Source organism: Tachysurus fulvidraco, chromosome 13 (assembly GCF_022655615.1).
Source record: "Tachysurus fulvidraco isolate hzauxx_2018 chromosome 13, HZAU_PFXX_2.0, whole genome shotgun sequence".
Classification (NCBI taxonomy): Eukaryota; Metazoa; Chordata; class Actinopteri; order Siluriformes; family Bagridae; genus Tachysurus; species Tachysurus fulvidraco.
In genome coordinates this window covers 22,458,188-22,530,276 of record NC_062530.1, presented here as the reverse complement: position 1 = coordinate 22,530,276, position 72,089 = coordinate 22,458,188, and the positions used below count along the sequence as shown (strand labels likewise).

The 72,089-nt window shown below is 37.1% G+C and overlaps 6 protein-coding genes across 9 annotated transcripts in view; 4 read left to right on the top strand and 2 right to left on the bottom strand.

Annotated features, from left to right (window-relative positions):
• Window positions 1-14,763: 14,763 nt before the first annotated feature.
• On the top strand, window positions 14,764-44,067 carry fli1 (Fli-1 proto-oncogene, ETS transcription factor). Of its 4 annotated transcripts, XM_027161594.2 has the most exons (10): window positions 14,764-14,916; window positions 16,999-17,085; window positions 25,917-26,128; window positions 26,444-26,595; window positions 27,375-27,578; window positions 34,092-34,160; window positions 40,310-40,369; window positions 41,069-41,131; window positions 41,253-41,300; window positions 41,413-44,067. In XM_027161594.2, the coding sequence occupies exons 2-10, from the start codon at window positions 17,041-17,043 to the stop codon at window positions 41,940-41,942; spliced, it is 1,383 nt and encodes a 460-aa protein (XP_027017395.1). In that variant the 5' UTR covers window positions 14,764-14,916; window positions 16,999-17,040; the 3' UTR covers window positions 41,943-44,067. The 4 variants fall into 4 exon arrangements, with proteins under 4 accessions (XP_027017395.1, XP_027017397.1, XP_027017398.1 ...); XM_027161596.2 differs by lacking the exon at window positions 34,092-34,160; XM_027161597.2 differs by lacking the exons at window positions 14,764-14,916; window positions 16,999-17,085 and adding an exon at window positions 21,891-22,036.
• A 1,892-nt stretch (window positions 44,068-45,959) lies between these two features.
• Window positions 45,960-48,480, bottom strand: LOC113652677 (ATP-sensitive inward rectifier potassium channel 1-like). The gene is made up of 2 exons (XM_027161896.2): window positions 48,331-48,480; window positions 45,960-47,885 (listed from the first exon to the last, which is right to left on the bottom strand). Exon 2 carries the CDS (start codon window positions 47,858-47,860, stop codon window positions 46,745-46,747), a length of 1,116 nt encoding a protein of 371 aa, XP_027017697.2. The 5' UTR covers window positions 47,861-47,885; window positions 48,331-48,480; the 3' UTR covers window positions 45,960-46,744.
• A 1,170-nt stretch (window positions 48,481-49,650) lies between these two features.
• On the top strand, window positions 49,651-51,318 carry LOC113652713 (ATP-sensitive inward rectifier potassium channel 1-like). The gene is made up of 2 exons (XM_027161956.2): window positions 49,651-49,784; window positions 50,145-51,318. Exon 2 carries the CDS (start codon window positions 50,158-50,160, stop codon window positions 51,244-51,246), a length of 1,089 nt encoding a protein of 362 aa, XP_027017757.2. The 5' UTR covers window positions 49,651-49,784; window positions 50,145-50,157; the 3' UTR covers window positions 51,247-51,318.
• A 4,213-nt stretch (window positions 51,319-55,531) lies between these two features.
• On the top strand, window positions 55,532-56,617 carry LOC113652510 (ATP-sensitive inward rectifier potassium channel 1-like). Its single transcript, XM_027161623.2, has one exon. It carries the CDS (start codon window positions 55,532-55,534, stop codon window positions 56,615-56,617), a length of 1,086 nt encoding a protein of 361 aa, XP_027017424.1.
• A 5,081-nt stretch (window positions 56,618-61,698) lies between these two features.
• Window positions 61,699-62,943, bottom strand: LOC113652719 (ATP-sensitive inward rectifier potassium channel 1-like). Its single transcript, XM_027161965.2, has one exon. The coding sequence runs from the start codon at window positions 62,923-62,925 to the stop codon at window positions 61,834-61,836; it is 1,092 nt and encodes a 363-aa protein (XP_027017766.1). The 5' UTR covers window positions 62,926-62,943; the 3' UTR covers window positions 61,699-61,833.
• A 7,463-nt stretch (window positions 62,944-70,406) lies between these two features.
• Window positions 70,407-72,089, top strand: part of LOC113652650 (ATP-sensitive inward rectifier potassium channel 1-like) — a 2,800-nt gene continuing 1,117 nt past the window's right edge. Inside the window, exons 1-3 of the mRNA XM_027161862.2 lie at window positions 70,407-70,612; window positions 70,717-70,756; window positions 71,314-72,089. The exon at window positions 71,314-72,089 is cut by the window's right edge and continues 1,117 nt beyond it. Coding sequence (XP_027017663.1) covers window positions 71,340-72,089 — 750 coding nt within the window. The 5' untranslated portion in view covers window positions 70,407-70,612; window positions 70,717-70,756; window positions 71,314-71,339. The remainder of the gene's footprint in view (window positions 70,613-70,716; window positions 70,757-71,313) is intronic.

Sequence of the window (72,089 nt, the reverse complement as noted above, 5' to 3'; positions counted from 1 at the left end):
AGATTTTATTGGGCTGGACCTAAAGAAACGGGCCCTCAGTCTAAGCGTGACATGAAGCCTGGACCTATGTGCAGGAACTCACTCTGAGGACTATTGTCTTTCTACACTGACCTGGGGTTTGGGAGCAGGGAGTGGTGTAGTATAACTGAGGTCTATCCCTGAGATCTTCTGACCGCCACCGGATGTTGGATTGATCCACTGAGGTACAAACACTGACCAACAGTAAAAGAAGGATACAAGGATCAGGCCCTTATGGAGTGTTACAAAACGTGGAGAGGACACGTGTAAAGTGTTGCAGCTTTCAGGGACGATATAGCCTGTGTTTCATTGCCTGCAGAACTAGCACATGTTTCTGGGTTTTAACGTCACTCCAGACAGGTGTTTATGCTCAGACGACATCTTTACAGCGAAGTGTCACAGTTAAGGTCTGCATTTGGTCTGAAAGGAAGAGTGATGAGAGAAAAACAAAGGAGAATGAGAAAGGGAAGAGGTATTAAGTCATTCGGTGTAATGTGGCCTTGATAGGATGTTGGGATGAGTCCAGTGCAAAATATATAACCAAGCACTAAGCACCTGGTGGTACTCTTCATTAGTGGTTGATGATAGAGCACACATGCTCTAGCCGAGCTAAAAACCTTACACTCTTTCAGTTAGGCAAGGAGCTAAAAGATGAAGGAAATCCTTGCATTAGGCAAATCCTCTCTCCTCGAAGCTCTAAGACGTTGCACTGGAACACACTGTAGATGCTATTGATGATTGCCATCATGCTTGAATATTCAGAGGAACTTTTACTACCAAGAGATTGCAATATTTGGAAGATATAGGCTTCTGGTAGCCTAGTGGTTATAGTGTTGGGCTACCAATTGCATGGTTGCAAGTTTAAATCCCAAGTTTACCATTCTGCCACTGCTGGGCCTCTGAGCAAGGCTTCTCACCTCAGGATCCAGGATCTTGTGATCCACCACAACATGGACAAAAATAAAGATAAATAACATTCCTGTAATAAATAATTTATTGCAGTATTATTTTGTCTATTTGATACAGTATTATGCAGTTTGACATAAAGCATAATGAACTAGCTGAGCAATAATTTAAAGGGCAATTGTGGATTAATTTGTTTTAACTGCCTGCTCAGTGACTTAAAAATACAGTTAACTCTATACATAAGCTGAGTTGGTGAAAAAAAAACATAATCAGTGCTGGAAAGGGGATGAATGTGATCCAACCTCAAAATCTATAAGAAAACATTGGCCTCGGGAGCCCTGAAGATCAGGATCCTTATATGGTTTGTGGTATATTTTATAGAATAGAATAGAATAGAATAGAATACAGGTAATGGGGACATTTGTTGGTCCACATAAGACCGTATTATATATTTGTTTCATTTAACCATGTACCGAGATACATGGTTTATTGGGGGAAAACCCATTGTAACAACTCTGCGTGCATGCTTGTGTGTGTGTGTGTGTGTGTGTGTGTGTGTGTGTGTGTGTGTGTGTGTGTGTGTGTGTGTGTGTGTGTGTGTGTGTGTGTGAGAGAGAGAGAGATAGAGAGAGATAGAGAGAGAGAGCAAGTAAGCGAGGAAGGAAGAAAGAAAGACAATGAATTACGATGAATATTTAAATGACTAATTCCAGCTGCTGATTCCAGAGGAACTCTCGCTGTCCTCTACTGAGAAACGCAGAACGCAATATGACTCGCAATATGTCACTTGAAGACTTCCAAGTGGCCGCTATCATTTAGATTAGTTACACCGTCTGCAGTAACGTCAGTATTAAGGAAGTATGTGAGTATGTGTACAAACACACAATTTACCTCCATGACTAACATTGTAAATATCACTTTCAGTTCATTTTATATGAAAACCCAATAATGAAGCTGACTGATAATTAGAGATCAGAGATCAGATCGACGCACTGCTGATGATTTTCAAACCTAACCACTTCCACTTGTTCTTACTTTTTTACAATTCTATGAAATCTAAACAAAAGGGGTTTCCCTAGGAAGCGAATAAAGAACCCCAAAATCATTCTTCTAGGGTTTTCTTTTTCTTGTGGTGGAGTTTTTTTTTTTGTTTTTGTTTTTTTGGTGAAACTGAGCAGAACCAGACAGGACAGACTAGAACTAGAAACAAGCTACCGATAAATACGATGGAAAACACCTTGATCGCTGAAACTCCTTTTAACCTTCGACTCGTAGCTCATTAGTTGGTTAAGTATTTAAAATCATACTATTTACTATAGTATCTCATTTTAAGCTTTTCCTAACAGTGATACTGATAGAAAAAGGTAAGGAGTTATAAGCATTATATGAGATGAGAGGATTTATTTTACGGTTCAGATTGTTACAGGTTAAAGGAGAACAAGCACGTCAAATGTTTTAGTAAGGGTTTCAACAATGACGAGCCTCAATTCTATGAGTCTCTGGTATGGCGTTCTTCCTACAGTTGATTTTGAGGATAGTGTAAAGAGAGGTGTATAATGAAATCCCTAGGTTGGACAAAGCAAGAGCGTATTCACTGAGACCTCATGTCCTGTCAATGGGGGTGGAGTCATCTGTAAATTAACCATTCATAGCTGGATAGACATTTTTATATAACACTATAACACTGATCAAGCAGATGAAGAACACTTCTTTCTAAAGGGACAAGTCGAGCAACGATATGCACGTATATTTCCCCTACGGCATAACGTAGCCTCCGACTTTTCCTTTGTCACTTTTTTATATCAGTCAGATATCAGATCTAACTTCCATTGTCCAAAAAATCGGATCTACATTTTATTTGACATTTGTTTACATTTGGTTTATTTTTCGAGGTACATTTAACGCAGATATATCCTCTGAAAGCAGGGGTGCACATATTTATTTATTTTGTTACAGAGGTTTAAATAACCATTTATTGATATCAAAATTATTATATTACTTTACATACAGCCTTATTTGGCAGGTTACCATACTTAAATGGGTTTATTCCTTTAATAATTAAATAACTCCAGAATCATTAGACATTTACAGAAGGTCAATTTGAATTTGAAGAACATTGTGGTCTGTGCAAGAAGGATTTAGGAATAAATATATATTAATATTACTGATATTTGAATAGTCACATGTTTACAATATGCCGGAAATAAATCTGGGTGGAATTTTACTCATTTGTTTTACTCATTCAATTGTTTATTTATTAAACTGGTAAATATCTGTGAGTTTACAATGAACAAAAATACTAGCACTATGCATTCATAACATGTAAATCTTTTGTAAATATGCTGCTGCGTGGTGAATTATTCGTCTGGGAATGAGTTCGATTCCCATGTTAGAATTCCACTCAGGACCTGATCCAAGTGTTTCAGCTAGCATTAATGTGTTAGCGTTAGCATTACCCAGTGCCAGATGTGTATTAAGCACAAGCTTCATTTATAACAGATCAGAGGAGGCTAATCTGAGTGCCAGGTCTGGAGCCTTGTTTACGGAGCGGAGCTGTAATTAACATCGGGGCGGCTGGTTCTTGGGAGAAGGAGACGGGAGTTGGGCGCAGGGGCCCAGATTACAACCACATAAATAATCAGCCTCAATTCTCACTGCTGCTATCACTGCTACAGTCTGGAGCTGTGGAACTCCCACATCCTCTCTACAGAACAGCTCTCTCTCTCACACACACACACACACACACACACACACACACACACACACACACACACACACACACACACACACACACACACACACACACACACACACACTAACTGACCTGCTCCTACCCCACTGAGACAGAGGTATTTTTATTCTCAGAGCTGATGTTTTAAGGATATACAGTCCATCCTGTGCTGTGATATTCAATAAGGAAAAGAGCTCCCTTCCTTCTCTCTCTCTCTCTCTCTCTCTCTCTCTCTCTCTCTCTCTCTCTCTCTCTCTCTCCCTCTCTCTCTCTCACATGATTAGGCAAAGTTTCCATTACTCTTATCATTCGCCATCACAGCACAGTTTGTTTCTCTTCATTTCATTTTAGCTTTCATCAATCTACTCTCTTCCGAGCCAAGACATTACACAGCTGCTTTTTTTTCCAGTTTCTCTCATTTTTTTTCATGAACAGAATCTTACACTAGCTTCAGTTAAACGTAACTCTCTGTCATGGTTGTTAGATCAGCTACTGTAAACCAAGTTGCCAAAAGCCTGTCTATGAGATTTAGGCTACAGATAAACAAGGCACAAAAATATACAGGTGTGTGTGTGTTTGTGTGTGTGTGTGTGTGTGTGTGTGTGTGTGTGTGTGTGTGTGTGTGTGTGTGTGTGTGTGTGTATGCATCTGTGCATGTATGCATGGGTGTGTGTGTGTGTGTGCGTGTGTGTGTGTGTGTGTGTGTGTGTGTGTGTGTGTGTGTGTGTGTGTGTGTGTGTGTGTGTGTGTGTGTGTGATTTTGTGCAGGACTTTTGTGCCTGGGTCTCACATTTACTTTTTTTGTAAATACATCTGCATACATACATCAGCTGATTTGTTAATAAATAAATAAACAAATAAATAAATAAATAACCATGGCTAATGTAAAGACTTAACTTTTACAAAAACATTCAGTAAACTGTCTGAACTATAGTTTCCTGTTATTTATGCCACATAATTTTACGCAATATTAGTTTTGCACAATACTGCAAAATCTCTCTCTCTCTCTCTCTCTTTCTCTCTCTCTCTCTCTCTCTCTCTCTCTCTCTCTCTCTCTCTCTCTCTCTCTCTCTCTAATACTACCCAGAGACTGATATTATATTATATATATTTATCTGGGTAGTATTTTGTAGAACATGTCTTTCTTTCTTTCTTTGATATTTAATTTCATTTATTATTATTCTTATTATTCTTATTATTATTCTTATTCTTCTTCTTCTTATTATTATTATTATTATTATTATTATTATTATTGTTGTTGTTGTTGTTGTTGTTTATTGTTTATATTATAATTTTTAATTATATTTAATACTTTGTAATTTATTTAGTAAGCTGTCTAAAATACCATAAACTACCATTCAAATGAAAGGAATTCATATAAACCTCCACAGAAGAGCTTTTTCCATCACAGGGATTGTGACATTAGCTCTGTATAAACGGGTTTGAAATGGGAATCATATCTCCTTTATCTGTGTTTATAGCGTAATTCAATGTAACAAAATATATATATATATATATATATATATATATATATATATATATATATATATATATATATATATATATATATATATATAAGTGTTGGCTGACATGAACATGAGTGAATTTTGCTTAGAGAGCAGCTTCAGGTTGAAAATGCTTTCTGAAGCTCAACTGCGCCCTCTATCAGTAACACGGAACAACTACACAAGTCCATGACACTAAAATAATCCCACAGGTTTATAAAATACACAGAAATAAATAAGTACACATGTAGACTATAGATTCATGAAGCTCGTCGGTCACTCAATAGTGAGAATCATGTCATTTACACTTGGGCCTAATTTATTTAAGCCCACATAAATATTTGTACCTCATCAACAATGATAGAAAAGTTACACATGAAATACATTAAAAAAAAAAAAAAAAAAAAAGCTTACTTGTTCTTTTCACAATGCTGTTGGAAGCAATCAAACAATCAAAGAGCAACTTTGCTCAATTTTGCTCAATAGAGACATGATCCGTGTCCAAATATCTCTACTGTCCTACGTTGCAGCAGGCCAAAATCCATACCAATGTTAAAGGAGTCGTGTCTCTGAATCCTCGACAGGACGACAGGACCGTTGTGGAAGATGTGGCAAAAGCAAAAGCCTAGAAGCATCGTATCAGCTCTTGTGTGTGTGAGTGCTGAAGGGACTAAAGGTTGTTCATCGTGTTTAAAGAGTACATGTTGAGTAAATTGTTAACCTTTTTCAACAACAGATTTATTTTGTCACATGTACATGACAGTGAAATATCACATATTCTTTCTTTACATATCCCAACTTTGTAGGTTGGGCTCAGCGAGTAGAATCAACCATGATACAGCATCTCTGGAGATGTGAGAGCTAAGGGCCTTGCTCAAGGGCCCAACAAGTACACATGATAATGCCAACATGATGGATCTATGTAATACTACACTACAGTACACACATATAGTGAATCAGATGAAGTAGGTATTAATATTATCAGAGTACATTATTTCAGACACACATTTATTATTGATCACTGGCTGGAAGCATGAATGGCAAATCTTCTGTTTTTTAAGTGTTAATATGCACCAAGATCAATACCCACATAAACATATCATAATAGATATATAATATTATCTCCATGCTACTGGTTTTTAGGCTTCTTATTTTTCAGCCTTGTGTCTTCATAATTAAAACGAAATCCCAAAATAACCAGGAAGCCGCTATGAAAAAGTAAATACGGATGTAATTATCTTAATGGCGCAAAACAAAGAGCAGAACATTTGGATTAACATTGGGCATTAATCTCACTAGCATGTGCGTCCCAGGCAGCTACGCAAAGAAATCCCTCTGCAAACTTTATTATTATGTTTTTTGTGTTTGTTATAGAACACTGGCTGTGGTTCTGATGCTTTACAGCATGGAAAAGAATGTTGTTAGGTTTTTGACTCACACACACACACACACACACACACACACACACATATATATATATATACACACCCTTCTTTGAAGTTCTATAACATTGCAAAACTTTTAAAAAGGTCTTCTCTTATTGTATCTTGACTTCCTTTTTTTCTTTTGTTCAGTGTAGGTTTTGGGGAAAAATAAAGAAGACAATAGCTCCGGCATCTGATGAACTGTATGTTTGTTCGAGCATGGCCATGTCTGTTTCCGGTTTCACACATTTGTTTGTGCCCTGGGGAGAAGGGGCCAAAGAGGTTAAAGAAAGAATTTACCCTGAATGTCTCGCATGTTAATATTAAGAATTAACATGTGGTCCTCAGTGGCATCACAGATTTATTCTGTAGTGAAACTTGAGTAGTGTTTTAGGTCTATTTTCTCTCATCCTTCCTTCGTTATCCCTAATGCTGCTCGACTACCTGCTGATAGTGCCAGTGGATTTAGGGATTTAACCCTTGTTTCATCTCTACATAATGCGGCAGAGCTTTAGTCCTTTAGCTCTCTCACCTCCTCAAACAGATCAGCTCCCAAACCTGTATTTTATTGCTAACACCACCGACACCACATGACTGCAATGCTACAAAAACCACGTTAGACTACACCAAATGCTTTGTTAATATGACACTAAACAATAACGTTGCTGGAAAATTGTCATAATCTGTTATCCCTGACAGTTATTCCTTATTTCTGGCTATGCTAAAAAGTTTATTTCTCAAATTAGCCCGATTACAATGGCATTGTGTCGGAAATCCACGTCTTTCAGGGAGGCAATTTCCTTTAACCTGGTTCAATACAGATATTTCTAGATTCACATAGCCCATATAAGAGCATATTTATCAGCAATGTCAACAAATATAACTAGTAGATGGCCTCTTAAAACTGCTCTTAAATAGTAACAGCCCCTTGATCCACTCTGCACTCACACAAACCTTTTGGTCAAAGAAGTTTCACACATCAAGAGTTTGATATAGAAGCAGATATAGAAGCTAAATCTGTACCACAGTGCCCTCTGGTGGTGAAGAACAGTCATGATAGCCGTCCCAGACAAGGGATCAATAGTGCTGCTTTTATTAGATCCAGATTTGACCGTCGGAGGCCACAGATGAATGAGTTTTGTAGTCTGGTGAGCGGCCGGCGTTGAGTTCAGACTGTCAGACATGTCTGGTGGGGGTTTGAAGAGAGAAAGAAAGTAAAGGAGGGGTAGGCCTCAAGGCAAATGGCAGAAAAAAGAGTGTGGTACGATAAAACCCAAGAGTCCCTGAGCCGCTTTTACAGAAACAACACTCTCTCTCACGGAGTGGGCGGCAAGTGAAATGAAAGGTGACAGAGTATTCATTTCAGATGCTTTTTTTTCTTTCTTCCAGCTCTCAGTAAAAGTCTGGTGAATGATGAGCGCTTACCAGATTTACTGAAGGGAGGTAATATTCAATTTTCTCCATGCACAGGTCAGAATTTTTCTGCTGAGGGATCATTTTTCCTTCCTTCTGATGCTAATAGACTGAAAGAAAGATGGTTCTGTGTTTCATTACGAGCTTGTGTGAGCAGATGAGAGATTTCCTAATAAAGGGACTGGAGGTGATACAGTACATGATTAGCCTCTATTCTGTTCTTTGTTTTGTTTTGTTTTAATATTTATTGTAAAAGTGAGAGATTTTTTATACCTTAACATTGTCTCTGAATTTAGTTAATGGCCTAAGTGGTCCTTTTTTACCATAGGGATTAAAAGGGTATGAGGTCAAATCCCACTGTTGTGACCTAAGATGTAAGTGTTTTCTCTTCTTGTTTCCAGACTGACCAGTGGGAGCTGCTGGGTGTGCTCTGTCATTCTAAGCTAAAGGGTGGTCCATAGGCCACTGCACACCTCGGCATCAGAGATGTAATATAAATCTAACATCATATTAAGTCATCTAGAGCCTGCAGCTGTAATGAGCATCTCATCAGGTGGTTGTAAAGCTGTCGGTTAATTTATACGGATGCTGAGCTTGTAAAATGGCCACAGGGAATTCATTTTAATAGTTATTCATGCAGATTTTTAAGACACACACAAGGAGACTGGATCTGTTTTTTCCAGCTTCAACAGAAGATACTCATGAACCAAAATACTTCAACAAAAGTTTTCTAAGCTTTGAAGAAAGAGAAAAATAATTCTGCTAGTTTTGCATTTCGGTGGTCAACGTTCTAAATGAATGCACTGGTCTCATTTAAGTGACATGATTGCTGGGCCTGAACTTGACCATTTTGGATTTTTACGCTGTTGCATGTGGGCCTTGACAGGGCTAGCGTGAAAAAGCGATCCCGCCCTGCCTTCCCTGGTGCCGCCGTCTCATTTCCTCATCCCCCCCTGGAGAGATGAGAATGATCTAGAGAGCAAGCTATCTCCATCTCCTCTTCATCTCTCCTGCTGTCTCGCTGTTCCAGTTAAATAAATAAGACATTAAATTGGATGATCTGTGCCTTCATTACCACAGAGGATCGATGTAATCAGAGATGTCTGTACGTTACAGCACATTCCTAAATAGCCAGATTTTAGGGGCATGTCCCTTGAGGTGCTAATGGGACTTTGAAACTGGCTATAATGTTAATGCCAGTGTACTTGTATATGTTCTGAAGAAAGACGAGTGCTAGTAAGTGCTAGTAATATGCTGTTTCTCCTGAATTATTAGAAGTGGGGTTTTGCCATTAAAAGTTCTTTATATTTCAAAGGTGTATAAAACCACTGTTTTACAAAGCTTTATCCCAATTCTCAAATCTTATTGGTCAGAACATATTATAACACCAGCTCTGATAATAACTGTTCTGTACTCACTTTAACACTACAGTATATAACTAAATCCTCAGAGCTTGTAGTCTTCAAGTCAAGTCAAAAAGCTTTTATTGTCATTTCAACCATACTTTATATAGCTGACACTGAACATAGTGAAATGAGACAACATTTCTCCAGGATCATGGTGCTACATAGAACAACACAGAGCTAACCACTTATAGTACAGTAATTGTCCTAGTCACGTAAAGGGCAAACTCATGAAAACAGTGCGAGACAAAAGACAGTGTAAAAACAATAAAAAATACTACAGGACAGATGGCCAGTGTGTATCCTGTATATTATACAGTACAAAAGTAGTAAACATATATACACTTATGTAATAGCAGCAGCTGGGTGAGGTATTGAAATGTGGTGTGCAAAACAGCAATTGAGTGAATGTAAAAAACAGCATGTGTAAAGACGGTGTGCTAAAACATGTAAACAGTTTAATATGGTGGTGCTGTAGACATGGATGTATACTGAATGAGTGTTCGAGTGTGTTTTTTTTTTATTCACTGCAGATTATGACAAGAAAATTATATGGTACGGTATCATATGTATGGCAAAAGTGCCAAGTGTATGGCAGTAAATTCCCATTAGAAAAGAAAGAAAGAACGAAAGAACGAAAGAAAGAAAGAAAGAAAGAAAAGAAAAAGTGATAAGCTAAAGCTTTCTGTAAGAATTTCTTCATCGGTGTGCTTTGTAGCATTCGGTACTGTACGTTTTCTGTCTTCAGAACAGACCTCTTTGGTTTTTTATTATAATAGGTGTTTTTTTTTTTTTGTCTTATTAACTTGTTACGACAGGACAATCATTTATAGCCGATGTAACTTAAGTGATACGAAGAATTAACTCGCTTCACAGACATTTCACTTCAAAAGTTGCATTCTATTAATAAAACAGTAGCAAACTATTATTATCTCATATCAAGTGATATTAGTGATATAAAGTGAACTATTATTTAGGAGAAATTGTGAAAACAATGTGAACTTTTTTTAGTATCGCAGTGCGATACTAAAAAAATTTCACATTGTTCTCTTGTTTTCTCTTCTTGGAAACAAGAAGAGAAAACACTTACATCTTAAGACACAACAGTGGGATTTGACCTCATACCCTTTTAATCACATCACATCACATCAAATACATCACTTCACAAAACAAGATTTTTTTCCTTATTTAACAGAAAGCACACATATGTAGTCCCAGCTCGAGACAGCTTTGACACTAATAAGGTGTTTGACCTGAACGTGAATATTTTAGCCTTGTTATTAAGCCTGCAAATAATCCTTCAAATTCTGTTTGTTTTTCCATTTTCCTCTTGAGGCATTCTACCTTGAAATGTGTGATCAAAGTTTTCATGTGAAACCGGTGATTAAATTAGCTTCTGAACCCGGGACAGAGTAAGAGAGAAAACTCTGAGACTCAGAAGAACATGCATCCTCTTTTAGGTGATATGGAAAAAAAAGAGTGAGTAAACAAATTCATGTATTTATGTACAGTTTGTCCCAGAGGAGAGATTCAGTAACCTACCTAGAGTTCGTTATCAGATTTGTTTCCGGTCACACTAAGATGGCAATTTCCTGCTATTGTTTAAAAGAATTTACTTAATCTTGGTGGGAAATGCAGGTCCAAACTATTCAACAGAGTATAAAAATGCTGACATGTAGCACTAGTATGTTTTGTAATGCATAATTCTGGAGTTTTTCAAGGTCTTCACTGATTTTCATTGCACTATTAGATGCTTCTGTGTCACAGACTCCATCGTCAGGACTGTAGCAACCTCATTAAAGCAATCATACTGAATCCAATGCAAAAACAAGCAAACAATCAAACAAACAAACAAACATCGTTTCTGGCTAATTATTGAAAAGATAAAGTTATGCCTCCGTGGAACGTCCTGATCTTCAACAATACACTCCATTACACTGTAAGAAAGGTACTGATTGTTCCGTTCAAGTTAATTAGAGTCTTATTTAAAGATTACATCATTAACTTGAGCATTTGGAAAAAGGTTAAGCACTATACATTACAGAATTAAACACAACTGCTGCATTTCTTTTTACCTTCAAATTTTAACAAAAAAATATAACAGACAAAAATATAAATAAAAGTATATTAAAACATTTTAGTCACAATATGTCATTTAAACAAGCAGCATTTCTGAAGTTGTTTAGATAGATAGATAGATAGATAGATAGATAGATAGATAGATAGATAGATAGATAGATAGATAGATAGATAGATAGATAGATAGATAGATAGATAGATCAGTTTGATTCCATTTTAATTGAATTGATTTCCTAACTTTAACCTGTTTAAAAGGGCTGTGTTTGTAAATACAATATCACAATTTCAGTGAAAATACATAAAAAGAAATGTGGAAATGAAAAATATTTAAAATAATTCATAGGGGTAAATGTGTGCTGAGGTAACAGGGCTGAGTGAATGTTGGGGAATTTGTCAGAATCTTTTATCTTTTTTATGTCTATAAAATATGTTATGTCTATAAGGTGTTATGTCTATAAAATATGTTATGTCTATAAGGTGTTATGTCTATAAAATATGTTATGTCTATAAGGTGTTATGTCTATAAAATATGTTATGTCTATAAGGTGTTATGTCTATAAAATATGTTATGTCTATAAAATATGTTATGTCTATAAGGTGTTATGTCTATAAAATATGTTATGTCTATAAGGTGTTATGTCTATAAAATATGTTATGTCTATAAGGTGTTATGTCTATAAAATATGTTATGTCTATAAAATATGTTATGTCTATAAGGTAGATTTATACATTAATGCAAATGTAAGGTGCTTAAATAAGGTGCAGTTATAGTGACCCGGACCTCATTAGAGCTGTTTTCTAAATGAAATAAAGGGTTGATTGATGGTTGGAAAAAAAAACAGGTTTTAATCTAAAGCATCTTAAATCTTTCTGTTTTGGGAACTGACTAAATAAATATACACTCTACATACATACGGTGCCACAGCAGGACATAAATGATATCCCAAATTTTCTGTATTTATTTTCTGCCTTAAAATTGAGCACAAGTACTTCTTCTGTGATCGGAGACATCTTCGAAGCTAGAACATCTGGAGTAAGGAGCAAAGGCAGAACATAAAGTTTCGAAGAATTCTGGCTGTGAGCTCTTTAAGAAGCATAGAGCAACTGATCAGCCTTTCAGAATGGTAATGGACAATCTATATATTTTATGTGTTTATACTTTAACACAATGTGATTTCACCCAATTGTTCTCTTTTCTCATATTATCTTATCTAGATTGTTCTGCATTTTTCCCACAAGGACCTGGATAAAAATCAGCTTTTAAAGTAATATTAAACTTTGTATGCCATGAACTAATATCAGTGACCATCTCCGATCTGAATATATCCCAGCAGTGTTCAGCCAACCTTATCTTACACAGCTCTGTTCTCTTTTTCCCCTGTTCTGATTAAAGTTTCCTGCTATTCCCTTGAGGCCTTCTGTTCCTCCGTGCTACTTTTTCTTCTATCCTGACTTCTCATATTTATCCCAGTCTAATATTTTTGTTGGCTTTGTTAGCTGTTGCTGCCATGCTCCATTCAAAGACTTGATTTTGGAGATAAATAATGTTGTTTGACCTCAGTCCAAATCCATTATTTATTCTTTCGAATGCCTTTATTTGTATTTATTTTTATTATTTATTTAAGTGGAGTTGAGCAACAGGAGAGAAAGACTTTTCTTTAACTATATAAGACTCCTGTTTTGCTATAATATGAATGGTGGGAAATGGGTTTTAATTTATTTGGGGCTTTGTGGTATATGCTTTGTGTTTAAAGATTTATTGAGTTATGGTTATTTCAGAGACTCTGGTGCAGTGTTCAAATAATGCTATCCTTCAGGATTTCAACACTTATTGCAGCATTGGGAATTTTGTGGTTTATGATTCCTTCTTTTTGTTAATGTAACTTAAAAAATGAAAAGCCACAAGCTAAATATAAAGGTTCTCCATCACTACAGTTAAGTAATAGTAATGTAGATACATGTAGTATAAATATTATTATTATTATTATTATTATTATTATTATTATTATTATTATTATTATTATTATTAGTATTAGTATTATTATTAGTATTGTTGTTGTTGTTGTTGTTGTTATAACTATTATTGTATGAGGTATTTATAGTTTTTCAATTCTATATATTGCAGTGTATTGTCTGATATTTATTCAATCAGCTATTTACTCTTCTTCCGAACAAAACATCTAAATTCATGCACTTTCAATGCACTGATGTATAATAGACATGGTGTTGTTTTTATTATTATTATTTTATTATATTTATTACATTATTATTGTTTGTTTGTTTTATGTAATATATACTCTAATTGTTATAGGTTATATTCTCTCTCTCTCTCTCTCTCTCTCTCTCTCTCTCTCTCTCTCTCTCTCTCTCTCTCTCTCTCTCTCTCTCTCTCTCTCTCTGTGTGTGTGTGTGTGTGTGTGTGTCTCTTTCTCAATAATTTAAATGTGATTTTAATGTTTAAAGAAAAACACACCAGGTAGGTATCATAAAACTCAGCTCTGCGTAAAGGGTCCAGTGTAGTTTGGGGTTTTAGGGTTTAAGTTGGAGGGTATATGGCCCTGAGTAGGAAATGGAGTCAGTGAAGTGCACAGAGCCCCAATCCACACAGGAAAGAGACTGGTTGTAGCTGAAAGTACCCAAAGGACAGGAAAGGACACAATACAATACAGTTCATTAAACACTTTAGGCAGGTAAAAGGGCATTTAAACACACAAGACATCTAAACTGAGACATATAGACATTTGGTTATATGTAAAGAGATAAACAAATATACAGTATAACAATGCAGAATGCATTTATTTATTTGTTTGTTTGTTTGTTTGTTTGTTTGTTTGTTCATTAAATCTGAGCAAAATTCATATTTGTGCTTGCCAAGGTAAGAAATTAGAAGGTACCAAACTACTTTGCCTGAACATCTGGGTGTCTTATAATGTACATTATGCATAATTCTTTGACCAGGAAATGTGCATGTGGTGTTTTAGAGTTAACACTTTAAATATCACTTTAACACTTTTAATATAATTAGGCCTAAATATTAATTAATTCATTAATTTATTTATTTATCTAGGGTCAAATATGCATTCAGACGGTACAAAAGTTGTGCGATTTATGCAATGTGAGAGACAGTATAAGGCCTCAGCTCTGAGGAGATAAACACCGAGGCGTTATGTTTTTATGGTACTGTACCAATTGCACTTTGAGTTCCCTTTTTTCACGGTTCAGCGGTCTATAGAAGCTCAAGGGAAGCGCGCGTCCCCCCCCTCCTCGGCCCTGATTGGTCAGTAGCGCGCAGGAGCCTCTCCGTTCATACGCGCTCTTCTGCTCACGCGCCTCCTCACATGTAACTACTGTCATCAATGGCAAAAGCGCTCGCGCAGAAGGGACTAATTATTTTCCATTTGGAGGATAATTAAAGCGAGTGATTAGAGTAACGACGGGTGAGTAGAAAAAAAATCTAAACAAATATTGCGATACTAAATGCGTCATGTTATTCGTGCAGGTCTGGTGCGCACTGATGATTTGTTCAGAGACTTATTTAGAGAATCGTTTACTGATGAACTAAATGTCATTTATATGATGCAATGCGTTCAGCGTGTCCGGTGGTGCTGAGCACGCGCACGTGCTGACAGAGAATTCCGCAGGTCGGGTACGTGATGAATAACACGAGGGACACCGAGTGTGGAACGTTAGAGGCTCCCGGGCTCGTGCACAGTGCGTGTGCAAGGAAAAAGCCGGTGGAGTCGTTTAACAGTCGTGCCGAGCTTCGGGTCGCGTAATTGGCTGCAGATGCGGAATTCACTGCTCGTTTAGGAATGAGAGAAACGCAGTTGGGAGAGTTTATGAGGCGAGTCTGAGGTCCTCTGCAGGAATAAACAGGGCGCTTTATACCACGTTCAGTCGTGTATTACGCGCTCAGCTTCAGGCGCGCGCTTAGCTATCAGAATCCGTTTATTACGTGCAGTGAAATCGGATGGACTTTTACACATTAACATATTCCTGTGTCAGCTAAACTGTCTGTAGTACATATAATGAGGCATCCTAGTGATGTTAGTGTATAGGATTTAGAGTTTGGCATTACAGAGCCAGGTATGCCCAAATATTTGTTAGTTTGTTTGTTTGCTTGATTTCTGTTTTGGGAAATAAATAAATAAATAAATAAATAAATAAATAAATAAATAAATAAATAAATAAATAAATAAATAAATAAGCAAGCCAGTGTTTGTTTGCTTGTTAGTTTGCTTTCTGTTTTGGGAACTGACTAAACAAACAAACAAACAAACAAATAAATAGATAGATAGTTCAGCTTTTGTTTGTTTGTTTCTTGTTTGTTTAATCCACTTCCACATTGATTGATGTTTTTTTATTTCTTTGTGTGTGTGTGTGTGTGTGTGTGTGTGTGTGTGTGTGTGTGTGTGTGTGTGTGTGTGTGTGTGTGTGTGTGTTCTATTCGACTTCTTTAAACCGACGTCCTATTTATTTACTTTCATTGAAACTTCTCTTTTCTTTGGGGCTATATTTAGATTTGTTTGCATATGCCTAAAATTTGTCTGGGTTATTTCCGCATGCACGGTCATCATTCCAGTCATCATTTCCATTAGAAAGTGTCTCCTCACTAAACTTTGCTCCCCATCACATCTAACCCGTTCTGCCTGTAACGTCTGCCAGCTGTTTGTGTTGCTGATGTATAGGCTTCCCTTTAAAAGGAAATTTAGACGGTGTTATTGTGCGGAGAGTTTCCTGTTGTTTGCTTTGTGTCCCTGTACTGATGTACTGGGTTTAATAGTAATTGCGCGCTGAAGGCAACGCAGAAGCCACCGGCCCCGAGCTGCCCTTTCACCCGGGACTTTATAAGCTGCACTTATTAGTGCAAAAAGTGTTTCAACATGTGCAGGAGGAAGGCCAAGGGAGGAAGGGCCTCTCTGTTTTACATCTGACTTATTTACTGAAATTATAAAATAGTTTTAATGACTAGTCCTAGCTATTGCTAAGAAATGTTACTATAATAATAATAATAATAATAATAATAATAATAATAATAATAATAATAATAATAATAATAAAAGTTTATTATTTACCCACTTAGTAAATAAGCCTGTGGTTTCCGTTTTATTAGTATACTCCTTCAAATCGGTTTTGAACAGAAAAGAGCACACGGTAGTTGCTGGGCGTTTTATATCCCGTTGTTACCCACAAAGCTGATAATATTTAAATGATGTCCATCATGACTACAGGAAAAGCCATCCCAAAGCTCTCCTTAAGGAGCAACCCAGCAGGATATCAGAGGAGAGAAATAAATTCATGCTTAATAAAGTCTAGAAATATTCAGCAGTTTTCTAACAGATTCTTTCCAACATATGGCAAAGGGGAAATTATTATTTTATTTTTATTTTTATTATTGCCTACTGTTATTAGACTATGCAAATACAATTTAATAAACATTATTATTATTATTATTATTATTATTATTATTATTATTATTATTATTATTATTATTATTATTATTATTATTATCTCCTCAGGGGCTGTGAAGGGAAAGTCACCCATTTTTGGCTCTTTGTCCAATGACAATGTTTCAGACTGTCCCTGACACTTCATCATATGTCAAGGTAAGACATTATGGCACTTGTAAAAAGTACATATACCGATTTGATGTATATTGTAAGCAGTGTGTTTTATGGGAGTTATGTATTGAATGCAGCTTTATTGAATGATGTGCTTTGGACTCTGTCCAACAAATCATCAGCTCCACCTGCACACCAATGTTAGAGTGCAGGGCTTTTGTTCATGTTGACACTGAAGGATGTTTTGTTATTCCACTGACTGAAAAGGAGAGGGTCTGACCTATTCTTAGGTCATTTATTGTAATGTTATTCTATTTGACACAATGTGGGTTTTCACCCCCTGGTCCTCTGAAGATGCAAACACTGCCAATGGAACACATCTGGCTGTCACACTGCAAAAGCCACAAACGCTGATGAAATGAAGGCCTTGTTTGTAGAAATAGTGTTTAGAGATAAAAACCTGTCTGAGAATTCTCCTGGAAGTGCTGCTGTTTATGTATCATGCACTCCTGCAGACCTTTATATTATTTATTTATTTATTTATTGTTTTAAACCAAAGCCATTATTTAATCCATAGCCTATATCTTAAAAACATGGGTATTTGGTAAACGCATTCCTAAAAGATTACCGTGCTGTTGTTTATTCCCCGAGGTACAGCAAGGCACACTGCCATTTCCAAAGTTGTATTTATGACAAAAGTAGCACTATAGCACGCAATAAGCCTCATATATCAAAAAGCCTCTGGGCGCTCACGTGCACCATGAAAATGAAATATCGGGCCTGGCAAAGTCATTCATTATATCTTTACAATCAGCATACTTTCCAGGTCCCACTTGTTATGGTACGAAGACTTATTGCCCCCTTTGCATAAGGGACCTTTTCATGCAGACGCCACGTTTGTGTTGCTCCTTTTCACAGTGCGTGGAAGGCCAGAGTGCCACGAACAGTCCGCCATTTGTTTGAGAAATTGAAATGTTGGAGGAAAATTTCTACTTTCTTAATCCAGCTTTCCCCCTTTCAGACTTAATAACAAATAGCACTGAAAGAAGGGCCTGTATAAACACTGGCTAATAGGATGCTTTAAAGCAGAACTGAGCTATGAGTAAAGATGCATAGAGACAATTAAAGCACTTGAAAGCAGTTGATTGAAATTAAATATGCTAATCACGTTTAATCCTTGTGACATTCTTGATCATGTAGGCTATGATTATTAGCCTAAGTGAAATTTTTTTTTTTTGGCACCTCAGTAGTGGAGTCTAACACGTGAACCGCTCAATTTCCTCTCAACATTTAATAAAAAATAGTTAAAGACTGGACTGGATTACTTGACAGACGCTATTTTACTATTTTATGAATTATTTAAATGCAGACGTTTGAATCATACTGTACAGAAAAAAAAACTCAGATGAGAGCAAAAGAGAACGATTGCAGCTTTTGTCAAAGTTTGAATATGACCCTGTAAACTGTTGTATTTTGTAAACACAGAGAGCTTTGCTGACACATTACGTAGCATTAAGTTTAAGTCTAGGCTGTACAGGTCTGCACCAATGCGAATGTGGCCCAGGCGCGGTTGAAGACCGGTGTTAAAGAAATATTCGTCTCCACTCGAGCGAAGCCACTGCGTAGCTGCGGTTTTGTTTGGTTAAGGCCAGGCGAGACTTGAGCTTTCCAATAAAAATAAATCTCAAATTAATTATAGCCCCAAGCAAGGGGGCCAGACAGTTTGCGCTTATGTGCAGCAGTCTGAACTCTCTCTCTCTCTCTCTCTCTCTCTCTCTCTCTCTCTCTCTCTCTCTCTCCAGTATCTCTCTCCCCCCCCCCCTTTCTCTCTTTCTCTCTCGTTTTCACTCTTTCTCTCTGTCTTTGCATGAGACTAGAAGTTTGAAGCCTAATGAACAATCTGAGAAACTCGATCCTCAGGGGTAGCATCACGGTTAAGATAATATAGCTGAAACCTTTGTCACAAAAAACTTAATTCAGAGCCTCTCTCTGTCTCCCGCTCTCTCTCTCTCTGTCTCCTGCTCTCTCTCTCTCTCTCTCTCTCTCTCTCTCTCTCTCTCTCTCTCTCTCTCTCTCTCTCTCTCTCTCTCTCTCTCTCTCTTTCTGCCTGCAGAGAGAATATTATAATAAAAATGCATTTTGTAATCACCCTAAATAAATAGGTAAAGAATTAAACCCCAGGATTGAGTTGTGGGATGCAGGCAGTAATATTTCATTCCTCTTATTCCACGGTGAATTGGGACCATTTACCATTTTTCTTTATTAATAAACAATATGGCTTATGTTTTATCCATCTATAGTCAGGTTTTAATGCTTCGGAATGCTTGTAAGACAAGTTCATTTCTGTAATCGCTTGTAGTATAGCAGCTGTAAACTGTCTCTTCCTCAACACTTTGTCATGTAACTGAGAAGACATACTGTAAGGTCCTCTGACATTCACATTGGAAAACTTACAGAACTGTTACAAAGCACTGACACTGCTGACTCCTTCCATAAATGTTGAACAAACATCGCCATACACACAAATCTCACTTATACACACAACTGTGTGTTCTTAATTTTTAAATACCATGTTTTTTAATTCATTTTTTTTAGATTCATTATCAGCCTTATGTTGAGACGAGGGTCTGATATTTAGTTGAGTGCCGTAATATATAGATAGATAGATACAACTTTATTGTCATTGCATTGTACAAGTACTATACACAGCAACAAAATGCAGTTTGGCATCTACCAGAAGTGCAAAATGTAGCAGTCCTGCAAAAGTGCAGATAAATATCTAGCATATATAAACCTATGAATTGAGTTACACCTGGATCTATTGTCAGAGCTGCTTTTAGAAGAAATTAATCAATACTTGTAATATTATAAATAACTTGTAAATAATTATTATTCGGAATCAAGAAATTCCGTATATTTAATTTGTGCTATAGCGTGCTTAGTTGAATAAATAAAACATGGCAAAGAAGAAAAAGAAAATGATAAAGGAAAGGGCATTATATTATTAGATAGTTATAGGCTATAAAGAAAAGCAATTAGTTTCTCATACAGAGATTCCTGCATGCTTATAGTCTCGAGGCCATGTTCTTAGTGTTTGTGGGTGTCTAGAGTAACCAGTTCCAAACTGCAAACCTGATCGACAGATCCCTCCCAATTCAGTGCCTTTCCAATGGCACGGAGCAGCACTTCTTCCCCCAGTTTGTGGTTGGAGGGAATGGCTGGCTGTCAGGCTGTGGTGCTGCTCCAGATGTTTTGCTCCATTCTATGTAAACGAACGTGCATCTGTTTACTGGGCCACAAAGCATGTTTGTTACTGCTGAGCAAGTGGCATGCTGGGAGAAATGCCCAACAAATTTAAAGCTGGACTACATAATGTGATTACGCTTGTTTATAGATCAAAATCCAAATTTGTTTTATACTTTAAAATTATTAAGTATTTTTCACAAGGGTGAAATAATCCGACATGCATTTTTTTAAGCTTAGTGCATGATTATTAATTTTATATTACCTCCAATATAAAAATACAAAAAAATTGCTGGTCATATAGTGTTATTTATATTTCAATTGGCATGTTTCATTTTAAAAAAATAAATTGGATGTATAGTTTATTAGTTCTGTAACCAGTTGAGTGAGTGATTAGTCTATCTGTGTTTTAATAATCTACTTCTATACTAATTACGGTACATTTATGTGCTTTGAATCTTTTTAAAGGTGCATTATCTTCATATGGGTATGCTGCTTAATGGTACAAAAGATAAGAATATCACCCCAGAGTCTAGGAAAGGTAGTTTCTTTTTTTACTGCAACTGTAGAGAGGGACCGTTCCTGCTTTAGTTCTTTTTTATTAAAGACAGTCTGGCAGAACATTTCTTATTGGTTTTAATTAAAAGATTGCTGAACACTGCACAGAGGCATGTTTCATCCATCTGATACTTACAATAGTGACAGTTTCCATCCTGGCTACAAAAATCTGTCACAATTACGTGCTATCTGTCAGTCTAGGACTTATGGTTTATAGAAAAAACTCTATCTGGGCAAAATACTATAGGTCTTTCTGGCTTTACCCCAAAGGAAACAGATGTTTGCCAAAAAAAGAAATGGGTTTGGATAAAAAGGTGGTTTATCAGAATAAAAGTAGAAACAGTGCTGTTTTGTTCGCTGAAAGTTGTAGGCGCCTCGACTCTAAATGGTTAAACAAGGTGTCTCCCTTAATTAGGGCGAGCTGCGCAGGCCCCCGGGGCAGAGGAAAGCCTTGACCCCTAGCAGGATCCAGATGTGCTTGTCTCGAGGGGAGCTCTCCCCTTCCCCCAAGACCCCCAAGTCGCGAGCAGACAGGCCGTTTGACTCAGACTCGGGCTTGCTCCCTCGGGCATGCTGTTTGGTTGGGGATGGGGGGGTGAAGGGGTCTGGAGGTCCGGGGTCTGGTCACGAACTGCGCATACTCAGTGTGTTAAATCCGATCGGCATTAAATTGGTGTAATTGACAAAATGCAAATAATATTAATAATAATAATAATAAAAAAAAATAATAATAATAAAAATAAAAAAAATAAATTAACAATATAGCCTACACGTTGCACTGTTCGTGTTCTTTTTTCTACTTTATTTAATATAATTTAGCTGGTATATTAACATACCATAGTAATATAAAGACTTTCAGAATAACACCGCATACCACACAGCCATTTAGTCATATGGCACCGTTTAACCGATCTACCGGAGACACAATAATAAAGTTAGAAATGAAAAGAACTGATCCAAGTCTGCTATCATTCATCCTGCGTGCGTGTGCAGTTCGTGTAGAAATACGCAGAGCAGTTGGATTTGCAGTCGCCTCCGCGCGCGCGCACGTGCAGTGCAGACCGCGGCAGTGACGGGTTCGAGCGGCGCGCCGCCTCCTAGGGTTTGTGGGATTTCTCTAAATCTCTGGACATCTCGGGGACACACTGCACAGCTCTGAGAACTGGGGGGAAGAAAGCACTGTACGCGAGCGCAGGTAGTCACTTTTTCTGTTGATATGTGCGGAAAGTGAAAAGATAGGTGTTCAACTAACTGCATGCAATGTGGATTAGTGCTACATTAAGGTCTGTGCATCAGAGTGACTGGATCTCGAAGAACCTTTTGAGTGGCAATTATTTAAAAAATATATTTTTTTAAAGTTCTCCATGCAATCTATATATAAAATCCAGTTTTGGGATTATTACAATAACAAGTTTTTCCCACTGAGACTGATGTGTTGCTTAAAAATGTGTCACACATATAAAGAGCTGGCGTCCATCCCGTAAATATTTCCCAGCCAAAAACATTTAGCAGAGGAAACAAACTCTATTGTCTTCGCGTCTTATCTCCTCGGGACAAGTATCCTGCTTTTCGGGGGCCGCGATGAAGGCAGGGCTAGCAGTGACACGCGCGCACACACACACACACACACACACACACACACACACACACACACACACACACACACACACACACACACACACACACACACACACAGACGGCTTCCCTTCTCGAGCGCAGTGACTTCATTTCCCAAATGTAGAGGGGGAAAAAAGCAAAACCCCATCGGGTTAAAGTGTCTCCGTGTCTCCGCCGCGTACCGGGGTTTGGAAGTCGTTCAGGCGCGTGTCATGTATGGAATGTTGTCGGGTTCGACTGGACCTTACACAAAATGGACGGAACTATTAAGGTAAGGCCGGTGGATGGCGGGGTTTGTGCGCGGGTTGCTCCGGGGTGCGTACTCTCCTTTCATTCCGAGAGCTCGCAAAACTTCTGCGTAACGTCCCCGAAAGCAGGCAGCCAGATTTCCTACGGCTTTCCTCAGTCAAGTTTCCTTTTCCTTTTCTCCAAAATCTTGTTGGAGAGAAGAAAAAAACGCACATGGGTTAGGAGGTGGACACATTCGGCGACATTCAGATGGAATCCATACACGCACACGCAAAAAAAAAAAAAAAGTGTATAGACGCACATCTGGGACGTAATAAAACCGGGACCTTTTTTGTTTAAATAAATTTATATATTCCAATGCTAATAGAGCATGGATTGGCAGATAATTCGCGATGCTTTGGTGTTTAATTGCCTGATGAGCTTGTGTGGAAGTTGTGTGGTATTGCGTCGTTAGTGTTTTGTATAAATCATAAAGCGGAGGTTCCATATGTGGCGCAGAGCCCGGGCTCCAACAGCGAGCCCACCCACTACAGCCAGCGCGCACAGATGTTTTTAATTAATATATTATTAATTAGAGAAACTAAAGACTTCTTCCTTGTGTTTTTGGTTTGACCTGAACAGAAGTAAAATATTCCGATTTACATATTACCCCCTCTTAATAGGTGGCAGTAATGGACAAAGAAATGAATAAATTAAACTGTTTTTTTTTGTTTTGTTTTAATTTACTGCTTTCTATAATTTCTATAATTTAATTTAAATGCACTTTCAGATATTCTAATAAAAGATTGATTATAATGCCGATACCAGGTTTCGTTTTTAATACACGTATTCAGTATAAATCATTTAAAGTAAATGATGTAAGTTGCTTTTTATTTTATTATTATTATTATTTTAAAGAGTTAAAAAAAATGTCTACAGAAAGCACCGCTGGGTAAAATGACGCTAAGGGTAAATAAGCTGCGTTACTTTTAGGTGCTTTAACTGTATTCAGGTTTGCAATTAAGAGGAGAGAAGAATCAGGAAAGTGTATCTGCGTGTGCTGTCTGATTTCCCCTCTTTGTGGTCATATTAGTGGTTTTGGGTGTGGAAAATGTGTGTGAACTGTGAAAATCTAGAGAAAATCTAATGCTTTTATATTTTGTCTTTTTAAGCTTAGTTTTTTTATGAAGCATGGAGAAAAGTTTCTGGTCATTTTTTGCATGCAAATGAAATGTCTAAACTGTACAGTGTTCTGTACAAAGATGACAATATTTATGTTAATTGTAAGTATTATTATTATTATTATTATTATTATTATTATTATTATTATTATTATTAAGAGCATTTGAGTAATTCATCTGAAGTAAAATATATTTTCCGCCTTTGCTGCACCATGTTTGATTGAGTATTAACTGTAGGCATATACACCATGACCCATCATAAGGAAGGCGTCTCTGCCAATGGGGGTTTCCTGTTCTACACAATCTGGTTTCCTGTCAGGTTTCCTTTCCCTTCTTAAACAAAGGACTGGAACGCACACTGTATCACCACCTTGCCTAGCACAGAATGGGAACAAGCCCATCCCAGTCTAATGTCATGATGCATCTGGCTTCAGAGTCCAGAGGTATCCCACACTTAAGCTCTTCTCAGACACAAGAATTACCCAGACTGTCAGTCTTGGGTGAAAATACAAACCTGTTTTTTCTTCCTGTCTGAGCCTCCAGTTGTGAAAAGAAATGCTGTGGGTGCTCCTTGCAGTCAATTTCTAAAGAGCAGGCCTGTGGTTCTGCGTGGATGAAGTGAGCTATGTAGGCATAGCTAATTTATGGTCTGAAGAAAACACCACTTTTGTGAGCATTTTAACCCTGTTGTAATGAAAACCTTGGTTCAATGCCCCAGCCTTGCTGAGATCACCCGTCTGTATAAATGTAGGAATGCTGCATTTTGCCATTGGTATGTATGTGTGTGTGTGTGTATATGTATGTGTGTAGAATTAGATTTTCCTATTTTTAAAACCCCTCTGTAATCTTGGGAAAGCCTGACTGCCAATCATGAATTATATGGTGCAGTCTGATATGTCTCAGCATAAGTAGTGCACAGCAGTCAGAATGGTCCTTATCTGGCACCATCATAGCATTCTTTCTCTGTGTCATACTTATCCTTCACCAGCTCCACTGCTGTTGGTCTCTCTGATAGTGTCCACAGATGCTGCATCGGCTTTGCCAGTCAAAATTATGGCGCCTGACAAGAAGCTGAAAAAGCCAACGAGAAAAAGAGGACTTCTCGATAGAGGCAGGCTGATTATGTGAGACGACTTCTCTGGAGTAATCGCAGCAAACTGTTCTGATCTGGGCTTTGGGTTGGTTACATTGAGCTTAGCCCACTCAGTGTGATAACAAAGATATCACTCACAGATGTAAAATATTAGTGGGATTCGTTAATTTATTTTTTTCTAATTATTTTTATTTATAATATACAATATCTACAGTGCCAAGGCTCAACATTAACAGGTGCAGGTCTTGGCAAGTGTTTGAATGGAGCTGAAGGAAATGTGTTCTATTGTGTTGGCTCACCCGGTGAACAAAGTTTAGAAAAAAGGAAAATAGAAAAAAGGAGAGGAAATGGAGGGGGAGCCACTAAAAGATGTGAATGAAACATGAACGTTTCTGTATGATCAAATCAAGAGTGTTATTTACAATAATGTTGATGGGCAGAATGAAAGCACTATGAGCACCCACTCATGTAGACGCCATAAGTCTCTGGAGAGGCCTGTCTACTCCGTTTGTTTTCTTTAATAAAGCTACATCACCCCAGCTGAGCTCCTGCAATGAGGTTAAATGTAGAAGCGACCTCCGACTAGTTACTGTGGATCTGTTTTGACTTTCCAACCCGCTTGTGTTTCAGTCATGAATGGGACAAAGAGGCAAGATTACATTCTGTAATTGATTTTTTTTTTCTTTTCAGTTTGAAATTGACATTCTCCCAAATCTGTTTCTGAGCACTTTCAAAATGATGCTTTAGAAAACCGTCTGAACATTCTGAAAAAAATTATTCACCTTTTTTTTGTTTAAGTTGTCCTTTCAGTAATACATTGGCTTTGTGACGATTGAAACATATTGAAATGATTCATTTTTCTAGTCCTACGCTGTGTGTCTGAACATAATCCACTCCTATTCATAAAGCCACTGAATGTAATTTATGATCTAAAGTTTTTATGTTGCTTCCTCCAGGAGGCGCTATCAGTGGTGAGTGAAGACCAGTCTCTGTTTGAGCCTCCCTACGCATCTGCTGCCCCTCTACCCAAAACAGACATGACAGCATCTAGCACACAGGATTACGGACAGCAGCACAAGATTAATCCCATCCAGCCTCAACAGGAGTGGATCAATCAGCCGGCCCGCATTAACGTAAAACGCGAATACGACCACCTCAACGGAACCAGGTGTGGATTTGAATCAGAAAAAAAATGGTTCATCAATTCATTCATACAATGTAGTTTTTAGTAAGCGCCATTTCCGGCATTAATAAGGAAGTCAGGGACATGTATTTCTTTCTCAAACACAACTCCCATTTAAACTTTTTAAATGAAAAGTGACGACTTATTGGTACTGGGACCGTAACTCACAATCACTAGTCTAGTATAATTAGTGTAAAAGTTTCAATTTAAAGACACATAAAGTCAAAGCTTGAGTAACTTCATATGACGTTATTATGATGAGGTATTTTCCTATGAAGCATGCCACACTCATATTTTCAGAGAATCCCCTGTGGACTGCAGCGTGGGGAAATGCAATAAGCTGGTGAGCAGCTCAGACACTTCTCAGATGGGTTACGGAGGCTACATGGATGAGAAGAGTGCCCCGCCCCCTAACATGACCACCAACGAGAGGAGAGTCATAGTTCCAGCAGGTACATTAACGTCACAGAACGCATGCCTGGATTTCACTGACTTTTTTTTTTTAATAAGCCTGCATGAAATGTACAGGGTCTATATGTTGTTCCTTGGATGATGAAGATCTGATTCTGAGGTTAGAGCATGAATCGGCACTTCATGGTGCTATGTGATAAAGCCTCGAGTACGTGCACACGAGCATGCGGCTATGGCTGAAAGGCACGACCGCAGAACTGGCAGACATAAAAACATGACTCTGGCAATGATATACAGTACATTCATCCATTTTCTGGAGCTGCGCTACATTTATGCAACCAATTGCATATAAGGTTGATATATCTAGTACAATGTCTAGCTTAATTTGTTATAGAAGGATTTTGACTTTCTTTCTAAGAGCTAAAACACACACACACACACACACACACACACACACACACACACACACACACACACACACACACACACAAAAAAAAAAAAAACTATGTCAGACCACTTAGTGTATAAATCACCTAAAAATCTGTAATATGTAATGGCTTTAAGGTGGTGCAGCAGAATGAATGGATGCTACAACCATCCATGAGTGGTGTGACCTCAAGTATGCACAGTTAGTACTGTACCTTAAGCATGTTCAGCTGTATCGTAACCTAACATCAGCAGCAGCTTGAAAAGATTCATCTCATGGAGGAATCATGTGCACCCTTCCTGGCTGGGATATTTGGAGAAAATAGAGGAAAAAAGCATGTAATTATACATAGTCAGTATCATTGACTCACAAGCTGATGACACTCTTTTCCAGATCCTTCTCTGTGGTCCCCGGATCATGTACGGCAGTGGCTAGACTGGGCTGTAAAAGAGTACGGCCTCCTAGAAATGGACACAGCTATGTTCCAGAACACGGATGGCAAGGAACTGTGTAAGATGAGCAAAGAGGATTTCCTGAGACTCACCACTGTGTATAATGCTGAAGTCCTGCTCTCACATCTTAATTACCTCAGGGAAAGTAAGTGGGCTTCTCTGCTTCTCTACTTCTTCTGATTAATAACGTCTACCTGTAGAGACTCGCAGCGTGTTCTCTTTTTTTTCCCATTTAAATTAGATTTAGAATGCGATTTTGCCACAAAGAGGCTTTAGAGAAATCTGGATGTAGATTTAATGAGCAAACCAGAGGTGATGATGTCAAGGACAAGCTCCTTGAGATAACATGAGGAAAAGGAAGAAACCTTAGGACTCAAAAGGGAACACATAAATCATTACAGTATACAGTACAGGTGCAGAAATGTAAAGTGAAAGGTAACAAGTGTGTGGAAAGGACATTTTGTATAAGCAGAGTTTGAACCCTTGGTTGGGTCTTTGAATATAACAGCACCAAATCCAAAGAAATGTGTGAACTGTATTATTCTTATTCATGTTGAATAATATTTATTGCGATCCCTTTTAGACACAAAGGAGGTTTTTACACCTGGTCACTTCATGCGTTTTCTGTGATCCGATAGCTATCCGACCATAAAAAGACCAGGTGTAAATGCCCTCCGGAACGGTTTCAAGACGGATATAAATCCGATCGTTCAAACCCCTTCAGGAGGTGGTCTGGGACGCATTTCAGATGAAACTGGTCAGGTGTAAATGCATGTGGTTGTTCGAGCCACATACGTCAGCGCTAAACTACTCCCAAGCGGAAGTACGTCACTTGCAGGTGACTCGCGAGTCATGCATCGTGCAAGAAACAAATACGTTTTCCCACCAGTGCTGGCTCCGATCTTTCACCCAGGTGTCTCGTTGGGTCTTAAAATGCACTGCTGCTGCCAGCGAAAATGCAGCAAACAGTAAATACTGTTTTTTGTAGCAACCGCATACACCAAAGCATGTCCCATTTCAATTACCCCGGAAATGAGGTGAAATATATTTGCATTTTGGGCGGGAGTAAAAAGATCGGATCGATATCCGATTCACCGAGACCCAGTTATGTGGCCTAATGTAAATGGAACAGTTTTTACAAATCAGATAGCTATCGGATCAGAGAAAACACATGAAGTGACCAGGTGTAAAAAGGCCCAAAGTAATACAGTTTAGGTTATCCGGTTCAGCATATTGGGCATTAGCTGATATGTTGTCATTTCCGAGCGAGTATGACAGGGCTTGTGGTCAGATATAATGCCTGCCATCTGAAATCGCTAACCACTTGAAATACAATAGAGGCCTGAACATTAAAGTGCTGCTTTGAACTCAGGAGCACATTACTGGTAGAAAACAGCGCTGATAGAAAAGCTAAGTAAATCATATGGTAATATCAAATGTCCTGATTCAGTGGAGCTCATATTTCTGCCAGAATAGAGGCTAAACACAATGTTTGACTTGTGGCCAGGGCATAGACACTGATGTCAATTTACAACACTGTCACCTGCTAAATCGTTTTCTCATAGACAAATTATTGAAAATAGTCCCAAGACACATTTAAGGCAAAGCAAGTAAGAATTAATGGGGTGTTGAGAAACCAAACTAAAAAAAAAAGTAATAGAGTCATAATTGTACAGCATTTGGCAGTGGTTTGAGTTGTTGGACGACAAAATAGCAATACACAAAATTTAGCCAGAATAATGACGTTATTCAATATGGTCTATTAATGGCAATCTGAAAAGAATTTGCTATCCCTTCTTAAGGCTTAATAAATTTCTTTTCTACATGATGAGCTACTGCAATTTGAATGGGGGGGCCGATGGTTTTGCCACAACAAGGCAGCTTTCTCTGACTTTCTTTTAACTTCTATCTAGTGAAGTAATACATAAAAGATTGATTTAACACGTTCAACCATGCAGTCAGAGCTCTGTTCTTCCATTTAATAGTTTTCAACTCAGAGAGTGTCCATTCCTGGCATCCTCCATAACTCCTCAGGACAGCCACGTTTTGCTTGGCAGGACTGCCACGACCATGAAGAATTTTGATAACTATCCCAACCAAATTTACTCCCCTTCTGTGTGCCCTCAGCCATGGGCAGGCCTAGACGAGACCCAGGTGCATGGCCTCCGGTGCCTGCCAGGCGAGGCAAGGCTCTGCACTGCACGGGAAAGTTTATCCCTAATTTACAATGGAGGCAGTCTGCATCATTCGTCTTCCAAGGGCTTTCTTACATTATAGCTCTCCATGTTTTGGCAGAGTTCCTTTTGTGGCTTTTACCCCCAACCCCAATTGGTCGATGTAATCTATAAGCAGCACGTTGCAGGGGTGGTGCATCTGTGTGTGGGATGTCATCTGGACCACGTTGACAAACTCGCTTGAGGTCCAAACGTTCAATCTGATCGCTCCAAGTTCAGATAAAAGCACAGGGCATAGATTGGTTTAAAAAAAAAAAAAAGGCAGCACTTACTGAGGGTTAGCTGAGCATCCTTCAAAAGGTCAGGCCCCAGTGGTGTTGGCCCAAAATGGGATGAGAGAAACAGCTGGCCCATCCCAACATTATGACAGCAGCTCAGCTCCAAGGCGGGTGGAGTCCTGGTGCTTAAAAGCAGCCATTCTAAAAAAAAAAAAAAGAAATAAAAAAATAAAAATAAAACGGGCCAATAGACTGAGCAGTGTGAGGTAATGGGAACTTAATTTCGTGGGTGTCAACAGTTTGTGTGGCTAGCCGAGCCAAGGGCCTGCGTACGGATCGAGCATAACGGAGGCATTGTGAGCTGCAGGGCAGAGCATTCTCAGGATGCTTTTTTCCCTTCTCAGGAGATCCTGCCGTTTGGAGTTTTCATTAAGGACGGTTGCTGCAGGACTGATCCTTAGCTTAAGCGTGGGCCATTGTGGATCGGCCTGAAACTGCTTTTGATTTTGCCTTGTGTACTTTGGAAGGTGAAGAAATGGTTGCGAATCCTCCGCTCGGCAATTTGAATTGCCTTGGCTGCAGTCCTGAGCAAAAAAACCGACATGAATAAGAGCGATTACCCTGTGCCAAAGCTCTCTTTTGCCTTAATTTACTTCCTGGAGACACAGAGAAGATAGTAACATTGTCTGTTCAAGTGTGTGTACACTGTTACATTGTGTTGCTTGTACTGTAGGTATGTTCTATTGTGATTCAAGATCGCTATTGATAGTGTATACATGGCTGTGAGTGTGTGTGTGTGTGTGTGTGCATTTGCCAGGGTGTGTCTGACTCCAAGACCCTTGAGATATGGAACATAAGCTAATCGTTTTTCCGCTCGAAACACAAACAAACACAGTCACACAGACAAATAAGGAATCTGTCCAGAACTTTCTGGTTCCCTTGGTACAGTATATGCACAGACACCATTAAGTGCTTAAGCTACTACAGTCTGTAAGGTGTCTCCTGGAGCTGAGAGCACACTGTATAGTTATCCTTAACCCATATGTGTATGTGTTCAGTTATGTTTATTGAGAGTTTGATTAACATTCCAACGTGCCATTAGGTTTAAACACAACAGAGCTGAGTAGGGTCACCACTCCTCCAGCCTCAGGCCACACTGCTAGAACAGCTTTGCCTCTGCTGACTCATACACACAGGCGCATACACAAACATCTTTATACTTAGCAGACACGCACATGAATTCAAATACTGAGACACAAGAGAGTGCACATGCATGCATACATTCACATAAACAGATGCAGTCCAGGAAATCTAAACACAGACTCCATCACCAGGTCTTGACTCAAATCTGGATCTCATGGAAAGCAGATTGAATCTATGGCTGCATGCACTGACGCTGGAGGCTGCTAGTGCATATTGGAGTAAAGTAGTGCGGCATGTTGCTGCATTATTTTGGTTTTGCCGTTGGTCACTTATCCAGATTTTTGTATGCGATTGCCGCCCACTCACCAATGTGCTTTCAATTTGGCCACAATTTGAGAATTTGTTTAAATTACAGCCAAGAGTGGAGCGGAGGTGAACCGCTAGTATTGTCTCAGCTTCCTCAGAACAATCAGCAGACACAACGGTGTATGTTAGAACACCAGAGATAGAGTGTGTGAATGTGTGTGTGTTTGTGTGTGTGTGTGATTACATATATTACACCCACAGTGAAGGTAGTAACAGGAAGGATACACTGCTGAGACAAACCCAGTCTCCAGCATTCTAAGGCCTTGATAGTTTACACAAGCCATAAACATGTGTGCAGCTTTCTGCTCTCTCGTTTTTTTTTTCTCGTTCTTTTTTATTTCTTTCTCTTGTCGAATTTTATTGAACTGCCTACTTACATTAACCAGCTGTCGCTAAATTGTGAAAACTGTTCTTTTATCTAAGCATTAGTGCAAATGAATAACAACAGAACGCTGCGCCTAAATCGATCTGAATCTAGTCATGGTGCCAAAAGAGAGAACTGACTCCCGGCAATAAGGAAAAAGAGAGAAAAGAAAATAATTAAGGCATTATGATGAGTTACTACTGAGACTGATTTCCAGAGACAGTATCCAGAAACAGTCCGTACGCATAGACTCACAGCAAACAATTCTAGAATTCAAAAAGGTCTAGAAAATTCTATAGCAGTCTATATACAGATGAACCCGAGTAAAAGTCTATTCTTTGCACACATATTGTATTGAATCCGTATTTTTATACTCACCGCAATTGGTGTGTCAGCAGGAAAAAATAAATCCAACACAAATCAGTAGGTCTGAGCTTTTGTATGTTGTTCTCTACTGGAACAGTTGTATATATACAGTATATAGTAAAATATCATGTTTCTGATAAAACATTGTCGCTGTCTGGGATTTGACCGCAAAAAGACAGAGGAGCTGTCAAAGTTTTGAAAGAAATAAAGAAGAACCCACTAGCTAATTTGTTTAGAAAAGTATATGACATATTCAATTCAATTCAATTCAATTTACTTGTATAGCACATTTAACAATTTACATTGTCTCAAAGAAGCTTTACATAAGTACAGAAACAGAACAAAATGTTAACGTTATCTCTAACTCTAACACATATAGATAGATAGATAGATAGATAGATAGATAGATAGATAGATAGATAGATAGATAGATAGATAGATAGATAGATAGATAGATAGAATGGATCAAAAGCAGTTCTGCTGCTACGGCTGCTGCTGGTGCTGCTGCTGGTGCTGCTGCTGCTGCTGCTGATGATGATGATGATGATGATGATGACGATGATGTATTTCTGTAGTAGAATTGATACCGGACTCAACAACGTGCATAGTGTAAATGTTCACACTGCTTGCGACGCTGCTCATGACGATTTCCATACAGGCATTAAAAAAAACAGACAACTTGACTTTTTTATAGGAATGCCCATGTGAAAATGCTGGAAAATTGGTTGTTTTGCCAACTGTAATTACAGAACCCTTCACTTAAAAATGCAACATGGTACAGCATCACACTGAACAGACACCATCATATTATTTCTGTTTATTGTACCTCTCCTTGTTTGTGTAATCATTTACAGTCTAAAAGCTTTGCTCTGCAGATGTACATTGCATCCAATCTTAATGTCGTAGATTGTTTATTCACTGAGTTACCGCTTTATCCTGGTCGGCTTCACGGTGGATTCTGAGCCGTGCTGAGGAAGACTGGCGTAAGGCGGGAATAAACCCAGTACAGATGCCCTCACGGATAACACTGTAGATTATCATTTTAATTACATTTCAGAATGGATGGAATGGTAAATTTTGTCATTTGGAAGGATCATAGAAAAGCAGGATTAAGCATCATTTTGCTAGACTTGAGTAACACAGTCCATAGTGGTGGGATTTGAGAATGGACATGTGTGAAAAGACAGAATGCTAAAAACAGAAATGTTTTCAGTGTGAATTAGCCTTTAGGTCTTACAGCAGTCTGTGTTACACTTTATCTATTTTTCACTCTATGCCTGTTTCTCTCTCTCTCTCTCTCTCTCTCTCTCTCTCTCTCTCTCTCTCTCTCTCTCTCTCTCTCTCTCTCTCTCTCTCTCTCTCTCTCTCCCTCTCTCTCTCTCCCTGTGTCTTGCCCACGGCCATGTGGGGGTTTATTTTTCTTTTGGGGCAGCAGTGTTTGATTGCTGCATGGGGATCGCACCCTACACAATGGCTGCCCTGTTCTGGGGTCCACAGTGCTGGGGTGAGGGGCCTGAAGGTTAAAATATGTGTGTGAAGTCTCCTCATCTTCCCCCCATAAGACACACACGTTCTCAGAATCTTCATCTGCTTGAATACCTGAATTTATCCCCAATATCTTCAAATATAATCTTATTGCTATTTATGTCATTTCTGCTATTCAAAAAAACCGGTGCTCAAATACCACATCCAAAACCGCTGATCGATAAGAGTACATTTTTTAAATCCTTGGATTTGGATTGATATAGTACTTGTGAGGAATTGACTGAAATGCAATTTAGAAATGTGACAAATCTTTTTGTTTTATTGAGAAAACAAGCCGAAAGCAACACCCACTTAGTAGTAATTACACAGTACTTACCCTGTTATTACACGTTAATAAACTCACCAGCCCCCTCCACAGTTTGGCTTTAAAGTCATGCATTTGGTCCATGTCTTTTAATAGTTTATTCTATTATATCTTGCAGGTAGCTCATCACTATCATACACCACACCATCTCACACTGACCAGTCTCCACGTTTGGCTGCCAAAGAAGGTAGGATCATTCGTCACTCTTTACTGCTTTGCTTCTTTGCCCAGCAGCTTATATTCAAAAGACAAACATAACATTTGGCTCTATTTAACAATTTCTTTTCTTAATGCTGCGTGTGCATTTTTTCATAGGCCAAACTGAATCATTAACATGTAGCGACAACTATAAAACACCATAAAAGGCAAAGCTCACAGAGTTGAAAATGATGACTAAATGGCAAACAGTAGTGGGGGTGGGGTTCAGAGATGTGTGTGTGTGTGTGTGTGTGTGTGTGTGTGTGTGTGTGTGTGTGTGTGTGTGTGTGTGTGTGTGCTTGAGTGTATATATGTGTATACAGATTTTAAAAATGATCTAAGTTCACATTGGCCTTATAAATCTCAGGAGATTTTATAGGATCCGAATGAACTGAATATCACCTCTCCTGTGTTAAGGTTATTAATAAATTTGTATTCAGTTTTATATACGAAGCTGAATAATAGATTAATGTCTCATAGTAACAGTTACAGGTGAATGTAATGCATGAACTATAAACACAAAGACAATCATTTCCGTAGCAATACCTGCAGATGTTAAAGGACTAGAGGGTGATATAACCGATCAGTGAGCTCTCGGTCTCTCTTTCTGTCTGATTGTGTGTACAATGGCTGAGGCCCGGACGCTCAGCAGGTGCTGTTTTTGTTCTTTGTAAATAAAGAAGCGTGGCAGTCGAGTCTGCCATTCAGCCTCCACCTGAATGTGAAGTACAGGCCGAGGACCTTTTACAGAGAGGAGAATTAGCAAGACAAAAGGCACGTGCCTCGGTTCCCAAAGCCAACGGTAAGAGAGAGGGATGGAGAGAGACTGAATGAGAGGAACAGATATGGATTTGAGAGACAGGTGTCATAGGCCCCAATAGAAAAGGATAGAATATGATGTGAGTGAATGGTTTGCATTTGTGTGATTTTGAATGCTGAAAAGTCTTTACCACAATAACAACACAGAACCACTTAGATGAAATGGGCTGTTGTGTTCCCTCGAGTGTCTTTAGTAGTTTTAGTACAATATTAGTTTTAGATTGTGATGGTTTGATGAAGAGCGATGGATCGGTTTAGTCTGTATGCATCATGCTTTTTGTGGTTATTAGTGTCTTCAAGGCAGCTGTGGGAGCTAGTTTGCTCTTATTATTATAGTTTTTTCATTGCTCTTTAAGAAAATAAGAGGCTGTAATCAACATTTGTGGCTTTATATATTTTCCTAGAACACTATTATTATTGTAAATGCAGGTCTAAATGAATCAAAGTGATCTAGCAAACATACACATATATACTGTTGTGTCAGTAGTTAATTATTGTACCATTAATCAGCTTGTTGTGCATCATGACCTCATTGTCAAGGTCTCTGTGAATAGTTAACTTAATGAATTCTACTTAGAAATGTTACGTTACAGGGTTTTATAGAGGACAAGCAGAAGAATCGTTAACGGTTCCGCATTTAATATTTGTGCTGTATGTAGTTTGGAGCTTGTTGATTTACATTGTGTCACTCAGTATAAAATGATCTCTTGCTGGAAATGTTATATGATGCACAAAGTAAATGTTTGAGAGGTTGTAAATATTTAAGGTTAGGGTGAGGGCCAGACTTAAGATTTGGAGCTTTGTTTAAAGCTGGAAATAAAATGCAGTAATCTTGCTTGTTTATATTCCAGCGTAAAGATATAACATATCTGAACTGGATATTTTGAGAGTGTGTTCTGATTTGATATTTGATTCAAAGTACATTTTGGCAAAAAAATATCTAATGAGTGAGTTTTTTTCACAGCAATTTGCCATTTTATAGTTCTATTTAATGTTGGTTCTAGAGCGAAAAAAAAGTTGCTTACTACATACACGCAACCTGCGTATGTGAAGCGTCTACTATAAAAAGATCGGTGAAACTTGTGAACTGTTTGTAAAGTAATGGCTTTAGAGAACATCTTTTGACCAATAAGTCAGGAGTTCATGAGTGCATTATTGTACAATGCCTTATTGTAAATACTTTTGAGTGCCTCACGTCAGGGACAAACAAAACCCAATGACAGAAGACAGTAGATCTGCCTGTGAAATGAATCTCACAATAAAGAGCTTGTGTTATGGTTATGATACCCTCTGGATATGCTTTCTCATGCCTGTAATAACACTGATATCTTATAGGTCCTGACAGCAGTGGTATCTCACTAAGTCCAGAAAAGTGTCTGTCTTGATAAGTGCCTGAGGAAACGCAGTCTATCTAAACCATGCTGAGGTCTCTCTAAACCCGTCATTAGAGCTATTAGTACAAACATCACTGGTGATTAGATAGTAACAAAGAGACCATATGAACTTTGACCTTTAGGAATATGGTAGCCATCACTACATCGTCATGTATCTCACATCGTCTGTACATCTGTACAGTGAAATTATTGTTATTATTAATTACAGCGGCTTAGCGGTTGCCTCGAACCTCTGCTTTTGTGATTTAATTGCTGCCTCCACCCAGTGATCAGTGTTTGCATGTTCTTCCCATTCTTCAAGGATTTATTCCTCTGGGTACTCAGGATTCCTCCCCAAAGTTAAAGACATGTGTGGTAGGCAGATTGGCAGATTGTGTGTGATTGTGCCCTGTGATAAGTTGGCACCTCAGTCCTCTGGGATAAGCTCCAGGTTCCCCATGATCCTGAGTAGGATAAAAAATAATTTAATTATAACGTAAGGCTCTTGTACTAATAATGACTGTAATAGGCGATATAATTGAGTTCCTGTTCTTAATCTTTTTTATGAATGCGTTCTAATTTAATTGCTGTGACATTTTTGATACAATTGATTAGCTTTAATACAAAAAATAAGACACAACCATATGACTACAACAGACTCTGTGGTTAAAAACTGATGCATGACCTAAAAAAAACGTCCTTACACTTTCGTCTTTTTTTATATATTATTATTAGGATAGGATAATGTATTGTAAATATATTTCCTAATGTATTATGAACAGAAATGTGAATTATTACTTGTTTTATTTTTTTCATGAACTTAAGGTCGTCGACATCCTTCTCGGAGAAAACATTTAACCGTTAATGTCAACCTTTGACAGAAAACTAGAGCATTGTACAAGATTTTCAATTCTTATGCTTTCAAGAATTTAAAATATAAAAATAGACGGAATTATTTCCTTCATGCTTTTTTTTAGGAGAATCTAAAATGAAATGAAAAGAGTACACATTGTACAATTAAAGTGTGCAATATACAAAAGAACAGATGTCAGTAAGATAAGTGTTTTTGGTTTGAATGAATGGGTTACAGACACAAAAAATTATAAATCACATATGTATCTGCTTATAGGCCATTAAGTGTCTCTCTCTCTCTCTCTGTGTGTGTGTGTGTGTGTGTGTGTGTGTGTGTGTGTGTGTGTGTGTGTGTGTGTGTGTGTGTGTGTGTGTGTGTGTGTGTACATGTGTGTATAGCAGTTTGCCCAGCATCATTCTTATTATGCTTTAGTGAATCAGATCTAAATTCCCTAAAGGCTTCATGACATATTTCTCCAGTCATCATTCATGATAATCAGTGCGTTAGTCATTTGAATACTTTATTAATAGTAGTGCACAATTTTTAAATTCTTTCTTCGAAACTGTGAGACAACATACAGGGTTACACAACATTGGTAATACAGTGAATATGGGAGATTTTTTGGTGACTACACAGTGCTGAGCGAAGTTGTGGTAGTCTAGATGGCTGGCTAGTTTTGTAATGACTAAGTTTTCAACACGCTGCAGTCTGGTCTCTGAGGAACCACCACACCCAGAGTAGCACAGCAGAGATGAACAAAGTGAGCACAGTGGGAAAGTACAGTGAGAAATTTGCAGCTTATGTTTAGACTGTTTCATTATCTTTTACAATGCTGTTAAGTGCAAAATGTCAAGCAACCTTCTCTGGAGCAAGATGTCTCACATTTTATCCTGTTTGAATTAGGAGTAAATTGGCAGCAGGAACCTCTCAGTTCTCCAGTGTTCAAGCTTTGAGAGCTTAGTGAGGAATCATTGCTGGTCTTTCCTTGGCTATATTTTAAGTCAGTCTATCTCCAACTCCTGGGCCTATCAGACAGTAGCAACGTCCACCGCCACTGTTTTCTTTTCAAATTCCGACGGCGTATTTCGTCTGCTCGCTCTCTTGTCTTTTTCCCTCTCTTTCACTCTCTCTTTTTCTCCCTTACTCATTCCCTACTGGATTGTGGGCCTTCTCCTGGAAGGAGGTAGACTGGTGTGTGTTTTTTCACAGTTGGGAGGGTGAAAAAAGCGAGGGAAAAAGGGGGCCAGGAAAACAAAGAGAGGTTGTGTGTGCAGGCTCAGCAAGCAGGAAACGTAACTCTCTCAGGACTCGCTCCCTCCTTCTCTCTGTCCTTCTTTCCCCTGTTGGACCAGGACTTGTACCAGATTACTCTAGAGACAAAGATAAACACGAGGATATTGAGACTTGAGTAGGAAAGAACTGTAATGAATATTAGTAAGAGCGATGAATAATAATTACTGTGAAACAGCAATGGAACATTGAGTCGGTTTCAACATTACACGTAACTGGTAGTCTATGTCAATAAAATAAAAGTACTGTATTACATCAACTGATGCTCATCAGTTATTTTTTTCTTGACCTTTGCTTGGAGCCATACATTTTTGGGTGAAACATTCTTTAATAACTCGTTTATGCCTATGTATATGCTTATTCAGCTTGTCTGCCAGATTCAGAAAGCCTTCCGAAGCTGGGTCACCATCCCTCAGTTTTGTTTTTGCTCTGGAATGTTGGCTGAAGATGTGTTGTGATTTTGAAAGAAGTGGGCCGTTTAGTTTTGTTAACTCATTCCAAGCCAAACGTTTACTTTGTTTTCAGTAGTTAATGTATTTTAGACCCACCCAGAATAAGGGTACGATCTCCAGAAGATGGCAGTGCTGGATCATTCTAACCGGCAGAGCAGTATTTATATACGTTCCTTATCCGAATCCTAGCGGAGTAACAATCAAGTCTGAGTTTCTGAGTGTGGTTTTTGAGTTTTGTGAGTGAGAGATACTCTGGAGACGCTATGATACTGCTTACACTGCAGAAATAAAAAAAAATTCAAAAATAAAAAAGTAAAACAATTTAGATGTATTTTGTTTCAGATTGATGTGAAGGATGATTATTACCCTTTAAAAAGCTTGTAATTTTATTACACTTCAGCTGTGCCATTGATGCATTGCAGAGATCCGAATTTTCCAGATACACAGTCTCGTGTCTGAGATTTCGCATGAGTGCTATCAGTCTTTGTACATTTTTGCGGCCTCACTACTATGTCTTGGTCAAAATGTATGCAATTCGATGCCGAAAGCAATCAGTCACTTCATCATTAAGGCCAGAAGGGCAGCCGGACTGTCTGAAGAATGGGGATAATAATTAGCAGTGATAGCTGGCTAATTTCCGTGCGGGACAGAAGGAACAGCATTATGCTTCAAGGCACAATGAGACAGTTTTAGAACTACATATGAGAATGCTATGTCTGTCTAAAACATCCATGGGAAATATACAAGCGTCTCCTTGATTTCCTGCTGTCTGATGTTTTTTTTTCCTCTTCACTCCTTTTCCCTTCTGGGACTGCCCATATCCAGGTTATGCCTTAAAATAAACCATAAAACTAAAACCCTATAACATTTATAGCTTAAATTCATTACTTTTGTTACACTGGTGCAAATATCGATAACGGAAATTTTGATCTCAAATTTTAATCTTTCAAGAGCAAGATCCGCATCAATGCAAATCGTTTCATTGTGGGTTTTCTGTCTGAGTGTCTGTGTGTTTTTAAAATCTGGCCACTCGTCTGAAATCTGCTTAAGTATAATTTATGGTAGTCTTTTGGACATGCTGCGAGCCAGATAAAACCACATACATTTAGCCAGAGCTATATATCTTCTCAAAGATTTCTCTTCTTTGTTCAGTCATTTTCATAAGAAAGTTTAAACTATTATATCTGTTTTGTCAGTAGGGATGTGAAGGTCCTGGTTAAATAAAATTGTATGTTTAATGGAAAAACAAATGATCTATACATCTAGTATTTGAGAGAGAGCGCATCATAGCTAATACACTTAAATAGTTAAAGTGTTAGAAGTTAACTGAAATCACGTCTCTTCTCCTCAGACGCCTCATATGATGCTGTACGGAGGACAGGCTGGTCAAACAACATGCACAGTGGTAAAGGTGAGTAAGAGAATCACTGGGGTTTCTAGAGTCTTTTTCAGTTTTTTTTGGAGGAGAATATAGCATAAAATAATATTTGGCCACGTTCAAACTGCAGGTAAAAGTGGCCCAAATCCGATTTTTTTGGGGGTCAAGCGACCAGGTCAGACTTCTTCAGGAGTAGTGTGAACACTCAAATCTGGCCCAAATCTGATTTTTTTTTTTCAAATCAGATCTGTGCCACTTCCACATGTGGTGCTGAATCAGACCCAAATCTGATTTTTTCCAATATGGCCGCAGTGTGAACAACCAAGGCGGATTTGATGCGACTTTTACAGCAATCGACATTCGTCACAATTATGCGCCGGCGAAAACTTCATTGTTATTGTATTGTTTTGCGCGTCAGTTCGAAACAGCAAATGGTTCACACTGGTATCTGATATAAGCCACATTTTAAAAGGTAATGTGAACAGCCAAACAAAAAAATCAGATCTGAGCAAAATATCCGAATTTAGCATTGCAGTGTGAACGTGGCCTAGGTTGTATGAAGTGATCTTTGGAACGGAGGACGAGCAATTAAGGATTCAGATCTAGTATGTGTCGCTTGAATGCTGTACCAAATACTTATTGATGTGACCAGTTCTGTTTCAGTGATGCGATCAGCTGCTAGTTCTTTGTTCAACTCAGTGTGTAAGCTCATCCTCTCTTCTTCTCTCCCAGGCTCCCCTACTGTGGTCTCACAGAATGTATCTAAGAGCACTGAACAAACCAGGCCTCAGCCAGGTAACAAAAACTGCATCCACGCAGACAATTAACAGTCATGCAGCACCAACAGAGAAAGTATCAGAAGTAAGCTACTTAATTCTGAAATGTGGCCTAAAATACTTCTTGTTTGGTTCCTCAGATCCATATCAGATCTTAGGACCCACAAGCAGTCGACTTGCCAATCCAGGTAAAAAAAAGATAATGTTGGTTATCAGACTCTAGCTAAACACGCCGGTGCATCTAACTGACTGCTCTAGCATCATTTTTAACTGTGCCTGTATCTGTGTATACATTTCCAGGCTCAGGCCAGATCCAACTGTGGCAGTTCCTCTTGGAGCTTCTATCCGACAGCGCCAACGCTAGCTGTATCACGTGGGAAGGCACAAACGGCGAGTTTAAAATGACCGACCCCGACGAGGTCGCGCGGCGCTGGGGAGAGCGCAAGAGCAAGCCCAACATGAACTATGACAAGCTGAGCCGTGCGCTGCGCTACTACTATGACAAAAACATCATGACCAAGGTGCACGGCAAGCGATACGCCTACAAGTTTGACTTCCATGGCATTGCCCAAGCCATGCAGCCCCACCCCACTGAGTCTACCATGTACAAGTATCCGTCTGAATTGGCCTATGTGCCTTCTTACCATGCTCACCAGCAGAAGGTCAACTTCGTCCCACCACACCCACCTTCCATGCCCGTCACTTCATCCAATTTTTTTGGCCCTTCTAACCCTTATTGGAGCTCCCCTACGGCAGGTATCTACCCCAGTGCCAGTGTGCCCAGACATCCCAACACTCATATGCCCTCACACCTGGGTAGTTACTACTAAATCCAGTCAGCCACATGCCAACCAAAAGCTGCACTCAAAAGGAGGGCAAAAATTGAAAAAGAAAAAATGACAATTTATAAAAATGAAGGAGAATCAGGGCTAAATTCACTAAAGCAAGGAACTGGATGAAGAAAAAAAGAAAAAAGGAAGGAGAAAGAATGAACCAAAAACTGGATGTTGCATTGATCCACTTCAAAATGGAGTACTACTTATTCACAGGACAAGTAACTGTTTAGTTTTTGTTTATGTCTGTTTGTCTAGAGTGTGTTTTTTTTTTTTTTTTGCATATGTTTTTGCATCTTTCTACCCCTGTTAAAAGTATATTCCAAAGCATCCCCTCGACACACATGTACCTCCCCAATATGGAGTCAAACCCTCCAAAATTCCACAGATGTAAATGGTCTTGGTGTGCAAATGTGAAACGTCTCCAGTCCCATTATTGGGGTACATCCTATGCCATGCTAGAGTTTAGACAAGCAATATAGCACAAGAGATCATGGATGAAAAGACAAATCCAGAATCACTGTGACACTGTGACAACATTCTCTCTGCTAATACAGATCATTTTAATATTCCAACGCTTCAGTAAAACAGGGTCTGTTCATCTATCTGTTTTGTTCACGGACTCCTCTAAAAGTCAGCTAATTACAACTAACCAAATCGCATCACAAGAGGGATATCTGGCAGCAATGAAAATAATATGTATACAACGCAACTGGAAGGTTCAGGTTCAACCATGTCTCTCTTACTCTTCCTACTAACTGGAATTCTGAAACATTGGCCGTAGCCGAGGAAAACAAGTGTAGGTTTGCACAGAGTTTTGTCCGTGTCAGTCACCACAATCCCAAAAGTAACATTCCCAGCAGGTCTGTCTTGCCAGGAATATTTTATTGGCTAGCCAAAGTGTCGATCAGCACAATCAGAGAATTACCGTTCCTATGAAGTCGGAAAGTCAATAAAAGGCTTACAGATTCCTATGAGTTTCATTGTAATGTAGCACTCCACAGACGAAAGATGAACACCTGCCAACGGCTCGTGGTTGGTCTTGTGAAAACCAATCAAACATTGTCAAAGTCTACCATGCAGTATTTAAAGCCAAACCACAGAGTCAGTGCTGATGTGAAAACAGCCTGTGAAAAAGACAATCAATTTTTAATCCACTTAGTGTTCATTTTTTCGAAAGCAGCCCAAAGTGGCTTTACTTTCGCCGCTGTACCTCACTGTGTTTATAAGGTTAGACATGTATTTGTATCTTATTTGCCATTAAAAATTCAATCAGCTAGAGCTCATCTCACAAACATTACTTAAACGTCATTACATGTTAAAATGATGTTCCTGAACACAGTAACTTTGTTTTTATGAAGTTGAAGTCATTACCTGAAGCTACTTAAATCACTGAACAGCTGAATGTGGACATTATGCAAAGTACCTCTTATACAAATTGAATGAATTAAACAAGTTAACATTTAAAACAACACAAAAGTTTGAAACCAGTGTGATCCTCAGATTCGCGAACGCTGTGCGTTTGTCAGACCTATTAGCTATTATTTTTTAATCAACGGTCAACTAGGCATTAAAAGCATCTTACTGTATAAATTATGCAGAGTTATTTTCATATGTGACAGTATTAAAAGATCAAGAGAATGAATACGAGTTGACCTCGGTCAAATGCAAACTTTTTTAAGCCGGTGTTGAAGGTAGTATGTACAGCATTAGTGTTTTGTATCTGTACATTTGGGCAATAAATTTATGAATGTTTTTGTTTTGTAATGTGCTCTGTGCCTTGTCATGATGAGGTGAAAGTATTTGATTTGTTTGTTTTTCTTCTTTTAATGATACCACAAACGACTTATAGAAAACCATTTGCTTTATAGACCACAATACTGTAATACTGTAAGTGCCAAATAAAAAAAAAATATTTTTTCTGTTAAAGCTTCAAATCCCAAAGACAACATTCAAACGTGCCTCACAAATGATTGCAGGGTCTTAAATTAGACAGGTTTGGTATTCCTATGCTTGAATTTTCTTAAATGTAGATATAGAGCAATTCACATTTTAAATGATGAATGAATAAATAAATAAATAAATAAATAGATAAATAAATAAATAAATAAATAAATAAATACTCAACCCACCCTCTTTTCAGAATATCACTATCTAATGAAGGAATTGTGCTTTTTCATATATACAATGTATTTTGAAAATTAAATATATGAATTTATATAAAATATATATAATTTTGCAATTATTCTTTTTTTTTTTTTTACTTTTGTTGTTCCTGCAATGTATTATTACTTTTTATAAAAATTGTCTATGTAGATAAATGTGATGACAAATAAATGTTTTTACATTTTAAACCGGAATGTGTCTTATTTATTTTATTTTTTATTTTATTTGTTTGTTTGTTTGTTTGTTTTGCTGTCTTTTAGAACATATGAGTATATGTATAGGTGTGTGTATCGTGTGTCCGTACATGTATAGGTGTGTGTGTGTGTGTGTGTGTGTGTGTGTGTGTGTGTGTGTGTGTGTGTGTGTGTGTGTGTGTGTGTGTGTGTGTGTGTGTGTGTGTGTGTGTGTGTGTGTGTGTGTGTGTGTGTGTGTGTGTGTGTGTGTAGGTTTGTATGTGTATAGGTGTGTATTTGCGTAGGTATGTATGTGTATAGGTGTGAGTGTGTGTATGTGTATAGGTGTGCATGTGTATAGGTGTGTCTGTGTGTGTGTATGTTTATAGGTGTGTATTTGTGTAGGTGTGTATGTGTATAGGTGTGCATGGGTATAGGTGTGAGTGTGTGTATGTGTATAGGTGTGCGTGTGTGTAGGTGTGCATGTGTGTATGTGTATATGTGTGCTTGTGTGTATGTGTGTAGGTATGCATGTGTATAGGTGTGTGTGTGTGTATGTATAGGTGTGAGTGTGTGTATGTGGTATGTGCACGTGTGTTTATTTTTACATCCAAACACATTGTACTGTTTACTGGAAAACCTTTGCGTTACTGCCTGTGTGTCATGTTTGAGTCAGCGAGCAGCACTTTTAAACAAAAGCATTCCATGGTGCACCACTCACTCTTAAACACAACAAGCTTCACTTCCACCTAATGGACAATCAGGTCTCTGCAGAATGATTACAGTCATGATCTTTAAATATGGTTATACTATATCATATTTTACACTTAAATATAGCAGTACATCATGGACACGCACACACACACACACACACACACACACACACACACACACACACACACACACACACACACACACATGCACACATGCATAAATAATATGTTACTGTTAATTAATTGACTGATAACTGATTGTTCCAAATACAATCAATAACATCCTCATTTATTTATTTGTTTGTTTGTTTGTTTGTTTGTTTGTTTGTTTGTTTAAAAGTGATTAAAAGAGCAATTTATTTCAAGGGCCTTTTCTCATTAAGCTCAGGTCTAAATAAGCTTTTTGAAAACATAAATGTAAAAGTCACAACCGTCCCAGATTTTTTTTGCTTTACCTGTTCTGCCCTCTTCTGGCTGAGCAGAAAATACAAATATCCTTAAGAACTACAGTATTTATTCAAAGTATGCACTATTCAGCCAGGATTACAAATAAACTACAAAACTAGCTTACTAGATGTGTGTAACTTATTACAACTATCAAGATAAAATAAAATAAATTATAAAAAGCCTCATACACCTCGAATGCATACAGTGTCACAGATTTTCATTCAGCTCATCATTTTAGTAGCTCATCTTTAACATATAATTAAACATTTTAACAATTAATAATAAAACATTATATAAACAATGTGATGATTATTTGAGATACCGCACAACAAAAGTGCAGCAAAGTCTTAGTACATCTGCTGAATAAATGTATCTTATATTTATAATTTTAGAACTTATTTTACTTCAAGTCAGTGCTGGAGCTTTAAGCTTTTGGACAATGAATATTCATAATATTTACGTACAGTGTTTTTTACAGAAATAATGCTATTTGATTATTCCTTAATTGTTCTTTAACTTTAATGCTTGTTGAACATCCCTTTTCCAGTTTGAGTCTCTTTTTGCTCTTATAATAACCTCCACTCTTTCTGGAAGGCAATTATCAGACAAAGATAGTGTGTGAGGAGGTCTAGGGTGCTGTTAGTGTTCCATTTCATCCCAAAGGTCTTAAATGTGGTTGAGTCGGAGCCAGGGCTCTGTGCAGGATATACAAGTTCTTCCACACCAACTTTGGCAAACCATTTCTTCTTGTAGCTCTGTTATTTGTGCACAGGGACATTGTCAGGCTGGGCTACGTTGTTCACGTGAGAGGAAACTGTAATGCTACAACATACAAAGACATTCAATACACCTGTTTCTCTTAATATTGTGGCAAAGTTTAGTGAGGGTCCTCATATGGGTAGATTCATGGGAAGTACAGTATGATGCATGATGCACATATCAAAACCAATTGAGTGATGACATCAAGTCATTCATTCATTCATTCATTTATTCATTCATTTTACAGTCACAGTGAATCTAGAGCCAATCCTGGGAACACTGGATGTATGCCAGGAATACACACATATCACGCTGAGACCCTGGATCTGTGAGGTGACAAAGGTACTCTGCACACATTATTCTTCATAGACAACCACATTTCTTATAATTCTAATGAATGCAATATTTATGACCATAAATAACCAAAATCACATTTCTGAATTGCAGTGAAAGGAGACATAAAGGCTTAAGATTTTGGAATGAACATAACAAGCTTTCACCCTTAAGGTTAATGCAAATATTTAAACAACACTTACATGCATTACAAACTGGTAGCACAGAACTGGTCTTTAACTTCCATCTCTTGAAACCTGTTATAATCAGTCTCAGTATCGTGAAAGCCGTCTGGAGGTTTGGCAAACTGACTAGCACAAGGTGGTGTAGCTACAGGAGCCACTTTGGCAAAGTTGGAGAAATCTATATGATACTTTCCCTCTTTGCTGCGGGAGATGATAGGGAGGAACTCATAGCCCCACATGATCTCTTTAGGTAGGTAGGAAGTTCTGACCTGGCATGAGGAGCTGGTGGACTCGGCAGTGCCATCGAGAAACACCACTAACTCAAACTCCTGCTGGTGAAGGGTGTCTACTGTCATTTGGAAAAATGGGCTTGATTCATCAATGATGTGGTACAGGGTCAAAGGGCAGACAAAGAATAGATTGTCCTTTCCAGCGTCTACAATGAAATCTATCCTGATCTGGTCCATTATAATGGTCTCACCTTCAGGAGTGACGGTTGTCTTAAGAAGTTTGCCATAGATCTGACTCCCAACCATGAGAGATTTGCGCATATTGGCCACTCGTATCTGTAAACAGAGACTGCCCTTTTGAGAAGATATAACTGCCATCTTGCTAAAACTGATGGTTCTGGATCTTTTTTTGCCTCTTGCAACTTTAGTCATTATCACCCCACACCAAAAGCAGATAATCACTGTCCCAAAGACACACTGAATTGTGAAAATGGTCAGAGCGCTACGGCAATATGGGGTGATGAGTCGATAACCATAACCAATGGACATCTGAGTCTCTATAGCCTGAAGGAAGGAGCCTTTCATATCAAAAAGATTTTCTACACAAGGTTTATGGCCAGCAGGTGGGTTTTGCCAGGTTAGGTCACCATTAGCAAAAGCAGCCCAATACCAGAATAATCCGAAGAAGAACCAGCCAAACACTAAGGAGGCTCCAAAGAGAAAGATGACAAAACGCCAGCGCATATCCATTAAGGTGGTCCAGAAATCTAGGAGGTGGATGAAAAAATGGCTTTGTTTCACACTGCCATATGCAATGTTGCAGTGGCCATTTTTGGTAACCAAACGATTTTTGTGAATCTGGCGGTTGGCCAGGTATTCTCTGACCAACTGTGGTAAGGTGCGTGTCATTTTCAATGTTCCCTGAGATAAAAACCTAGAAGACAGAACATAAAAAAATGCTGAAACTGTGCACTTGTTCTGTAATGTGCAGCCCTTGAACTTTAATTCTTATAAATAACATATATACTTAGACAGTCTAAGTATTAGGCTAAATAGGCATATTAAACGTGGACAATAATATTTTGTCTAATTCTGAAACCATGGAGCTTTTTTCTTCTTTCTGGACTTCCCCTCATCAGAACAAAGACATTCAAACTGACGTTATTTACAAGGCTTTTTTTAAGTTCATTAAAATGGACCTAAATGATTAATAACTCTAAATATAACCAATAACTCATCTTTAATAATGGTAGTTTGAGATTTCCACCACTGCAGCAAATCCATTTAGATCCCTTGCCTATGCTTTTAAGACCCCACTTTAATATCCATGTACTGTATTATTTTGCTGTCATGTACAAATAAAGTATAAATACACTTACCTAGAGTTTCAATCCACAAGCCTGTGCTTTCCCTCCTTCTTTTTTGACTATATTGTTAATTCATGTCCCAGTCTCTTTTCCCCTGCTCACTCTTTTGGATCATGTCTGAAGCTCTTTTACTAGTACGTTAAACTTTGGCGTGTAATGTTTACCTGTATACAAAAGTCAGTCGTTTACTTGGAGAGAGGATGTACAGAGGATGTCTAAATGTTATGACAGAGTTTAGTGGGTTTGAACTTGTGTAAAATAAATCTATTGTTGATTTCATGTACACAGTGGGACTGTGTTTAGACAACACAGTCCCACAACTGAAAATTTCTAAGAATTGGTCCAAGCCTTTTTGCTTAAAAAGTACAGTATCATCACATTTCTTAGTAATTTACAGGATGTTATAACAATCAGGAGTCTGCATAGTTTTCCTAGTTTGTTGTAAAAATTCATTGCAATGAAATAACACCAAATATATTGATTTGTTTATAAATGTCTCAAAAAAGAGATTTCATGCAAACAAGGATATTTGATATTCATGCAAGCTTTGGGATTACATTCTTGTTTCTGGAACAGACTTACTAATCTTTATTGATGTATCTCATAATGGTAGCAACAGAATGAATACAAAAATCTACAGAATCATGCCACCAATTACAAAGAAATGCATCCAATGTAGAAGCTTCATCATTGCATAAGACGATGACCCACTGTCAACAAAAGCAAGTGCCCAAGCCAATCACCCATTTTTTATTTTAAGACTATTGATTCCTATACTTTGGCTCACCTGAAATTGAGTGGTCTTCCTCCAATGGTGCTACATTCTAATTAGTTTATCCAAACCATATTGTCTTACTATGCCTCACCACATATAAAGCTTTAGATAGACTTGCAATACAGACTAATTATAAGTAATTACATTTATCATATTGTTTCACTTACGATGTTATTAAACTGTAAAATATGATTGGGTAAACATTTAATAAATGGAGTCAGTGTTAAGTGTTTAGGAAAAAGAGGATGGGTTGTGAGATAAAATCTTCCTCAGGTTCTTAAACTTAGCAGTATATAATTTTTATAGTAGCAAACATCTTTTTATACAGACATTTGTAAATTATGTAAGGAGCTGCAATGAGTCAGGCTAGGGAACAGACATGCACAAGATCACTGACCATTCACAAGTGTGTTGTGTAAATCTATATCCCACACGTAGGGAAAACAACTGAATTTTGTGTACAGGTAAATAAATGTGGATGTCAAGTACTGCCTACAGGCGCAGTAGACATGTAGAGAGTTGATAAAAGGTCTCAGAGAATGTGAGAGATAGAATGAGAGATAGTTTATGGTAATATATGTACAGAGATATAGAGAAAGAGAGAAACTAAATTACTGTCAGTTGTAAGTTTACAAGATATATACCTGTTTTTCCAGAGTCTTGGACACCCACAGGGAAATTTATCTAACAGGTAGGTTCCAAGCTGTACGCTTGTTTTCGATGTGATTTGCAAACTGTATACAACAAATGTGACCGCTAGCATTAAGCTACTCTATTTTTTCTTTGGTTGATGTTGAATCTAACCAATTTAAAATAAATTCAGTCACTTTATCCTATGTATTGCTGTATCAATAGTAAGATAATACAAACAAAAACCATAATTGTTTGGTTACGTACAGTTAAAGGGGTGTATAATAAACACTTTGCACTTCACTGTGAAATTTTTTATTTGCAGCAATTATTAAAAAAAAAAACAACATATTTTAAGCAAGTTTTGATTGAAGAAAGATTTATGATCCTGCAGCTTTTATCCTATTTCCTCTTTCTATAGAGAAATCTTGAAAATGGCACAGAGTATTGGACAATATTTCAAAGACTATCTGAATGAGTGGCGGATTCAGCATAACCGCCTGGTCACTAAAGAAGGCCATTGCAACATTGAGTATTCCAACATAAGGTACAAATACTGGATCAGTTACCTACTAGACATTTGGACCACTTTAGTTGAGATCCACTGGACATTGCTTATGTTTTTCTTTGTGGCTTCATTCATTCTTAGCTGGTTTGTATTTGGCGTTTTATGGTACTGGGTTGGTGGTACCAATGGTGACTTATGGTGGCAAAACCCATCAAATAACACCACTGTATGTGTTATTGGTGTCTATGACCTCACCACTGCCTTCCTGTACTCAGTGGAGACACAGTCTTTTATTGCCTATGGCACACGAGTCATTACTACGTTCTGCCCAGGTGCCATTGCTATTTACGTTTTCCAGGTTATTCTTGCTACTATCATAACCTGCTTTTGGGGTGGAGTGTTAATGGCCAAAGTGTCGCTGCCCAAGAGAAGAGCCAAAACAATCATGTTTAGTAAGATGGCTGTCATCTGCTCGAGACAAGATACTCTGTGTCTAAAGATACGAGTGGCCAACCTGCGCAAATCGTTGATGATTGGAACCCAAATATACGGCAAGTTTATTAAGACAACAACCACAACTGAAGGAGAAACCATCATCATGGATCAGGTCAACATCGATTTCAGTGTAGAAACTGGGAAAGACAACCTCTTTTTCATCTCTCCATTGACTCTCTACCATGTAATAGACCAAAAGAGTCCATTCTTTGATATAACAGTGGAGAACCTTCAGAATCAGGACTTTGAGCTTGTAGTGTTTATGGACAGTGTTGCTGAATACACCAGTTTCTCTTGCCAAGTGAGGACTTCCTACATGCCTATGGAGATCAAGTGGGGCTACCAATTCCTCCCTATTATCTCACGCAGCAAACCAGGAAAGTATCGTGTAGACTTCTCGAACTTTGCTAAAATTATGCCAATGGAAACACCACACTGTGGTTACTGCTTTCACAATGAGAAAGCGCATCATCAAAACTCCAGAGATGGCACTGACAATCAGGGCTTTGAGTGTGATTAAGATTAAGATTAAACCTAAAATTACTGACATGATTAAAAATGTTATAAATGAAAACAGAGGTCTGTTAAATGTTTTAACATTTAATGAACTTAGTTCTGAGGAGTTTCTGAGAGGTTTCTAATTTGAAGCTTTGTTGAGATATAGATCTGTTGACTTTATTTTAGTAAGATAGACTGCATATACTGTATGTATATTTTAATAAAATTGTTGTATAAGAAAACACATTATATGTTACTGTATTCCAAAAAAAAAATAAACAAAACATGAAAATGCTATAAAACTTGTCATTACTCAATATTAATATCATTAAAATATACAAAGTGGAATTTAAGGCTAATCAAATTAGTGCTAAATTAATCCATTGTATGATTTGAATCCATTGACCTTTTGGTTTAAATGTTTAAAAAAGGCTAGGGTTTTTATTTTGTTTGTTTGTTTATTTGTTTGTTTGTTTGTTTTTAAATTAAGATCTTTGTAGGATCTGTTTGTGAGTGGGCAGTCAAGATGGTTAGCCATTAACATTTGGTAACTTAATCTGCAAACAACATCCTGCTGTCACTTTTAACTACATAACAATTCCAGGCTTGTTAGTTAGCTGGCTAGCATTAGCATTAAAGATAATACAGTATGTAGAAATATAACCCAACCCTAACTTAGCTAATATTTAGCTAGCTGATTACCATTAGTGGCAAAGATTAGCAGGTTATCTGAGAAGACTATTATTTCCTAGTTATAATAAAGATCTTAATTAATGATGTACTTTAGTTACATTAAATACGATAATTTGTGAGACAATTTTCAAGCTATATTTATAAAAAACTATTAGTCAGCTGGTCAATATGTGACTGAATTTCTGAGGTGAGTCATATTCATAATTTATGTTTTATCTATATAACACTATATGACTATATGTACAGTATATAGTATGCCTCAGATAGTGACATCTGCACCAGAATTAGAGGCCTAGATCTGGGATAAGGACAACTTAGTTTTTTCAATGTGCTACTCCCTGATTGAGCAGACAGAAGGTATAGCATTATGACCATGCAGTTTACCTACTAACCAGACAAGTCCCCATCTAGACTATAAGATGTACTCAGTGACCATTCTGGCATGCTACAGCATCATAGATTTATCATAGCATTTGGCAGATGCCCTTATCCAGAGTGACGTACAAAAGTGTTTTGAAGTCTCTATCAGTAAATACATCAACACTGGTTCACTAGGTTACAGATTTAAAATACCATCAACCTAAATCTTTGTTCATGGTTTTTTTAATATACATATTAAACAAACAGGGAAAAAAGTGCTTTAAGTGTTGTTTGAAGATAGCCAGCGACTCAGCTGTTCGGACATCTAGGGGAAGTTCATTCCACCACCGGCCAGAACAGAGAAGAGTCTTGCTGTATACTTACTTCTTCCTCATAGAGATGGTGGGACCAGTCGTGCAGTGGTAGTACTGTAGATCTGAGGAAGCGAGTGACAAGAGCTTTGAGGTAATAGGGAGCTGGTCCATTTTTGGCCTTGTAGGCAAGAATCAGTGTTTTGAATATGAAGCGTACAGCTACAGGAACCAGCTGGGAACCTTCTTCCAAACTAAATGAATGAGCCAGGAAAGTTGGCAGAACTACATGCATTCGTGATAAACTTGCCATGTTTGCATTTGTAGCTATATTCCTCAGATTACCTGAGGGGGAGCTTGTGGTTAAGTCCAGGGTTGTTTTTTTGTTAGATTTATTGTTTGCTTTGTGTCAAGACCATATGATTAAATTTTTTTACTTGATTGGTTGGCTTCGATAAACAATTACCTCATCCTTCCCAGAAGTATGTATTTGCCTGTCATTTACTAATCCATTTCAAGTCAGTCACATGTCTGTGCTTCATAACATTATATTTTTGTGATTCTCCAGGTGATTACCACCAGCTCTGGGATATAGACGAGGTAAGAGAAAACAAACATGTATGTCTGTGTCTATGAAACTGCCAGGATTCTCTATTACAAACCTGGCAGAATCTTGGGGAGGACTTCAAGAGATACAATGGTTGAAATGCATTTTTTTTTTTTTTTTTAATGTCATATGGTCATTTTGTTGGAAAGTTTTGACACATGAATGTAACCAGGCATGTTTCCATCTCTGGTTTGTATAGAATCACATTTACACACATAACTGGCCATTTATTTGTTTGTTTGTTTGTTTGTTTGTTTGTGCATCTTATAGATGCAAACTGAATTTCTGAGGTGATTCAAATACATGTAAAAATTCAGAAGCAAAAAGATGTAGTCAAATGAGCACCAGTTAAACATAAAAATGCAAAACACAGGGTTAATAGAGGATGGTGCACAATCACATCTCTTTATCAATATTGCAACCTGTCCATGTTGTTAGAAAAACATGCAAAATTTGGGCATACATGAAAATCCCAGTGCACTGGAAATTTTTTCGTATCCCAGTGTAAATCCATACTCCTTACCTGTAATGGGAATAAGATCATTTTGTGTACAAAGCAAACAGCTTGTGTAAATAGCGTGCCAATACTGCATGGTTTTCTGGGAATTTTAAGTAGTGTGCTAAAAAATCCACCCACATTTCTCATATTAAACACGCAACTAATTGTGTTAACAGAGACACATTACACACACCGAGTCCATCCTCTTCTCAGAGAGCTTAGTGTACTATGTTGCAATAAATCAGGTCTCTGTTCCACCAGTAAAGAAAAATACAACAGTTTCTGTGAAACTCATATACTCATTCACCTTTTTATCAGGTACACATTCTATACAGGTGTGCTTTGTAGGTATTCAGTTGTGAATTGTAGGCCGTCGGTTTACCATAATTAAAAAGAGACCTCTACAGGTGTACAGCCTATCAGATATTATTTGAGTGGTGTGTGTGTGTGTGTGTGTGTGTGTATGTGTGGGGGGGTGTGTATCAGAGTTTATGAGGCTTTCAAACAGTAATTGTACCTAAGTAATATCATACGTCTTGAAGTAACCTAAACCCTTTGTGAATCAAGTATCAAGTGATTCTGCTGCATTCAAAAATTATTTTCTGCTTCATACACTTTTGTGTTTCAGGTATTGTGTCTTCAGGTTTGTTACATGCCAGCAACAACATAATTACAAAGCAGATTGATGATTTAGATCATCATATTATTTATTGCTTGAAATGAGGGCAATGGGAAACTCAAGACGATCCCAGTTGACATGCATAATATGCCATCCAGGACACATCCAGCCTCCTTTTAACACATTTCACAGAGTATTGGGAAAGAGCCACAGACACAGACCAATGTGTTTAAGTTCCATGAAGCTAGACTCATTGGAAATGCAAGCCACACTGTCTCCCCAATGATATTTTGTGCACACCAATCAAATTCAGACAGGAACAGCACCAGCTAATGATGCTCAGACAAATGCAGATGCAACCATTAACACATTGACAATTAAAAAAAACATACTGCTTTTTTCTCTCAGTATTTAAAGGATAATATTGTATACAAATGCCTTGTGCAAATATCTTCAGTATTATACAGACTTTTATAAAAGATACATATTTGCTTAATGTGGCAATTTGGACAAGGATCTACCGGTGTACATCAATTAGCAAAGTCTAAAATAAATTTCAAACCAAAAACCATAAACAGGATCAAGGCTTTCTCTAATTATATTAAAACTAATAAGGTATCTGGTATTTTACTATTGAATTAACCCAACTAAGGAAGATGATGCTCTTCAAACTAAAGTAATTAAACGTGGAGCTGAAAAAGTCGTTAGCAAACAGACAGGTATAATAGAATAGAATAATATGAATTGAAAACATGACCAAGTAGTCACTGTGAAAATCCATGGTGCAGATCAAGGGGACCATACAAAAGCATGGAGATGAAAAAAAAGTGAGACACAGAAAGTGAGAACAGGAGACAGAGAGCACTGGGTTCACGGCCAATATAGACTGAAAAGAGAGAGAGAGAGAGAGAGAGAGAGAGAGAGAGAGAGAGAGAGAGAGAGAGAGAGAGAGAGAGAGAGAGAGAGAGAGAGAAGAAATCCGGTAAGACCTACAGTATTTACTGAACTATTGGATATCTGCGAGGGAACATTTTTAGCAGGTACTGTACTATAGGTTCTTTCTCTACACTTTACTATGTTTTGTATTTACATGAAGATTTTCTTTTAAACTCTTTGTAATTAATTTTTTTGTTATTTGATTGCTGCTTGAAAGAAAATTTCTCACCCTTCATCTTTTTAATGTAGCATATTTCCTCTTTCTATAGAGAAATCTTAAAAATGGCACAATCTCTTCGCCAGTTGTTCAGAGATTATCTAACTGAGTGGCGGATTCAGCATAACCGCCTGGTCACTAAAGAAGGCCATTGCAACATTGAGTATTCTAATGTAAGATACAAAAACTGGTCTGGTTTTATTCTAGACTTTTGGACCACTTTAGTTGAGATTCACTGGACATTTCTTATGTTTTTCTTTGTGGCTTCATTCATCCTTACCTGGTTTGTATTTTCCCTTTTTTGGTACTGTGTTGGTGGTACCAATGGTGACTTATGGTGGCAAAACCCATCAGCTAACCACAGTGCATGTGTTACTAATGTCTATGACCTCACCACTGCCTTCATGTTCTCACTGGAGACACAGACTTTTATTGCCTATGGCATGCGAGCCATTACAACATTGTGTCCAGGTGCCATTGCTATCTACGTTTTCCAGGTTATTCTAGGTACTATCATTCCCTGCTTTTGGGGTGGTGTGGTAATGGCCAAAGTGTCACTGCCCAAGAGAAGAGCCAAAGCAATCATGTTTAGTAAGATGGCTGTCATCTGCTCAAGACAAGATACTCTGTGTCTAAAGATACGAGTGGCCAACCTGCGCAAATCGTTGATGATTGGAACCCAAATATACGGCAAGTTTATTAAGACAACAACCACAACTGAAGGAGAAACCATCATCATGGATCAGGTCAACATTGATTTCAGTGTAGAAACTGGGAAAGACAACCTTTTCTTCATCTCTCCATTGACTCTCTACCATGTAATAGACCAAAAGAGTCCATTCTTTGATATAACAGTGGAGACCCTTCAGAATCAGGACTTTGAGCTTGTAGTGTTTATGGACAGTGTTGCTGAATACACCAGTATCTTTTGCCAAGTGAGGACTTCCTACATGCCTATGGAGATCAAGTGGGGCTACCAATTCCTCCCTATTATCTTCCGCACCAAAGAGGGGAAGTATCATGTGGACTTCTCAAACTTTGAAAAAGTTATACGCATGGAAACACCAGACTGTGCTTACTTTCATAATGAGAAACTTCAACAACACTCTGGAGATGGCATTGACAATGAAGGCTTTGACTGTGATTTGTGAGCACTTTCAAGATTAAACCTGATAACAGTGCTATCTTTTAGAATAAAGGGTGAGATATGGGTTTCTTGAAAAGAATCATTCACTGTCATGTTTCATGTTACATTTGGGTAGCTATTACTGTACTTTACTTAGGTGTAAAGATGACACACTAACCAGTACATTATATTACCTAGTACAGCCAGCTTTGAATGGGAAATCTGTTGTCTTTCACTGATATCAACTTTTATATATTATACAGATATATTGCTATGTATATATGGAAAAAATAAAAAAAATAATTCAAAATAGATAATGATTCAAAATAAAAAACTTTCTTTTTGTTATGATGATTTAAATCAGAGTTCAGCTATGGTTTCCTTTTTACATGTATTTTATTTCAAATTCTTTACAAAAATGTATTAGAACCTCATTTTATTTCTGAATTATATAGAATTAAATATTTGTTAATTCAATAATTTTTTTCAATACATTTTTTATTCAAAGCCAATGTCATTTTTGATAATAAAGATGCTAATCAATGCTACATTATTCAGTATAAGATCATGCTTGCATCTTCTCTCACTAGCTTACAACTATTTGTGTATGAATTCAGTTCGATTGTACAAATATCAAGAACATGACATTTCTGAAGCACTTCCTGATGGCTCAGTAGAGTTTTGCTGGGTCAAACAGAATATGCAAAGTTTTAAGGATGTCAAAGCACCCTAAAAATTCTGGCTTAATGGGCCTCATTTTAATTTTTTAAGTAAAGATGTGTTTGAATGTTTGCATTAGCCAAACAAAAATAATAAGATTTACAGACCTTCTGGAAAAACAATGATGTTCTCCATACTCACATCCACATGCTGTATTCCTGACACAGTGCAATTTGATAATTGATACAGAGGGCTGGAAAATTTACTTCCAAACATTACAAGAAGAGGCAGAAGTGCACATTTCTGACACTTCTACGCCATTAAAAATATTGGGTAGTTTTTCTTGGCATTCAAAGAAGTTGCTGTGGCAAACAGAACCAATTTTTAAGCCAGTTTATAGTTATAGTGATAATCTCTAAATTCATCCATTTATGGAGTGTCCTCTTTTTTTGCCAATTGAAAGATAATTTTTACTTAATTCATGTGTTGACTCACTTGACTCACTCACATATAATTCATGTGTTGACTCACTTGACTCACTCAGGAATATAAAATTGTCTCTGTGGATAAACGCAAATTATCATCAATTACAGTATAACTATAATACAATTTATGTGCCATATCAAGTCAGTCAGTTGAGGTTTACGTTAGTTAGTAATGCATAAATGTATAAATGTATACACACCCAGGAGCATGAGTAGAATATGATTGTAGTTGTTTTTTTTTAATTACAGGATTTTAATGAATAACACATTTTTTATATGTAAATGCTCCCGTGAACCATTTATGAACATGCTTGAAAAAACAAGGCTCAAGCTAGGTTTCTACATAAATGTTGGGTCATTATAATGAGTCACAGAGTGTCCCTGAAAAACATTCACCTCTTGGACAAAAACATTTCTTTGTATACAGAGAAAAAGGCTACAAATGGTTGTCTGGGAACCTGGTGTACTTTACTGAGACATCCACCCACTTTTCTGATGTTAAAATAATTGTGTGAACAGAGAAACCTGATATGTCCAGCCTAATTTCATAGAGCTTTCATCTATGACGTAATGTCCACCGATTACTATGGTAAAAAAAACAACCGATTTTGTTAACAGAGATACATTATACACACCTATTGTCCCTTTATAAGGTACACCTAGCATAAAGGTACACTTTGTGTATATGCAATTGTAGCTTTAGAGCTGCTAGCTTTAGAAAACAAATCAAAATCCTAAATCTTGTCTAGTGGGAAAGAGAATTCACTGAAGGGGAAAGGACACCGGAGAGGCATTTTCTTTCTGGTTGTGGTCAATTTAGATTTGCAAAAACTTCATGTAGGTCAGTTTTTAAATGGGAATTTACAGACCTCAGTCTTCCAAACAGTTAGGACTCTGTACCCTGTTCATAGTGAAAAATGCCATGATATGTGCCTCACTTACTACATTCATATATACATTTACATGTACAGCATTTAGCAGACGGCCTTATCTAGAGTGACGTACATAAGTGCTTAAAGCTCTATCATTGGATACATTAATGCTGGCTCACTAGGTTACATACTTAAGATAGCATGAGTTTAAAAATTGTTCAAAGTTACAATGAAAAGGTGTCAAAAGGTTGTGTTTTATTTATTTTTTTGTTTTTAATAAGTGCAAAAAATAGGGAAAGAAGTGCTAGTTGAAGTGTTTCCTGAATAAGTAGGTCTTCAATCTACTCCCTTGAAAATAGCCAGTGACTCAGCTGTTCGAACTCAGCTGTCCGAACCCTTAAATATTATTTGAGTGTAGGACCTCTTCAGCATGGTAGTATGTGTGATTAATCTATGATTGTCTGGTAGCTGGACTTGAAACGTTGGTTGATTAAATCAGCCGGTACTGGACTACAGTATGTGTCCCTGTTAGAAAATGGGATTTCAGTTATCAGATTTAATGTAATCCTGATGCATTGAAAAATGATTTACAGCTTGAAAGGATTATCTGTATTTTCTGCATCAGTTATACATGCTTGTTATAAAGCAGAAATTAGATAATTACAGAGTAGATTGAAGGTTTAAGTCATTGTTTTGCTCGCATGACTTAGCCTGAATAAGAGAAAGGGCTGAGCGGATTCTGAGAAAGAGCATGAGTTTGCTTACTCTGTTATCCACCTTGCCCTGCATCCTGTTCTGTAAATCCACCCTGCTTTCGTGTAGAGCAAAAACCTTATTTTGTATATGGATAAATACCGATTATATTTATACATACTTATACATAAATACAGATTATGTTTATGCATATATACATATAGGTCCTGCTTTACCAGTAAGAGGAACAATGGCAAACTCGGGAGTTAAGAAAGTGGGGACATGATTTTAATTGTATGAATCTTTCAATCCCTGACATAAGCATATCTACACTAGGTAGGTCCAACACTGTATACTATACTAACAATTTCCTGTTTCAATAAAACAGTCATCACAATACAGTACATCCACACTTGATTAATCCTGCTTATTGTGTCTTGCATGATTGATTCCAGAAATCAACATTTAGGTATTTTATTGCTTGTTTGCTTATTAAACATATTTCAGCTAATAATAGAACAATAATAATAATATAACACTTTTGTTATATTATATATTATATGCATAGAGAATTCAAAGATTGGTAAATATATATATATGTTAAAATAGTAAAGTTACATAAAATTTTACTTAAGATTTTACTTGCAATGTTAGCTAGAATAAAGCTAATACCATCACAAATTAAAGCAGGACTGTTGTCATTTCTTATCACTCTTATGGTTTTTTTTTTTTTATATTACTCTGATATTAAAATGCATTTGTATTGGTTTTGTTTTATATTATTATTGTGGAAGCTATACATTTGTTACTACAGTAGCTGTAAGCTTTGCAGGTGAGCAGGATGAAATACAGTACATAAAATATATTAAGCAAGTCTGGGTGTTTTGATTTATTAACAAACTGGAAAAATTACCTAAATAACAGATACAATTTATAAATCAACAAATAAATCAACCCTATTTCATACCCGTTGGACCTTAAAAAAATGATACCTATAATGCAATACCATATAAAGGAGTTCCATTTTTACCCAAACATCCTGGTGACTAAAGGTGGTGAGTGAAATATTGAATATGGTCATCTGAGGTACAGAATTCACTGCTGCTAAACTTTTCTTTTAACTGCATGAGAGGTAAGAGAGGCTGGTGAAGTAATAACTATTTATAGTTCATAGGATATTTATTATAAATTGATTTAAATTATGATGACAAATTATGTATGACGTAGTTTTTAAGGATTTTAATCACATTAACTCCACTTCATGTCTGGTTGCATCACATCATCCCTTTGGGGGATGCATCACACCATCCCTTTTGTATTACACCAAGACTTTTATTCCATACTTAAATGTTTGAACTATTAAAAATTTAACTACTTGAACTACAAAAATGAAACACAATGCAAAGATTAATGAGGATGAAGATATATAAAATATTTTGATAAAATGTGGGGTTTTTTTCTTAATTTTATGCAAATCTGGGAAACTTTATTCAAGATTTTGTGTATATACTGTACATCCTGATTGTAAGTTTGTAAGAATGGAGGTTTTGCTTTGTTTTAGTGTGTATGTACATTTCATAAAAAATACAAATTGCTCAAAAGAGTTGTTTCGCATGTGTGTGCTGTACATCAGTTTGCAAATATGGCTAATTGTCTACTGTATGTCATTACTTTTCTTTTTCTGCCCTCTTGCAGCTTAACAAGGAATAAAAAAGCACATTGGCATTTAATCAGACTATCCATTACTGTGTGTCACAAATAATTAGATAATCTGCTGCAGGACTCGCAAAAAAATTCAAGAGATTGGGATTTTTTTAAATGCCTTTTATTGATATTTTAGAAAGAAGACTTACATAAGAACATATATTGATATTCCATATAATAGTAGTAACATGTATGTTTTTGTTACTTAACACACACCTCACTTTCCTGCCCTTCACATTGGATTTCCTTTGCCTCAATTTTATACTTAAAGCTATGTACACTGAGACAGACATTTATCTAATACATTGGGTAACAAAAAAAAATCCTAATAAAGTTTCAAGAAGATTCATCTACCTAGCCAAACTTTATCAATCAAATAATCACAAACAATAAACTATTATACCAAGAACATGATGATAGATGCAAGTTTCATCACGTGTAGCATCATGCTATGTGCTTTGAGCATAACACTGTGGAGTGGACAGCAATAATGTTGTTATTTACCAATGTGTTATTTATTTTGTGAACCATGCTCCAGTTTCAAAGAATAGGAAGGTGATATGTGTTAAGAAACAATACACCAGATACATTATTGTTCACTCTATTTCTCATAAAAGCACCCAAACTAATGAAGAGATGATTACATGAGTCTAGCAAATAAAATGGTACACAACATTGATTATTTAGTCAGTCAGTCATTTTCAGTGGTCAGGGTCATTTGCAGTCACTCTCTTGGTCAGGGTCACAGAGGGACCAGAACCAATCCTAGGAACACGAGTCCACCACTGGGCACCATGCATACATAATCATTTAAACACTCATTTATCTCATTCCATCTGTTGAAACCTGAGACTGTCAATCTGAGTATCGTAACGATGAAAGCCGCCTGGAGGTTTGGCAAACTGACTAGCACAAGGTGGTGTAGCTACAGGAGCCACTTTGGCAAAGTTGGAGAAATCTATATGATACTTTCCCTCTTTGCTGCGGGAGATGATAGGGAGGAACTCATAGCCCCACATGATCTCTTTAGGTAGGTAGGAAGTTCTGACCTGGCATGAGGAGCTGGTGGACTCGGCAGTGCCATCGAGAAACACCACTAACTCAAACTCCTGCTGGTGAAGGGTGTCTACTGTCATTTGGAAAAATGGGCTTGATTCATCAATGATGTGGTACAGGGTCAAAGGGCAGACAAAGAAAAGATTGTCCTTTCCAGCATCTACAATGAAATCTATCCTGATCTGGTCCATTATAATGGTCTCACCTTCAGGAGTGACGGTTGTCTTAAGAAGTTTGCCATAGATCTGACTCCCAACCATGAGAGATTTGCGCATATTGGCCACTCGTATCTGTAAACAGAGACTGCCCTTTTGAGAAGATATAACTGCCATCTTGCTAAAACTGAAGGTTCTGGCTCTTTTTTTGCCTCTTGCAACTTTAGTCATTATCACCCCACACCAAAAGCAGATAATCACTGTCCCAAAGACACACTGAATTGTGAAAATGGTGAGGGTACTAGGGCAATATGGGGTGAGTTGTCGATAGCCATAACCAATGGACATCTGAGTCTCTATAGACTGAAGGAAGGCACCTTTCATATCAAAAAGATTTACTACACAAGGGTTATGGCCAGCAGGTGGGTTTTGCCAGGTTAGGTCACCATTAGCAAAAGCAGCCCAATACCAGAATAGTCCGAAGAAGAACCAGGCAAACACAAAGGAGGCGCCAAAGAGAAAGATGACAAAACGCCAGCGCATTTCCATTAAGGTGGTCCAGAAATCTAGGAAGTAAATGAATAATTGGCTGTGTTTCACACTGCCATATGCAATGTTGCAGTGGCCATCTTTGGTCACCAAACGATTTTGGTGAATCCTGCGCTTATCCAGGTATTCTCTGAGGAATTCTGGTAAGGTGCGTGTCATTTTCAGTACCTAAGATAAAAAAACCTAGAAGACAGAACATAAAGACATACTGAAACTGTACACATAGAAGGGGGTTCTTTTATGTAGCCTTTTAACTGTAAATAAATTCCTCAGAACAGGTTTACTTTATTAAAACAATCCAGTCATTGAAACATTAGACTTTAGACTTATTATTAAATGTCTACAATAATATATATATATTTTTTTTTGGAAAAGACCTTTTTAATAAAGGATATTTCTCCAACAGAACAGATTAGATCAAATACTGTATGACATTTCTTATCTGCCAACATATTTGTTGAATTTTTAAAGTTGAGATCAGGCTCATTCGGTTCATTCAAAAATAATTCATTAATAATTCAATAATAAATACTTACTTAATAATGCTGGTTTGTAACGAAGGTAAGTACAATTTTTGCCTTGTTATGCTTCAGTGACCGGTTTGTGATACATGTGGCTTTTAATAAAATCTAGCTTTTCACATGATATTTTAATTAAAAAAAAAATTTGCATTAGAAATAATGTTCTTGCACTAGTAGATTGATGTTTAATTCTAAAGTCATCTCCGTCTTCTCATTTATTATAACAGCATATCTCAAAGAAAGTACTACTAGTGAACGGTCATTAGGTGATCAGGTGATTAGTTGATTAGTGATTAGAATGCCATATGACCTGCAAATAAATAAATAAATATATATATATATATATATATATATATATATATATATATATATATATATATATATATATATATATAGAGAGAGAGAGAGAGAGAGAGAGAGAGAGAGAGAGAGAGAGAGAGAGAGAGAGAAATACATCTCTGAATTTGAGATCTAGACTTTTTATATAGGAAGAGGAGATATAAACTCTCCTAATTTAAACACAATTATTATTCTTTCCTGATCTTTTGCAGGTCATTTTACACTTTATTGATGGCTTAAAAAGCATTGCAGAAGAAGAAAACTTCACATTAATTCTTTGTCTTTTTTCTCAATGTCAAAATGATTAAAATATGTTAGGATTCATTAAAAAAAAGTAACTTGTGAATCAAGTGAATTATTGTCTAGCTGCAAATATTGTCTTTCACTTTTACTGGTATAGCAAATATTGTCTGAATAATGAATGGACAGAAATACGGTTTGTGAAAAGTAAAATGTTATCAGTACTCTTGAATTCACCAAAGTTACATGGAAACATAGAAAAAATATTAGTTTAATTTTAATCAAACTTTGATTATGAAAACATAAAAAACTGCATATTTTAACCAATGGCAGCCAAAGTATATCTGTTTTCCTTTTGAATGTTCCAAGGCTAAGGAAACTGAGAATGTTCCTAAAGTTAAAATATACTGTAAGTTCTTGAAATAAGCATTACCACAGCTCACTTTATTCACAAACCCTCTGTTAATAATGCAATGAGTCATGCTGGAGAATTGACATGTATTATATCATAACAGATCTTGACCGGCTACAGCTGTGTATTGTGTAAATCTTCCATAGGAAACAACAGAATCTTGTGTGCAGGTAAACAAATTTGGAAATTTGTTTGTCCTGGGTAACAACACCAAACAAAAATTGTGCCAGATATAGTATAATAAGAAAGAAATTGATGGGAGGGAGAGAGAGAGAGAGAGAGAGAGAGAGAGAGAGAGAGAGAGAGAGAGAGAGAGAGAGAGAGAGAGAGAGAGATTTTGTATCAAAAAAATTTTTCAATACACATACCTCTCAAACAAATTCTTAGATGTCTGCAGGGAAAATAGTTTAACAGGTAGGTATCTCACTCTACACAGCTATTCACTGATTCCTGTACAACACCGAACTCCAAATGAGGCCACTAGTTTATTCCTGTGCTGCTGCCTGCTTCAAGAGATATCAGTTTCAAAGAAACATACTGACCAATCATATGTTTTTTTTCTAAACTGTGTAATAACAACCTCTTTTTTTTACAATAGCAACTGTGCAATAACACAATTTTTAAACTGTGCGATATAAATTAATAAGATAATTGCTCGATCGTGTAACTATCGTATTGTTTGCTTCTTTTCTTTTGTATCTATACTTTCTTTGCTGCTGTAACATAGCACTGTGGGACGAATAAAGGTATACGGTATCATATCTTATCTTATATCTTATCTTATAAATGAATTCAGTCTGCTAATAGTGTGGATTCTTGTATTGAAAGTACGATCAGAAAAAGAGCAGAACTATTCGGTTCTGGTTCTAAATGTTCTAAATCATGATATTTTATATGAATTCATATATTTAATTAAGACTTTATAGAATCAAAAACACAGGTATTTTATTTTTGTCTGAAGGAACAAATTCATTTAATTCATATCGTATTCCCACCACATTCTCATTTTAGGTGATGGTTCTTATACATTACCTACATACCAAAGAGCTTATGTGCGGCTACAATTTGCTCCCTGTTATCTCAGTCGGCATAGAGGGAAACATACTGCACCCTGTGCCTACTGCTTCACCTTTCAACAATGTGTTTATACTCATGATTGTGAATCACAGTTAAAGTCGATCCCACTCCAGAGAAGAGATGCCCGAATACTAGACCAAATTTATACTAACTCTGAACACAGTAAATTATTTCAGTAACTCTTTACAGTAACATAACTTAACAACAGTTTATTAATACATTAATTCAATTCATGTTTATTTGTATAGCGCCTTTTACAATAGACATTGTCTCAAAGCAGCTTTACAGAACATAAAGATAGAGCAGAAGGTAAACATAGGAATAATAAAATAAATAATGAATAATAAAAGAAAAAGAACTGACAGAATAAAAAATTAACTAACAAACATATTTTGTATAACGTATTAACATGTACTTATGATGGTTGGTTCTTCATTAGTTCATGATAGTACATGTCTAAACTCAATATTTTTTAGTAACTTAGTTATTTAGTAACTTAGTAACTTATTTTTTAATAACTTAGTTATTAGTGCATGGTTATCAAGGTACTGTTTTTGTAAACAGTATCTATCTATCTATCTATCTATCTATCTATCTATCTATCTATCTATCTATCTATCTATCTATCTATCTATCTATCAATTTTGTGGACAAAAATATTTAATTCATTTCCTTGTTAAATTATTGACAGAAAAATGCTAAAAAAAAAAATAAATAAACGTCTAAGTAACGGTTTTTTTTTTGTTTTTTTTTACCTTTATGTACTTTAAGAAAGAGTACATAATGACAAATTAACTATTGGGACATTTTAGAAGTCGTTTATATTGAAGGCTATATTATATTTAAAGTTAATAATCTAAGGCACATTGCTAACTGAACAGAAGTGTTCTGATAAATTCTTTTTTTTAGGAGATACAGTATATAGCATTGCTGTGCTGCAGTATAATATGTGGTAATTTGCATACTTTTAAGTCCTTGTAATCAATTGGGGCAAGAGATGATGACAAGTCTTAGTTTTAGTGTACTGTACTGTTATGTGTATATTTTAATTTCATCTTTTATGTCAAGCGACTTTTGAAGACGCTATACAAAAGTTTATTATTATTATTAGGTCTTGACATCAAATGCCATTATGTGATGATAGCACCAAAGAGGCACACAACTACACAACCACCGGACACCTGTTCTGCGTTACTCCTAATAAGCACCCCTATTTATCTGTTGTGTCTCATTATCAGGCTTTTGTTGTTGGGTGTTGCTGGGTGTACAGGACCATAATATCCCTCATAGTTTATATGTTCTTTGCCTTCTTACCACAATGCATGTTTATGGTTCTTTTTTGTTTGTTTTGTTTTGTGATGTGTTTGTCAGTTGTGTTAATTTTCACCATCTTACGTCTGGTTAAGAGGAACATATTACATTTCAGGAACATCTGTATTTTTCAGAACTACAGTTTTTTAAGTTTAATGTCAAAAAATAGCACATGAAGGCTTTTTGCATGTCACCACAAGTGTTATCCCAGCATGCTGGCTTGTTTGTTTGTGTTTCATTTTCATGGGATTTGTCACCACAGTGTTATCCCCTTTAATGAACCAGTTCTGTGGCCAGCCACCAAGCCTGTGGATTTTTTTATTGCAAGATTGCCAATAAAAGAACATGGACATTTTTTATCAATTCCTCTTGCTCATGTCTCTTCCTCAAAGATACCATAATATTACACACCATTATTTCTTCATTCTGCATTAACATTAAACTACCAGTGTTTTCTGCATAAATAAACCTCAAGTTCATAGAAGAAGCCATTAAAAACACTTCATGGTCTCTTTCTCTCTGGACTGAATGTAAAGCAGATGTTCTAGGCTCCCATGAGTTCAGTGCGCCGTTACATTTATTCTAATTAACAGCTTCTTCTTTTGTCTATGCCTGCTGCCAGTTCCTCTAATCATACACAGTAAAGCTCCGTTCTCCTCTTCTTCTTTTTTTTTGTTCTTTCTGTCACTGCAACACAAGAAGGATCCTACCGTTGTTTTCTTTCCAGCAGCTTCTACAGCCCTTTATCCTGCGAGTGCCTGAGATCAGTGATGAATAATCACATGTCCATAAAATGAATTTCCTGCTTACACGATTGTATTTCTTGACCATATTGTACAGTTATAGAAGAGAAAGTATTTTATGTTTTTTACCCATAATCCTGGTTTATCTTGTTTCACATTAGTCAGGTTTGGTAATATCTGACATCAGCCCTTGCTGCACGATGCTACTGAGTCGTTTTTTTTTTTTTTTTTGGCCATGGTATATAATGATGATAAATCTAGGGATAAACGCAGTGTGAAATGCCCTAAAGTTTCTTCCTTTTTATTGTCTCAGGAGATTTTCCTTGCTAATGCCACCTCTGGCTTGCTCATTAGTCATAAACTTAAAAAATATATATCTATATATTTAAAGTATCTGCTTTATAACAGCACCATTGTTAAAAGCTCTAAAGTAGTAAAAATTAATTGAATTGAACTGAAAGAATAGACATCAGTATTTCTTGTGAGGAGTATTTTAGATACACCACTAATGGCCTTAAGCTGCAGTTAGGGCAGGGCTTTGGAAATGCCTGTCAGATATATTTAGGGCCCAAACAATTTGGCCATCAATGCTCATCATCCAATTCCATCTGGGCTTGGCAGAACAAACAACTTTCCATTTTGCCCTGAAATACATAAAATGAGAATGCACCTGCTTCCATCTCATGTAAAAGCCAGTACATGGTACTTTTTTAATTATACAAATGTTTCCTGTGTTTCAGGATTTTCTATACTATTTTTCAGATATCAGCAACACATTTCATGTTTGATTTTAATTAACATGACAGGATTTGTTTGTATTTTTCACCAAGTTTACAAGAGGTTATGAAATATCATAATGAATTATGACCTAAAGAGAGTTTCCATTAAGTATTTTTATGTGAATATTCCAAAACAATAAGCTGATCTAGTCAAAAGATGCATCAGGTACACAAAGACTGAAATTCAGTGATTCAAAGGAAGGGTAGAGAGAGTTCAGCTGCATCATGAATAAATCCAAATACATCAACAATCACAAAACATTACATGTAATATTACAGTTATATTGCTGTGTTTATTATCACTGTGTAAATCCATATCCTCTATTTGTGCTTGGGAAAAAAAAATCCATCCACTTTTCCTACTGAAAAAAACAACTGTGTGAACAGAGAATCATTATACATTCACTCTGTTCTCTGAGAGTATTGCGTGCTATGCTGCCATGAATCCATCCTCCCTATAGTAAGAAAACAATAGATTTTCTATACAGAGAAACATTATACACAGTCATTGTCCTTTTTATCAGGTGCACCTTGCAAACAAATAGATTTGTGCCCAGATTTTATTTGAGAGGTAGAACATTCTCAGCACACAGAGGACAAGGAAATGGTATTAGCATAGTATAATGTGTATGATACAAGTGTATCAGATTTACAGTCAGTAATTGTCTACTTACAAAGGGCAGTTATCTGGTATGTTAGGTGTACCTGAAAAGTGACCACTACTGATGTGTGAGTGACCAAGACAGAAACCATCTCACCAGAAACCAGAAAATATCTCAGTCAGTGTTGTATAAAGTACTAGAAAGCAATACTCAAGTAAAAGTACAAGTATCGTACTAGAAAAAGACTTTGGTAGAAGTGAAAGTCACCTTTTAGAATATTACTCAAGTAAAAGTCTTAAAGTATCTGATATTTACTGTACTTAAGTATCAAAAGTCATTTTCTGATATTTAATGTACTTATGTATTTGAAGTAAAAGTAAAAAGTAAAATTTCAGTGATTTTCAGTAGGTATAAGAGCAGGGGCAGTTCTAGGGTTTCATCTTTAGGGGTTTTAGGCCTCAGTGAGTATTTAAAACAAGAAGAGTTTTATATTATATATTATATGACTACATTGTAAACCAAAAGTTATGGTATTATTAAATGCCAAAAGTGGACAACAAAATTTTATGCATGATGTAATGATGCCAGTCTTGAATCAGATCAGTTCATGTATGTGTGCATTCTCTACAAACAGTGTGTCCAATGAATGCAGTCATTATTAAACTAATATTCACAAGACAAAGACCAAATCCATACCTGTGCTTTTCCGTAGAGTGTGTGGAGCATAATGCAATCTAGGAGCAGTGATTCGCCAAATGTCCCTTATTACAGTCGCACACATTTTTTCTGATTTTATTTTGTAGTAACGAGTAACGAAGATGCTTAGTAGAAATATAACAGAGTAAAAGTATACATTTTATCTAGGAAATGTAGTGGAGTAAAAGTGAAAGTTGACTAATTTAAATAGCGAAGTAAAGTACAGAAACGTGAAATTTCTACTTAATTACAGCAACGAAGTAAGTGTACTCTGTTACATTACAACACTGATCTCAATATACAGTACAGACCAAACGTTTGGACACACCACTTTTTCAAAAGGACAATGACCCCAAACACACCTCCAGGTTGTGTAAGGGCTATTTGACCATGAAGGAGAGTGATGGGGTGCTGCACCAGATGACCTGGCCTCCACAGTCACCGGACCTGAACCCAATCGAGATGGTTTGGGGTGAGCTGGAACACAGAGTGAAGACAAAAGGGCCAACAGGTGCTAAGCATCTCTGGGAACTCCTTCAAGACTGTTGGAAGACCATTTCAGGTGACTACCTCTTGAACCTCATCAAGAGAATGCCAAGAGTGTGCAAAGCAGTAATCAAAGCAAAAGGTGGCTACTTTGAAGAACCTAGAATATGACATATTTTCAGTTGTTTCACACTTTTTTGTTATGTACGTATATAATTCCACATGTGCTAATTCATAGTTTTGATGCCTTCAGTGTGAATCTACAATTTTCATAGTCATGGAAATAAAGAAAACTCTTTGAATGAGAAGGTGTGTCCAAACTTTTGGTCTGTACTGTACCTGTTTGAACATTCGATTAGAGCTGAACAGGTTGCTGAAGCAAATTGTTAAACACGTTCAGAGTGAATTCTCAGAAAACGCTAGCACATCCTGACTAACAAAACACACAGCAAAGTGTTGCTTACTCTATACTAAACTATGTCCTAAAGCATGTTGTGTAAATCCACCCTGCTTTTCATTACCTGAAAAAAAACAAACTGATATTGTGTACAGATAAATATTATATGCACAAGTCCAGCCTTACCAGTAGGAGGAGACAATAGGAAACAAGTTCGAGTTGAAGAACATGAAGTGAGAGCAGGTTTGGAAAGTTGTGTGTGAATTAGGAAAAAAGTGTAAAAAGGCAGACAGAATTTTAATGTTATTATGATCCTGCTTAAAAAATCACTTTTTTTGTCTTTGAAGGCTTTGAATGCAGAGGACTGAAGACCTTAAAATACAGCAGGTAAGTTAACTTTATACTCTATATATACTAACTATATATAAATATAAACTCCTTGCATTGAACATGGTTGATTCCAGAGATCGTTGTGATGTTTAGTGTTGTTTCACATTGTAAACGCAATGACATTATTTACTGTATGAGATTTGTAAATTCGCTAAGTATAAATCGTTAGATTCCACCTTTAAGTTAAATTCCACCATTTATATATACATATATATGTTTATATACTTTATGTCATACTGAAAACGTGAATAGTATTCATAAGAAGAAGGTGTTCTAAATCCACTGTAATTACTGTATTTATCTAATTTTTGAATGAACCTCAACTGTATTTTGATGTTAAAAACCTTTTATTTTCTTGTCTACTGTATAAAACATTGTTTAGTGCTATATATCCACTTAGTGTATGTACTGTAGAACAAAACACTTTGTTGACAGTAATTAAGTGACATTATTTATATTTACTTTAAAAATAAAGTTATTTGAATGATTTTCATAAATGGTACATTTAATAGCCGGTGCGCTATTTAAAAAAAGCTTCTGTACTTTATTTCCAGACTGAATATATTCATCTACTTTGAAAATGACACGTACATTGGCACAGTTGGTCAGAGACTACTTGGAGGAGCGCCGGATTCACCGAAACCGCCTAGTGACTAAAGATGGTCATTGCAATATAGAATATGGTCATTTGAGGTACAGCAATCGCTTTGCTTACCTACTAGACTTATGGACCACCGTCTTGGAGCTCCGAATGAGCTTTGTCATGATCTTATTTACAGCTTCTTTTCTTCTCTGCTGGTTCATTTTTTCACTTCTCTGGTATTGGATTGCCTACAGTAATGGAGATTTGTGGTGGCAGAACCCTTCACCTGACCATACTCCTTGTGTAATTAATGTCTACGGTTTGACCACTGCCTTCCTTTATTCCCTAACGACCCAGATGACTGTTGGATACAGTATCCGAGTCATCACTCCATTGTGCCCAGATGCCATCACCCTTCTCGTTATCCAGACTTTAATTGGTACAATCATTAAAAGCTTCTGGTGTGGAATCATTATTTCCAAATTTTCCTTGCCTAAGAAAAGAGCAAAAACAATCCATTTTAGTGAAACAGCTGTAATCTCCCCCAAAAACGATGCCCTCTGTTTGCAGGTCAGAGTGGCCAACCTTCGCAAAACTTTAATGGTTGGAAGTCACATCTATGGAAAATTGCTTAGAACGACTGTCACCCCTGAAGGTGAGACTATCATTATGGATCAGATCAAGATTGATTTTTTAGTCGATGCTGGAAAAGACAACTTGTTTTTTGCATGCCCTTTGACCCTGTAT

Bases quoted from the DNA above. Each gene is read 5' to 3' on its own strand.
- fli1 (XM_027161594.2), top strand. From the start codon at position 17,041: ATGACAATGTTTCAGACTGTCCCTGACACTTCATCATATGTCAAG. The intron at 26,129-26,443 runs GTGTGGATTTGA...TCATATTTTCAG, and splicing joins GACCACCTCAACGGAACCAG to AGAATCCCCTGTGGACTGCA. The intron at 41,132-41,252 runs GTAACAAAAACT...TTGGTTCCTCAG, and splicing joins ACAAACCAGGCCTCAGCCAG to ATCCATATCAGATCTTAGGA.
- LOC113652677 (XM_027161896.2), bottom strand. From the start codon at position 47,860: ATGACACGCACCTTACCACAGTTGGTCAGAGAATACCTGGCCAACCGC.
- LOC113652713 (XM_027161956.2), top strand. From the start codon at position 50,158: ATGGCACAGAGTATTGGACAATATTTCAAAGACTATCTGAATGAGTGG.
- LOC113652510 (XM_027161623.2), top strand. From the start codon at position 55,532: ATGGCACAATCTCTTCGCCAGTTGTTCAGAGATTATCTAACTGAGTGG.
- LOC113652719 (XM_027161965.2), bottom strand. From the start codon at position 62,925: ATGACACGCACCTTACCAGAATTCCTCAGAGAATACCTGGATAAGCGC.